Below are 72,089 nucleotides of genomic sequence, written 5' to 3'. Positions count from 1 at the left end.
CTGTCCATGGTTACTGGTCCACTCATCGGTGGTCAGGTGGACCTTGCTACTGACGGCGTTTAGTAGCGCATGTTTAATTTTTCCCTCCACATGCTTTTGCAGGGCAGGGACAGCTTGCCTGCTGAAATAAAAGTGGCTGGGCACGTTGTATTGTGGGACTGCCAATGCCATGAAGTTATGGAAGGTGTCAGTCTCCACCAGCCTGAATGAGAGCATTTCAAGGGACAGTAGTTTTGCAATGCCAGCATTCAGAGCCTGTGCTCGGGGATGGTTTGCTGAGTATGGCCGCCTTTTCTCCCATGCCTGTGCTACCGATGGCTGTAGAGTGGCCTGAGAGTGTGAGGATGACAGGGAACGTGGTGCTGTGGGTGGAGTTACACTGGGTCTCTGTACAACAGTGCCAAAGGTTCTTCCATGGCGATCCTGTGAGGAAGCTGAACCAGCTGTGTGTGAGCTGGAGGAAGAGGCTACAACACGAGCTGAAGAGGTGGTAGGTGGTGCTGTAGGTTGGCCTTCGTCTTCAGTGTTTCTTTGTAACTCCACCACGTGCTTGGTCCGCACATGTTTCCATATATTTGTGGTATTGAGGTTGCTGACACTTTTCCCTCTTTTGACTTTCTGATTACACAGCTTGCATTTGACAAAGCAAATGTCATCTGCAACTGTGTCAAAAAAGGACCACGCACTGCAAGTCCTGGGAGCGCCCGTTTTGGGTTTTGGAAGAGGAATGCTCCTAATGGGTACCGAAGTAGAGGCTACAGGCAACCAAGTCTGCCCCTCCCTCTCCCTCCTGTTTTGGCCGTTTGGGGAATCTTTTCCTCAGAGCTGCTCCCACAACCTTCCTGTTCCTCACGCCATGATGGGTCAAGGACCTCATTATCTACACTACCCTCTTCAAACACCTGCTTCTCCTGGGTAGTCTCACCAGCACTGTACGCACCAGAAAGTGGCACCTGAGTCTCATCATCAGATGCGTACTGAGGTTTGTTGACCATAGGCACTGGCCCACCTGCCTCTTCAGATTCAGAGAGACAAAGCTGTTGCACATCGCTGCATACTCCCTCTTCTTCACATTCTAGAATGCTGCTTGGCTGGCCCCTCTTTCCAAGCAAAGAGATTCAGAGAACAGAAGTAGAGATGACTCCTGTCCAGGGCTCTCTGACTGCCTGGGCAATTTGGCAGGTGGTGAAGAGACAGATGGTTGCTCTTCAGTGCTCTGGACCTGAGAGGATGTGGAAGTAATTGAAGTCAATGCGTTAGCTGCCATCCATCCGACAACGGCTTCAATTTGTTCATCCCGCAGCAGTGGGGTACGGCAAGCTCCTACAAAGCTGCGCATAAAGGACTGTTCCCTGGGAAAACTGTGGGATGCTGAGTCACTGGTGCCCGCAGCAGGCACAGAATCCCCACGTCCTCTCCCTGCTGAAACTCCACGCCCACGACCACGTGCCTTACTCCCTGCCTTCTTCATCTTGGTAGACTGATAAAGATAGGCAGAAAAGTACTAAGGGCTTAGTGTGCTTATTCCTGAACAGCTGCTAACAGGTACAAGAAACACTAATTTTATAAAGTGTGGACTATACTTTAATATGAGCTAATGGGGCCTTCACAACTGTAAAGTGGAGTGTTTGGTGAACTTTTTTTACTAGTTTTTTTCACAAAAAAAAAAGGATGTTACCAAAGATGTAAAAACGATAGTATCACAAACTTTTTGTAGCTATTACAATTCAGGAAGGTAACCTATAATGCAATAGATGAGGCTACAAAAAATAGGCTAATACTGATCTGGCTCTGGCTGCAGGGCACAAGCCAGCAGAAAGGCTCCTCTATCTACTCCTATATAGTGTTTGCAACCAATCTAGCTGGATATGGATGGAAGCACACTAATAGGAGAAATTCAGGAAAAATAAGCAGCACTACAGCAAAAATGGACAATGTATGAGGCAGTGACGCACGCTGAGCAGACTACAACCAGAGGTGGCTGCAGAATACACTACAGCGTGAGCTGCACTCACACACAGAGACTTCACAGACAGCCGTGAACAGTGCAGAGAACTGTGCACTAGCACTGAAAGGCTGCAGAAAGTCTCCGCAATCTACTCCTAGATAGTGTTTGCAACCAATGTAGATGGATACGGATGGAAGCACACTAATAGGAGAAATCAGGAAAAATGAGCAGCAATAAAACAAAAAAGGACTATGTATGAGGCAGTGATGCACGCTGAGCGGACTACAATCAGAGGTGGCTGCAGAACACTACAGCGTGAACTGCACTCACACACACAGACCTTGCAGACAGCTGTGAACAGCGCTGCAAGGCAAAAGAAAGCTACAGCGGTTGATAAAGTAGCCTGGGTAAAGCACTATATAGAAAATCGCTATCTAGCTGTCCCTCAGAGTCTGAACAGCAGCGTCCTGTCCCTAACTGAATTCACAGCAGAGTGAACCCAAAATGGCGGCGGCGGCTTTTATAGTGCATCATGACATCATTTCAGCAGCCAATCACAGCCATGCCATTAGTTAACATGCCTACATGCCAAACAGGATGTTCCCACACTTTTTAGGATTCCTCATTGGCTGAATCAAATCAAACTGGCTCATAGTATTATGGGAACTTCCGATTCCGGTATTCGATATGCAAAATGTATCGGAACTCAGTATCCGAATTCCGATACCGCGAATATCGGCCGATACCCGATATTTGCAGTATCGGAATGCTCAACACTAATAACCACTCTATGCTTAGAGTTGATAGGAAGCTAATTACAAAACAAGATGAATGATGGTTCTGCGGTTATTCTGCTTGGTTTTTCATCCGAGTTATGGAAATTAAGAAGGTTTTAGCAAGTTTCAACTCTGGTGGAAAGCATAGGGCTGCCATAACTCACCCCCTTCAGTAATGTCACGACCAGGGGGTATAAGTTAGGGTAAGCCCAGTCTGGAACAGTCTTGGAGCCGGAACCCTGATATACAGAGAGGCTGTGATGCACTATGATGTATCGCCCATCTCCCGCCCAGCATGGTCTGCTGGAAATGACTTAAGTAATTGTAAGTGCTTTCCTTTTATTTTGTAATCATCTTGTACATATTCCCATTGTCTCTCATTGTAATATCTTTTATACCTTTTTGTAAACACTGCCTATCTTTTTGGAGTAAAATTTATAAAATTTCTAGCTCCGTTTCTCCTTGCTCTATAACGTATCCTCACGTCCTCTGAATTGAATCACGCTACTAATTTGGGTCAGCTCCAGACCCGTTACAAGTTAAGAGATTGGAGCTGGTGGCAGCAAAGTGTGTTCTCGGCTTGTTGGGTAAAGCTGGCAGTGACGGAATGGGTTTTATAAGCGAATTGCTTGGCTGTGGCTGGGAGTAGTTATATTTCCCTCACTGCAGCGTGTCTAAAAGCAGGACACATCCAGACGGCCCATCCGGCAACTACTTATCCTAGGTGCAGTTCCCTGACTTACCTGAGGGTAAAGGGGGGCGCTGGAGAGCTGTGAGTTCCAATCCGGAACTGGAAAGCTTGATATTCATAAATCCCTGCAGTTGGTGACATATTGGTGGCAGAGGTGGCATAACTGAAATAAGCCCCCCCTGCGATAGATATATAGAGTATATATATTATACTGGTTTTCATCATTTTCAAGCAGCTCCCCCAAAATGAGCAAAGCTATGGAGGAGCCAGAGCAAATGAAGGCATTGCTACATCCACCGACCTGTAACATTCATGGAAAGTGACCTCATTTCTTAAGCCGGAAGACTGCTGGCGAGGTGCACAAAGGAGCCCACCATTGATGAGATGTGCCTCCTAATGAATTCAGCTCATCCTTTTATTGCACATCCTCTATTAAGATTGAAGTATGAAATGCCAGTTTTAATGAATTGGGGCCAAAGACTCTACACTTGTCACTGCTATAGATGTCACCTTGTGGAGCAGTGCCAACTTACGCGCTCACATGATATTTTGATGTGTAATATAATTAGTGTAGTTGTATATATTCAATCAGGAAGATAACTGCAAAATTAGCCCTAAACTATATATTCATCAAGGAAAAATGCAGTAACAGTAACTGTGGCTATTTACATGGAAAACATGCAGCATTGAAGAAATAATTAAAGGCGAGCTCCTTTCAATAATTTCAAGCATGACTGATGATGGTTGAAGAAAAAAACATAACCACACTTCCATTATTTCAGCCTTCCATTGGTTTTTCATTAGCCCACTAACTTGCAATAAGTAATTTCTCTTAATACCTCAAATCATTCTTGGTATCAGTGTTGTGGTGTGTGGCCAAGGTGGAGCATTAGAAGGTCACTGCTGATGTTACTTTCAGCTAATATGAAGTCTCATTATATGGGAGAGACCACAAGGCTTTATGGTCGAGACCTGAAGTCATGGCCGCTAATTGCTGCAGTTTATTCGGAGAGATTACCACAATCTCACCCAGCCCCCATTCCCCTGAGTTACCTCAGTTGAATTCTGCCTGTTTATTAGGATTATCTGATTATATCATATGGCATAAATGCAGGCAGCGTCACAATACTATTTTTCATAATTTAAGCAGTTTCGTAAGGTAGATATCGATAATAAGTTGTCACAATCTCATAAATATATTTTGTTGGGACTCATTTACACGTTCTTGTTTAAACACGTATGTGAAAAAATGGAACCGGTGTCATCAGTGTTATGCATCAGTGTGCCCATTTTTACCATCTAAGTGCCTCAGAGTACTGTCCGTGTGTCCGTTTGTACTGAGGCCCGGACAGTTCTCATCTTTTGCGCCTTGGTACTTTGCATGAAGGTGGGGGTCTGGCTGGGTATGTAGAGTTGTGCTGAGAGGGCTCTAAGCCCTTACAGGCCACACGTAACGTTTGACAGTCCAATGAGGGAGACTACCAGTCAAAAATAAACTTTTTAGCCAATGATATCTTGAGTGTCCCATCAGTGTTTTTCACAGATGTAGAAATAAATAAATAACAAAGATTCTCCTTTAATTTGCAATGTTAAACATGAACAACCCACAGATGGCACACTGATGCCATCTGTGAGCTGTACGTGATTTCTACGGAACCATAGACTTATATTGGCCCTTATCAAAAATCAGACATGTCTCCATGTATTTTGCACTGACACACGGTATGTGAACAGCACCATAGATTATAATAGATACATGTTGTATCCGTGAAATAAATGGATACAACACATAAATTCAATACTTACATCTGAAAGATGCCTTACCATTAATTTCCTCAAACAATAAGGATCACCTAAAGCCATGTATGGGCAGTTTCACACATCCGATATTTTTGGTCTGTGTACAGACCATAATGTCTGGATGGGCCATGAGTCTGTTAACCTGATCGCAATAGCGTAATTTGCCAGATTTACCTTTATTTATAGTGAGACACAAGCTCTATTTTTAAAATAATGCTAAACACAGAAACAATTTCAAACTACAAGTGCTTCTTTCTAAATTAGAATATCATCAAAAAGGTAGTTTATTTCAGTTCTTCAATACATAAAATAAATCCCCAATATTATATAGAGTCATTACAGAGTGATGCATTTCAAGTGTTTGTTTCTATTAATGTTGATGATTATGGCTTACAGCCAATGGAAACCCAAAAGTCATTATCTCAGCAAATTAGAATACCTTTTAACACCAGCTTGAAAAATGATTTTAAAATCCAAAATATTGGCCTACTGAAATGCATGTTTAGTAAATACACTCAATACTTGGTCGGGGCTCCTTTTGCCTGAATTACTACATCAATGCAGCATGGCATTGAGGCGATCAGCGTGTGGCACTGCTGAAGTGTTATGGAAGCCCAGGTTGCTTTGATACCAGCCTTCAGCTCGTCTGCTTTGATGGGTCTGGTGTCTCTCAGCTTCCTCTTGACAATACTCCATAGATTCTCTATGGGGTTAAGGTCAGACGAGTTTGCCCACCAATCAAGCACAGTGATGCTGTTGTTTGTAAACCAGGTATTAGTACTTTTGGCAGTGGGGACAGGTGCCAAGTCCTGCTGGAGAATGAAATTTCCAACTCCAAAAATCTTGTCAGCAGTAGGAAGCATGAAGTGCTCTAAAATTTCCTGGTAGACAAGACAGCTGCGCTGACTTTGGTCTTGATAAAACACAGTGAACCTACACCAGCAGATGACATGGCTCCCTAAACCATCACTGATTGTGGAAACTTCATACTAGACCTCAAGCAGCTTGGATTGTGTGTCTCCAGTCTCCACTCTTCCTCCAGTCTCTGGGACCTTAATGCTATGTGCCAACGTAGCGTTTTTTAAGCGTTTCCGTGGCGATATTAAACGCGTGATTCTGCGTGCGATTACGCATACATAGACTTGTATTGAAACGCTTGAAAATCGCAAATGTAGCAAATATTTGCGGTTTTTCAAGCGTCTCAAAACGCACACAACAGGAAGTGACATTAGGCCATCCCATAGTGCCATCCCATGAGCATCCCATAATCCAGCAAGACAGGAATCAACCCCATAATTCCTGTCTTCCAGGATCATGGCTGCCGACTAGAGCTGAGCGAAATGGGTCAGCCAAATTCAGAATTCGCCGACTTTGGCTAAAGTCGGGTTTCGCCTATCGAAACCCGACCATAGCGTGAGGTCGGCCATGAGGTCGCCGACTTGAGCGCCAAAGTCGCGTTTCCCACAATGCTTCATGCGCCTTTTCTCAGCCAGTCATCAAGGACGCACACTGTGGGCAGCGCGATTACATAGGCAGCGGCCCCCACCATCTTAGAGAAAGGCATCCAAGTGATTGGCTTGCTTTGTGTGGCGTCACAGTGGCTATAAAAGGCCACGCCTGCCGACCGTCATCTTCTGCCGATCTTAGCATAGGGAGAGGTTGCTGCTGCTCGTTCTCAATAGGGAGAGTATTTAGGCCGGAAAAGAAAAAAAAAGTGCTTCTGCTTATAGCGATTTTCACTGTACAACACAACAGTACAGTGTGCAGTGACAGGGGAGGCTATATTTGTGTGCAGGAGCTCTGTTGGTGATTAGGCTGCCTTACAAGGATCCCTGATAGTTGCATTGCTGTTTGCACACTGCTGTGCAGAGTGCTTTTTTAAAAGCAAAAAAACTTTTATTCCTTTTCTCCTTTTACCAAGCGTTCATTTTTTCACACTTTTGTGTGCAGCAGCGCTGGTGGTTATTAGGCTGCCTTATAAGGCTACCTGATAGCTGCACTGCTGTGTGCACACTGCTGTGCAGACTGCTTTCTTCAAAGCAAAAATACTTTTATTCCATTTTTTCTGCACAGTAGTTACTGAGCGTAAGTTTTTGCACACACCGCATAGAGGTGTACGCTCCTCACACACTACCGTGTACTGGCTGGTATCATGGACAAATACATGCTATATGTGTGTGACTCCATAAAAAAATACACTGAGATTAACATTTTTCCATACATACACTGTATAGAGGTGTCTGATTCTTAAACAGTATCACATATCTGCTGTTCTTATTACGCTCATATGTACACAGAGTCAGCGTGTGTGTGTGTGACATTCCATAAATACATATATGGACATTTCCATTTCTCCATACACCGTATTGAGCTGTCCGATTCTCAAACAGTATTGGATATCTGCTGTTCTTATTATGGTCACATCTACACACAGAGTCAGCGGGTGCCTGTGAGACTCCGTAAATACATATACAGACATTTCCATTTCTCCATACATCGTATTGAGCTGTCTGATTCCCAAACAGTATCGGATATCTGCTGTTTGCTTTATGGTCACATCTGCACAGAGTCAGCGTGTGTGTGTGAGTCTCCGTAAATACATATACGGACATTTCCAGTTCTCCATACACCGTATTGAGCTGTCTCAAACAGTATCGGATATCTGCTGTTCGTATTACAGTCACATCTACACAGAGTCAGCGTGTGTGTGTGTGACATTCCATAAATACATATATGGACATTTCCATTTCTCCATACACCGTATTGAGCTGTCCGATTCTCAAACAGTATTGGATATCTGCTGTTCTTATTATGGTCACATCTACACACAGAGTCAGCGCGTGTGTGTGAGTCTCTGTAAATACATATACGGACATTTCCAGTTCTCCATACACCGTATTGAGCTGTCCGATTCTCAAACAGTAACGGATATCTGCTGTTCTTATTACGGTCACATCTACACAGAGTCAGTGTGTGTCTGTGAGACTCTGTAAATACATATACGGACATTTCCATTTCTCCATACACCGTATTGAGCTGTCCGATTCTCAAACAGTATCGGAGATCTGCTGTTCTTATTACTGTCACATCTACACAAAGAGTCAGCGTGTGTGTGACATTCCATAAATACATATACGGAGATTTACAGTTTCACAAACAACGTATACAGCTGTACACTTCTGATACAGTACCGTATATTTGCTTGTTGGATTACGGTGAAATACATACTGGGTGAGCGCCTGTGACTCACAAAATATATGCGGAGATTTCACTTTTTTCATACACCTTACTCAGCTGTACGCTCCTCATACTGTACCATTTCTCTGCTGGTATTTTTGGTACATTTTCCCAAACATGAGGAAGTATGGTGGAAGAGGCCGCGGACGAGGCGGTGGGGTGCAGCTGGTACTTATGGTTGTGGTGGGGCATCGGCTGGTTCTGGCAAAAAGCACAATAGCAGCTAAGGCAGGAGGTGTTCAGCCTGCATCATCGTCTAGCACAAGAAGGCCTTTAAGGTTCCCTTTTCTGGGAGTAGGTAAACTGCTTTTGACTTTGGTATCCATTGGGGGAAGAGGGTGCCGGTGACAATAGGTCAGACTCAGAACAGGAGAAGGATCCGCAGCAGGCATCGTCATCACAGCAGCGGTTATCCGGCAGGCCCGTAGATGTCAAAAAACTTGGTAAGAAAGCTTAAAGAGTTGCAGGACAGCTTGGCCAGATGGTCAAATTAGCACAGCATGCAAGCCCTGAAAATTTGTACCATAGTAGGAAGAGTGCAGTGTGGCACTTTTTTGAACAAAATCCTACTGATGACGCAAAGGTTATCTGTAAGAAGTGCCGAAGGACCTTTAGCAGAGGGAAAAATCTACGAAATTTGAATACCAGTTGCATGCTTAGACATTTAACCAACATGCACTTGCAAGCATGGACGGACTACAAAACCTCAGGTAGCACATGTGCACCTGCTGTGACTGATGTTAGCCGGCAACGCTCCATCGCTTCCCCCACTGTATGGCCACTGCTAAGCACACCACCATCAAGAAATGTTGAGGTGTTGTCACTAGGCCAAAGCAGTCATGGAATCACAATATTTTCGCGAGGAAACACTGAATCTAGGCCATCAACACCCTCACCATCACCAACCCCTTCTCAGTCCATCAGGTCCAACGCTAGTTCCCCCATATGCAGCTCTCAAGTCCAGCTCACCCTACCAGACACTCTCGGTAGGACAAGAAAGTACTCATCCTCTCATCCGCGTACACTGGCTTTGAACGCCTACATTGCCAAACTGATCTCATTAGAGATGATGCCCTTCCATTTGGTTGAAAGCGAAGCTTTCCGAGAGCTCATGGCCTTCGCTGTCCCACGCTATGACCTACCCAGTCGGCACTTCTTTTCTTGAAAAGCCATCCCTGCCCTCCACCGGCATGTGAAAGACCGCATTGTCCATGCACTAAAACAATCAGTGAGTGGAAAGGTGCACCTCACAACAGATGCATGGGCCAGTAGGCATGGCCAGGGCCATTACGTGTCCATCACTGCGCACTGGGTTAATGTGGTGGATGCAGGCTCCACAGGGGACAGCAGTGATGGAACAGTGCTGCGTAGTCCACGGTATAGGAAACAGTTGGCTGTAGGCGTCCGATCCTCCTACTCCTCCTCCAGAAGCTAAAGCTCATCGACAGGGCGCAGTCACACGGGCACTCCATCCACATTTGTCAGTGTTGCACATGAGGTGTCCCACTATCGAACAGCTAGTGGTAAGCGGCAGCAGGCTGTTTTAAAAATGATGTCTTTGGGCAACAGCATACACACCGCAGAGGTACTGGCCGACTACTTGCATCGACAAACTGAGTCATGGCTGGGCAGTCTACATCTTGAGCCAGGCAAGGTAGTCAGTGATAATAGGCGTAATTTTGTGGCAGCCATAGCCCTTGCCAAACTCACACACATACCTTGCTTGGCTCACACCTTGAACCTGGTGGTGCAGTGCTTCCTAAATAATTATCTGGAGTTATCAGCCCTGCTCCATAAGGTGCGAAGACTGTGCTCGCACATCCCTCACTCGACCGTCCACTCCAGTATGCAGAAGCTGCAGCGATCACTCCACCTCCCCAAGCACCGCCTAATCATAGACGTTGCTACATGATGGAACTCCACTATGCACATGGTTGAGAGGCTGTGCAAACAGAGGCAGGCTGTAATGCATTTGTGGGAGAATACACGGGCAGGCAGTTTGTGGACAGATATGGAGTTGTTGGGTGTGCAATGGTCAAAGCTGAAAGACCTCTGTAAAGTCCTTCAGTGTTTTGAGGAATGCACACGGCTGGTAAGCGCAGACGACACCATCATAAACATGAGCATACCACTTATGCGTCTGCTCATGCAAACTTTGACGCACATTAAGGATCAGGTGTCTGCAGCTGAGGAGCAACAGGAGGAGGAGGAGGAGGAGGGAAGCCTTGATGACAGTCAGCCATTGTCTGGTCAGGGAACTGTCGTGGACAAGGTGGAGGAAGAAGAGGAAGAGGAGGAGGAGGATGAAGGGGATGATTATTTTGGGGAGGAGGATGCTTCTCAGGGGGCAAGAGAAAATGTGGGTGTGCCAAGGTTAGGTACAGGGTTTGTGCGTGACTGGAGGGATGTGGATTTGCCAGAAAGTGCTCCTCCACCCACGACTGGCAGTGCAGCATTGACACCTGGAACATTGGCCCACATGTGTGATTATGCCTTGCGGATCCTAAAAAGGGACCCCCGCATTGCCAAAATGATGAGGGATGACGACTACTGGTTGGCCAGCATCCTCGATTCACGCTATAAAGGCAAATTACACAACATCATGCCACAGGAGAACCTAGAGCTAATATTAGCTAACAAACAAGCAACTCTGGTAAACAGGTTGTTTGAGGCATTACCAGCACACAGCAGTGGAGCTGGTTCTCCCACGAGCCGTGGTGGGCAAAATGGAAGAGGTGTTCGTGGTGCAGACAGCCGAACTGGCATTGGAGACAAGGGTTTCCTGACCATGTTCTGGTCTGATTTCTCAAGTACCGCGCATACGACAGCTAATACAGAATCGATTGCAAGTGACAAGAGACAGCAGTTGTCAACTATGGTTACCAACTACTTCTCCTCCCATATCGAGGTTCTCCCTCACAGGTCACTCCCCTTTGATTATTGGGCCTCAAAACTGGACACATGGCCTGAATTGGCACAATATGCCTTACAGGAGTTCACTTGCCCTGCTGGTAGTGTGCTATCTGAAAGAGCCTTCAGTGCTGCTGGATCAATCCTGACAGAAAAAAGGACCCGTCCGTCGACCCAAAATGTTGATGATCTAACCTTCATTAAAATGAACCATGCATGGGTTTTAAAGGATTTTGTCCCACCTTCCCCTGATAACACATAGGTTGCCAGAAAAAAGGCTTGCTTTTGTCCTCCTCTTCCTCGGACTTCTCCAATTCCTCCATTTGCAGCAGCTGAAACTCCAGCCTACACATCAACATATGCCATTTTTTAACCCCTTTCTGTCATGTGACGTACTATCCCATCCATGTGCCCTGGGACTTAATTCCCAGGGACGGGATAGTACGTCACAGGGATCAGCGTCACTCACATGGTGAGCGCCGCTGATCGCGGCCGGGTGTCAGCTGATTATCACAGCTGACACCCGGCACAATGTGTCAGGGGCGGTCACGGACTGCCTCCGACACGTTAACCCCTTGCACACCGTGATCAAACACGATCACGGTGTACTGGGGGTTAAAGGGAAACATCGGCAGGGAGGGGGCTCCCTCCGTGCTTCCCTGAGCCCCCCACAACAGCGCAATGTGCAGCCCTGCTGCGGGGGGCTCCATCCCTGCAGGTCCCCGAATCCAATATGGCAACGGGAACCTATGGGGGCCTTCAGGGAGCTGACTTCCTCATGCCTGCAAAGCGCAGGCAAGGAGGAAGTCTTGTGCAGTGCCTGTGACAGATCGCTGATCTGTCACAGTGATCTGTGACGTGACAGATCAGTGATCTGTCACAGGACAGTGATGTCCCACCTGAAACAATGTAATAATGTTAAAAGAAAAAAAAGTGTAAAAATAATTTTAAAAAAATCGCTAAATAAATAAAAAAAAAAATGTTCCCTAATAAATTCATTTTTTGGAAATAAAAAACAAAAAAACAATAAAAGTACACATATATGGTATCGCCGCGTCCGTAATGACCCGCCCTATAAAACTGTCCCATTAGTTAACACCTTTAGCAAACCCCTTAAAAAATAAAAATAAAAAACTAAGCAAAAAATAATGATTTATTATCATACCACCAAACAAAAAGTGCAATAACGCGCGATCAAAAAGACGCTTATAAATATGCATGGTACCGCTGAAAATGTCATCTTGTCCTGCAAAAAACGAGCCAGTGTCATCATTGAAAAAATAAAAAAGTTATAGCTCGCAGAATAAAGCGATGCAAAAATAATTTTTTATATAAAATTGTTTTCATTGCATAAAAGTGCCAAAACATAAAAAACCCCTAAATGAGGTATCGCTGTAACCGTACTGACCCAAAGAATAAAAGGGCTTTATCAATTTTACTGCACGGGGAACGGTGTAAACGCACCCCCCAAAAGAAATTCATGAAACTCTGGTTTTTGTTCATTCTGCATCCCAAAAATCAGAATAAAAAGCGATCAAAAGATGTCACATGCCCAAACATGATACCAATAAAAGCAACAACTCGTCCCGCAAAAAATAAGACCTCACATGACTCAGTGGGTCAAAATATGGAAAAATTATAGCTCTCAGTATGTGGTGATGCAAAAACTATTTTTACAATAAAAAGCGTCTTTTAGCGTGTGACAGCTGCCAAATATAAAAACCGCCATAAATAGTAAATCAAACCCCCTTATAACCCCCTTAGTTAGGGAAAAATAATAAAATTAAAAACATGTATTTATTTCCATTTTCCCATTAGGGTTAGGGTTAGGGCTAGGGCTAGGGCTAGGGTTAGGGCTGAGATTAGGGTTAGGGGTGTGTTGGGGTTAGAATTGGGGGGTTTCCACTGTTTGGGCACATCAGGTGCTCTCCAAATGCAACATGGCGTCTGATCTCAATTCCAGGCAATTCTGCGTTGAAAAAGACAAATGGTGCTCCTAACTTTTCAAGCTCTGCCATGCGCCCAAACAATGTTTTACCCCCACATATAGGGTATCAGCGTACTCAGGACAAATTGCAAAACAACTTTTGGCATCCAATTTCTCCTGTTACCCTTAGGAAAATAAAAAATTGGGTGCAAAAATATCATTTTTGTGGAAAAAAATGATTTTTTTATTTTCACGCCCGGGCGTTATAAACTTCTCTGAAGCACTGGGGGAGTTCAAAATGCTCACCACACACCTAGATAAGTTCCTTAGGGGGTCTAGTTTCCAAAATGGTGTCATTTGTGGGGGTTTTCCACTGTTAAGGTACATTAGGGGCTCTCCAAAGTCAACATGACACCCACAGAGCATTCCATCAAAGTCTGCATTCCAAAACATCACTACTTCCCTTCCGAGCCCCGACGTGTGCCCATACAGTAGCTTTCTCCCACATATGGGGTATCAGCATACTCAGGACAAATTGGACAACAACTCTTGGGGTCCAATTTCTCCTGTTACCCTTGGGAAAATAAAAAAATTAGGGACTAAATGATCATGTTTGCGGAAAAAATATGATTTTTTTAATTTCATGCCTGTGCATTATAAACTTCTGTGAAGCCCTTGGGGGTTCAAAGTGCTCACCACACATCTAGATAAGTTCCTTAGGGGGTCTAGTTTCAAAATTGGTGTCACTTATGGGGGGTTTCCACTGTTTAGGTACATTTGGGGCTCTCCAAAGACAACATGACACCCGCAGAGCATTCCATCAAAGTCTGCATTCCAAAACGTCACTACTTCCCTTCCGAGCCCCGACGTGTGCCCATACAGTAGTTTTCTCCCACATTTGGAGTATCAGCGTACTCAGGACAAATTGGACAACAAATTTTGGGGTCTAATTTCTCCTGGTACCCTTGGGAAAATAAAAAAATGGGGACTGAAAGATCATGTTTGTTGAAAAAATAAGATTTTTTTATTTTCACGCCCGGTCGTTAAAAACTTCTGTGAAGCACTGGGGGGTTCAAAGTGCTCACCACACTTCTAGATAAGTTCCTTAGGGGGTCTAGTTTCCAAAATGGGGTCACTTGTGGGGGGTTTCCACTGTTTAGGTACATCAGGGGCTCTCCAAAAGCAACATGACACCCGCAGACCATTCCATCAAAGTCTGCATTCCAAAACGTCACTACTTGCCTTCCGAGCCCCGACGTGTGCCCATACAGTAGTTTTCTCCCACATATGGGGTATCAGTGTACTCAGGACAAATTGGACAACAACTTTTGGGGTCCAATTTCTCCTGGTACCCTTGAGAAAATAAAAAAATTGGTGACTGAAAGATCATGTTTGTGGAAAAAATAAGATTTTTTTATTTTCACGCCCGGGCGTTATAAACTTCTGTGAAGCACTGGGGGGGGTTCAAAGTGCTCACCACACATCTAGATAAGTTCCTTGGGGGGGTCTAGTTTGCAAAATGGTGTAATTTGTGGGGGGTTTCACTGTTTTGGTACATCAGGGGTAGAGTTGAGCGATACTGTCCGATACTTCAAAATATCGGATCGGAATGGATCGGCCGATCTTAAAAAAAAAGTATCGGTATCGCCGATTCCGATACCGGAAGTCCCATTCAAGTCTATGGGACTTCCGGTATCGGAATAAGAAAAATCCTGTTTTTCCCTTGTACAGCCTCTCTGGGGTCTGTACGGGCCTTTCGGGGGGCTGTGCCGGCCTGCCAGGGGGTCTGTGCAGGCTCCGGTGGTCTGTGCCGGCCTGCCGGGGGTCTGTGCAGGCTCCGGTGGGCTGTGCCGGCCTGCCGGGGGGCTGTGCCGGCCTGCCGGGGGGCTGTGCAGGCTCCGGGGGGCTGTGCCGGCCTGCCGGGGGGCTGTGCCGGCCTGCCGGGGGGCTGTGCAGGCTCCGGGGGGCTGTGCCGGCTTCGGGGGTCTGTGCAGGCATCGTCCGATGGGACTACAAGTCCCATCGGGCGATGCCTGCTACCATGACAGTGATTGACACATTAGCCAATGATGGGACAGTAGTAGTCCCATCATCCGGCTAATGTGTTGAATGTAAAAAAAAAAAAAAAAAAATTACATGCTACATACATGCTACATACATACAACATGCATACTACATACATGCTACATTCATACTACATACTACATACATGCTACATTCATACTACATATATACTACATGCAACATACATACTACATATATACTACATGCATGCAACATGCATACTACATATATACTACATGCAACATACATACTACATATATACTACATGCAACATACATACTACATATATACTACATGCATGCAACATGCATACTACATATATACTACATGCTACATACATACTACATATATACTACATACATACTGCATGCTACATACATACTACATGCTACATACATACCACATACATACTACATACATACTACATGCTACATATATACTACATATATACTACATGCTACATACATACTACATATATGCTACATACATACTACATACATACTACATACATACTACATGCTACATATATACTACATATATACTACATGCATGCTACATACATACTGCATGCTACATACATACCACATACATACTACATACATACTACATACATACTACATGCTACATACATACTACATATATACTACATGCATGCTACATACATACTACATGCTACATACATACTACATATATACTACATGCATGCTACATACATACTAGATGCTACATACATACTACATATATACTACATACATACTACATACATACTACATGCATGCTACATACATACTACATGCTACATACATACCACATACATACTACATATATACTACATACATACTACATACATACTACATGCATGCTACATACATGCTACATACATACCACATACATACTACATACATACTACATGCTACATACATACTACATATATACTACATGCATGCTACATACATACTACATGCATGCTACATACATACTACATGCTACATACATACTACATATATACTACATACATACTACATACATACTACATGCATGCTACATACATACTACATGCTACATACATACCACATACATACTACATACATACTACATGCTACATACATACTACATATATACTACATGCATGCTACATACATACTACATGCTACATACATACCACATACATACTACATACTACATGCTACATACATACTACATATATACTACATGCATGCTACATACATACTGCATGCTACATGCATGCTACATACATACTACATACATACTACATGCTACATACATACCACATATATACTACATACATACTACATACAATACATTCATACAATACATACATAGACATACAGTACATATAACATAGAGTAACATACTTACCAATACTTGTCACATTGTTCCCCGAAGCCATTGTCTTTTACGGAATAAATATTAACATAACAAACCACAAAAATACTCACCCACGATCCGAAGCAGTCCACGAGTGTGTCCCACGACGATCTTGGGTAGAGAACTGCAGCATCAGCTGTTGCTGCCGTTCTCTACGGGCTGCAGGAATCCAATGACGGAAGGTAGGTATCCTTCCGCACTGTATTCCTCCGCCACTTAAAAAAATTTCCCACACAGCAATGGCATAAAGTGAGACTAGGGACTTTTTTTTTTTTAAGTGGCGGAGGAATACAGTGCGGAAGGATACCTACCTTCCGTCATTGGATTCCTGCAGCCCGTAGAGAACGGCAGCAACAGCTGATGCTGCAGTTCTCTACCCAAGATCGTCGTGGGACACACTCGTGGACTGCTTCGGATCGTGGGTGAGTATTTTTGTGGTTTGTTATGTTAATATTTATTCTGTAAAAGACAATGGCTTCAGGGAACAATGTGACAAGTATTGGTAAGTATGTTACTCTATGTTATATGTGAAGACAAAAAGCAAAAAACACAAATATAAAAGTAAAAAATATACTGCAAATAATGCATAATGGTAATAATAATAATAAGGGTATTTAGTAAACATAATTTTGATCAAAATAATGTACAAGCCATCCCGCCACGTCACGGCAACCCTTGTGGGACAGTCCCTACTCTAGTATTTAAAACCTCTTCACTTGCCAAGTGGCGTGAATGTGAATAAGGGTCGAGCGGCTGAACCACTAGTAACAGCTTAGGCCAGACTGGATGGCTTTCCCAGCTCAGAAAGAGGGCGGTCACACCCATATATGCACTGAATGCACAATGAAATGAATAAAAAACAAATCTGAACTGAGAAAAGTAAGTTAATGTGTATGCACAATGTAAGTGCATATAAACACATGACCATTAACCAGAGAACAAAAAGCAAAAAACACAAATATAAAAGTAAAAAATATACTGCAAATAATGCATAAAGGTAATAATAATAATAAGGGTATTTAGTAAACATAATTTTGATCAAAATAATGTACAAGCCATCCCGCCACGTCACGGCAACCCTTGTGGGACAGTCCCTACTCTAGTATTTAAAACCTTTTCACTTGCCAAGTGGCGTGAATGTGAATAAGGGTCGAGCGGCTGAACCACTAGTAACAGCTTAGGCCAGACTGGATGGCTTTCCCAGCTCAGAAAGAGGGCGGTCACACCCATATATGCACTGAATGCACAATGAAATGAATAAAAAACAAATCTGAACTGAGAAAAGTAAGTTAATGTGTATGCACAATGTAAGTGCATATAAACACATGACCATTAACCAGAGAAAACAAAAAGCAAAAAACACAAATATAAAAGTAAAAAATATACTGCAAATAATGCATAAAGGTAATAATAATAATAAGGGTATTTAGTAAACATAATTTTGATCAAAATAATGTACAAGCCATCCCGCCACGTCACGGCAACCCTTGTGGGACAGTCCCTACTCTAGTATTTAAAACCTTTTCACTTGCCAAGTGGCGTGAATGTGAATAAGGGTCGAGCGGCTGAACCACTAGTAACAGCTTAGGCCAGACTGGATGGCTTTCCCAGCTCAGAAAGAGGGCGGTCACACCCATATATGCACTGAATGCACAATGAAATGAATAAAAAACAAATCTGAACTGAGAAAAGTAAGTTAATGTGTATGCACAATGTAAGTGCATATAAACACATGACCATTAACCCTTATTATTATTATTACCTTTATGCATTATTTGCAGTATATTTTTTACTTTTGTATTTGTGTTTTTTGCTTTTTGTTTTCTCTGGTTAATGGTCATGTGTTTATATGCACTTACATTGTGCATACACATTAACTTACTTTTCTCAGTTCAGATTTGTTTTTTATTCATTTCATTGTGCATTCAGTGCATATATGGGTGTGACCGCCCTCTTTCTGAGCTGGGAAAGCCATCCAGTCTGGCCTAAGCTGTTACTAGTGGTTCAGCCGCTCGACCCTTATTCACATTCACGCCACTTGGCAAGTGAAAAGGTTTTAAATACTAGAGTAGGGACTGTCCCACAAGGGTTGCCGTGACGTGGCGGGATGGCTTGTACATTATTTTGATCAAAATTATGTTTACTAAATACCCTTATTATTATTATTACCTTTATGCATTATTTGCAGTATATTTTTTACTTTTATATTTGTGTTTTTTCCTTTTTGTTTTCTCTGGTTAATGGTCATGTGTTTATATGCACTTACATTGTGCATACACATTAACTTACTTTTCTCAGTTCAGATTTGTTTTTTATTCATTTCATTGTGCATTCAGTGCATATATGGGTGTGACCGCCCTCTTTCTGAGCTGGGAAAGCCATCCAGTCTGGCCTAAGCTGTTACTAGTGGTTCAGCCGCTCGACCCTTATTCACATTCACGCCACTTGGCAAGTGAAAAGGTTTTAAATACTAGAGTAGGACTGTCCCAAAAGGGTTGCCGTGACGTGGCGGGATGGCTTGTACATTATTTTGATCAAAATTATGTTTACTAAATACCCTTATTATTATTATTACCTTTATGCATTATTTGCAGTATATTTTTTACTTTTATATTTGTGTTTTTTGCTTTTTGTTTTCTCTGGTTAATGGTCATGTGTTTATATGCACTTACATTGTGCATACACATTAACTTACTTTTCTCAGTTCAGATTTGTTTTTTATTGTTTTCTATGTTATATGTACTGTATGTCTATGTATGTATTGTATGAATGTATTGTATGTAGTATGTATGTAGTATATATGTGGTATGTATGTAGCATGTAGTATGTATGTAGCATGCATGTAGCATGCAGTATGTATGTAGTATATATGTAGTATGTATGTAGCATGTAGTATGTATGTAGTATGTATGTGGTATGTATGTAGCATGTAGTATGTATGTAGCATCCATGTAGTATGTATGTAGTATATATGTAGTATGTATGTAGCATGTAGTATGTATGTAGCATGCATGTAGTATGTATGTAGCATGTAGTATGTATGTAGCATGTAGTATGTATGTAGCATGTAGTATGTATGTAGCATGCATGTAGTATATATGTAGTATGTATGTAGCATGTATGTAGTATGTATGTAGTATGTATGTAGTATGTATGTGGTATGTATGTAGCATGTAGTATGTATGTAGCATGTAGTATGTATGTAGTATGTAGTATGTATGTAGCATGCATGTAGTATATATGTAGTATGTATGTAGCATGCATGTAGTATGTATGTAGCATGTAGTATGTATGTAGCATGCATGTAGTATGTATGTAGTATGTATGTAGTATGTATGTGGTATGTATGTAGCATGTAGTATGTATGTAGCATGCATGTAGCATGCATGTAGTATGTATGTAGTATATATGTAGTATGTATGTAGCATGTAGTATGTATGTAGCATGCATGTAGTATATATGTAGTATGTATGTATGTAGTATGTATGTAGTATATATGTAGCATGTAGTATGTATGTAGCATGCATGTAGTATATATGTGTTATGTATGTGGTATGTATGTGGTATGTATGTGGTATGTATGTGGTATGTAGTATGTCTGTAGCATGCATGTAGTATGTATGTAGTATTTTTTTTTTTTTTTTTTTTTTTAACATTTAACACATTAGCCGGATGATGGGACTACTACTGTCCCATCATTGGCTAATGTGTCAATCACTGTCATGGTAGCAGGCATCGCCAGATGGGACTTGTAGTCCCATCGGACGATGCTTGCACAGACCCCCGGACATCAGCACAGCCCCCCGGCAGGCCGGCACAGCCCCCCGGCAGGCCGGTACAGACCCCCACAGGGTGCACAGACCACCGGCAGGCCGGCACAGCCCCCTGGCAGGCCGGTACAGACCCCCACAGGGTGCACAGCCCCCCGGCAGGCCGGTACAGACCCAGGGCAGTCCACACAGCCCCCCGGCAGGCCGGCAGAGACCCCCGGAAGGCCCAAAATGACGGCGCATCATGATGCGCACACACCGCGCATCATGATGACGTCAGGCTGTCAATCAACTTTGAACTTCCGATTCCGATGCCGACTTCCGATATTGAAAAAATATCGGAAGTCGGTATCGGAATTCCGATACAGCAAGTATCGGCCGATACCCGATACTTGCGGTATCGGAATGCTCAACACTAATCAGGGGCTTTCCAAACGCGACATGGTGTCCAATCTCAATAACAGCCAAAAACGTCAAATGGCGCTGCTTCCCTTCTGAGCTCTGCCATGCGCCCAAATAGTCGTTTACACCCACATATGGGGTATCAGTGTACTCAGGACAAATTGCACAATAACTTTTAGGGTCCTGTTACCCTTGGGAAAATAAAAATTGGGGGTGAAAAGATCATTTTTGTGGAAAAAATATGATTTTTTAATTGTACCGCTGTACGTTATAAACTTCTGTGAAGCCCTTGTGGGTTCAAAGTTCTCACCACATATCTAGATAAGTTCCTTGGGGGGGTCTAGTTTCCAAAATGGGGTCACTTGTGGGGGTTTTCCACTGTTTAGGTACATCAGGGGTGCTCCTAACGTGACATGGCGTCCGATCTGAATTCTAGCCAATTTTGCATTGAAAAAGTCAAACGGCGCTCCTTCCCTTCTGAGCTCTGCCATGCGCAGAAACAGTGGTTCCCCCCCACATGTCAGGTATCAGCGTACTCAGGACAAACTGCACAATAACTTTTGCAGTCCAACTTCTCCTGTTACCCTTGTTAAAATAAAAAAAATTGAACCTGAATTATTTTTTTGTGAAAAAAAGTTAAATGTTCATTTTTTTTAAATATTCAAAAAATTCCTGTGAAGCACCTGAAGGGTTAATAAACCTCTTGAATGTGGTTTTGAGCACCTTAAGGGGTGCAGTTTTTATAATGGTGTCACTTTTGGGTATTTTCTATCTTATAGCCCCTCAAAGTGGCTTCAAATGTGATGTGGTCTGTAAAAATAAAATGGTGTTGCAAAAATGAGAAATCGCTGGGCAACTTTTAACCCTTATAACTTCCTAAGAAAAAAAATTTGGGTTCCAAAATTGTGCTGATGTAAAGTAAACATGTGGGAAATGTTACTTATTAAGTTTTTTGTGTGCCGTATCTCTGTGATTTAAGGGCATAAAAATTCAAAGTTGGAAAATTGTGAAATTTTCAAAGTTTTCGCCAAATTTCTGTTTTTTTCACAAATAAACGCAAGTTATATGAATGAAATTTTACCACTAGCATGAAGTGCAATATGTCACGAGAAAATAATGTCAGAATTACCAGGATCCATGGAAACGTTCCAGAGTTATTACCTCATAAAGGAACAGTAGTCAGAATTGTAAAAATTGGCCCGGTCATGAACGTGCAAACCACCCTTAGGAGTTAAGGGGTTAAACCTCCCTAACTGGGCTGCCCCCCCAGGACCGGGGTCACCACCACCACACCCGGGCATGTGCTGTTGCCCTGAACAGGTGTGTGGCCCCACCCTTGGGTGACGGCACTGGCATAGGGCCTCTCATAGTACAATAAAGTATCTCTGATGGTGGGGGGGCCCACTCGCCGTCAGACACACTGGCATACTATGAGGGGCCCTGTGCCAGTACCGGCACCCACGAGTGGGTCCCCCCTGCTTGCTCAGGGACACAGCACTTGCAATACTTACCTCTCCCTGCTCCACTGTTGTGTAGTCTGGCCAGTTAAATCCTTCACAGGGACGGCCACTACAAATTTGATGTACTGATCGATGATTTTTAAGATGTAGCTATGTCCCATCCTGCTGGCCTCTACCTTCAGATTACCAATGGCTACCGTTTGTAATGGATGTCAACTCACAATCAGATGCATTGGTGCTTTCTGAGCACCTTTCAAAGTTTTCATAGTCACAGATGTGTGACATTCCTGCCACCATTTTTCAATGTCTCCTCTCATGGCAATCCAATAGAATCCCCTACGACCTGTGGCTTCTGTGTTTTGCACTCTAAAGTGACCAGACAGCTCATGATAGGCAGTGAGGACAATGTCTACAGCTCTCCCTGTGATCACAATTTGATGGAGACGAGTAACGGTGATGAGATCGATGCTACTGCGATACAGCAACCGTCTCTTCACTAATTTGCATTTTAGCTGTATCCACAGTGAAAGTTATTGAGGGTCAGCATCGCCTCTGTGAATTCTCCCGGGAGGTTTTCCCGTGATTAGTAATTCCAACATTTCTGAAATCACTCGACTTTCCGTCTGTACTTTTATCCATCTAGCTTCCTCTAGCGGAGAGTCTGGACTGGCTGACTGACACTGAAATATATACGAAGATTTCAAAGTACTCCAACACTGTATACTGGTGTACGTTTCGAATATATTTCCATTTTTCTCATTTTCATATTCTGGTGTAATCCATACTGAGCCTGTGAGAGTTTGTGTCTTACTCTGGTAAAATATAATGAGATTTAAAATGACACCAACACTGTATGCAGCTGAACGCTTGTAAAACATTACCCTTTTCAAGTTTTTATATTCTTGTGTAATCCATACTGAGCCTGTGATTGTCTTTGTCTGAATCCTGAAATATAGATGGAGATTTACAATTACCCCTAGACTGGAAACACCTAGGATCTGCTGATACAGTACCTTTTTCCAACATTTTGTATTACGGTTAAATCCATACTGACTGATAGATCGACCAAGTATTAGAAGGCAGAGATGCCCATATGAAAGGTTCTGCAACCCTGAGACCACCTTTCAAAGCCTGGCTGGACTCAAAGAAACCCGCTTCTTCTGCATCCGGGGACAATTACCGAAAATGCTACCACTGTGAACGAGATCCAGAATCAGCAATGGAATTCCTAATACTTGCCACCTGTGAAGCCATCACATGAGCATTAAGCGATAAACAAGACAAAATTAACTGCCGCAGGACTCCAATCACTGGAGGAAAGGACGCCATCAAGCTGTTAATGGAACACACAACTCCCATGTTGTCACAATTAAAACGGATCCTTCTGTCCCAAAACTCCTCCTTTCATAGGTTCACAGCCACCAGTATAGGCAAAATATCCAACCAAGCAATATTCTTAACAAGGCCCAGCTGAAACCACTCCTTAGGCCACACAACCACGCACCCCAGGCCCTAAAATATGACACAAAACACACTCCATCACACGCATCTGTGAACAACTCCAAGTCATCATTTACAACTGCCTCCTCCATGAGCAAAAAACGCCCGTTGTATTGCTCCAAAAAATAGTCCCACAATTCCAAATCAGCCTTATGTTCACTGTAAAGCGAAACAAAAAGATGCGGAGCAGCACTCCCGCCGTAGCACTCGCCAACCGCCAAGAAAAGACCCGACACATTGTAATAATGCGACACGCAAAAGTCAAATTCACAAGTAGTGACTGCACCTATATCAACGACAATTTCTTCAACCGTCTTGCCCGAGACACCTCATCCCGCAACACCTTTACCTTATCCTCTGTCAAACGGAACTCACATTTTAACGAATCAATTATGATTCACAAAAACGATAGGAATGTACAAGGCTCCTCTGTTTTACCGGGAGCAAGCGGTACAACAAAACGCTCCGCCACCCATTCCAACGCTCTAAGTAACCTCTCCCAACAACCAGAATTAGCCCGACCGATACACAAACAATTATCTAGGTAATGACTCAAGGAATCAAAAGCCGATACTTCACGGACAACCCATTCGAGAAAAGAACTGAATGCCTCAAAAAACGCACAAGATACCGATCAGCCCATTGTCAAACACCTATCAACCCAAAAACCACCACCCCAGTAACACACCAACAACTTAACACTATCCGGATGAACATGAATCAACAAAAACGCCGACTGTTCTGTCCAGCCATATAATTGCTGTCTAGAAAGTCTAGTCATTTTTTTATGTCTCCGTTATTACAGACATTGTATTTTTGTGTGTATTAGCTATTAATCCTTCATATATTTCATATTGTAAGGTAACAGCACCACCTGCTAGCCGTTTAATGCATAGATTCTAGTTTAATTTGCAATGTCTTGTGGGAAGTTCCTAGGGCATTGTGGGATTGTTCCTGTTGCATCATGGTCTTATTATGACACTGTGAAGGGAACAGCAGCCATTATTCCTCCATGTGTCTTAGGAGAAAATACACCATTCGTGTTCTTCATGCTCCTTAAACAGCTTGCTCTAAGCATAGTTGGTAAGGAACACCTGTTCAAGACTCCTCCTTATGTATCCTTTCTAGGCCGTGTCTCTGCGCTGATCTCTCCCTTCCTTCCTGCTGTGCGCCTTCGCAAAGAGTGTCCCAAGCCGGCAGCCACGGATCACACCGGGTGATGTGGGTCGGGCTCCGAGGTCCTTTATTTCAACTGCTGCCTTTTTGAGTATTGAATGCGGCTGCGACTGAGGCACTTAAAGTTACCTCAGTCTCCGTCTTTCTAGCTGAGCCCTGTATTTCTCCACTACCTTCAGGAGCCACCTTCCTCAACGAGGCCTGGTCCTTCCTTCTCCAGAAACGGGCTTCACAGGTGGCTTATTGCACTTCCCGTGCCCCAAGGACCCCTTCCTTCCAGTCTAAGAGCTTGGACAAGATTTTTCTCTCTGCTCTGACCCTCAGCCCTCTCACAGCAATCCTGCTCTTACTCTGTCCTGTCACCGACTGACAACTCTCTAGAAAGATCCATTTACCGCAGACTAGCTCCACCCACCAACTGTCACCTTGCTCTCTCTGATTGGATGCCCACAATCACTCCACTACCTAAGCTCCTCCCACTGTACCTACCTTCCACACTAACCCCCAACACCCTTTCCTAGTCAGTCAGGGATGAGGCCATCCTCCCGCTGGGTACACCCAGAAAGCACTGACTAACTAGTGTGTGTGTGTTGAGTGCAGGGTTAGGAGTCCTGAGTAGTGATCCCTCCTTACCTGAGGGTGGGATACCACACCTTTGGATGAGGTGCAGTACCTCTGTGGTGACCGTACCCTCAGGGGCGCCATAGTACCCTTTCTCAACTTTCGATATTGTTGTCGGATCCATACTGGGCCTGAGAGCGTCTGTGTTTGCCTCCTGAAATGTATACGGAGATTCAGTATGTTTAAACTATACTATATATAACTTGTATCTAGTGATGCTGTACCCTTTTGCAATTTTTTTTATTATTGTCTAATCCATACTGAGCCTGTGACCGTCTGTGTCTGACTCAAAATATATATGGAGATTTACAATTATCCCTAGACTGTATAGAGCTGTCCACTTCTGAAACAGTACCATATATCTGCTGGTATTTTGAGTCCATTTTCACAAAAATTATTAAGTATGGTGGAAGAGGCCGCGGACGTGGGTGTGGGGGGCCAGCTGCTACTGATGGTGGTGGTGGTGCATCTGCTGGTAGTGCCAAAAGCACAATAGCAGCTAAGGCAGGAGGTGATGAGCCTGCGTCATTGTCTGGCACAAGAAGGCTTTTAAGGCTCCCTTTTCTGGGAGTAGGTAAACTGCTTTTAAAGCTGGAGCATCAGGAACTGGTTTTGCCTTACATTGCCGAAAAAGTCTCCAGCACTATCGCCTCCTCTTCTGAAGTTTAAAAAAATGCAAGCACAGAGTCGACAGTGCAGGCTTCTGGTCAGGAATCACCCCTTTCCTTGTCTCCTTCACCCCCACAAAGTGAAGGATGCGGCAGCCCACACTTCTGATTACTCCATGGAGCTCTTTTCACATGCCATGCCTGTGTTATCAAGTGAAATTCTGAATTCCCCAGTCCAACATAAATCGGAGATGGAGTGCACTGATGCACAGCCACTGCTAGATGATTCTGCTGGTACATTGACCCACAGCACTACATTCCCCTCGCACTCTACAGAGCCAGAATGTGACACTGATGAAACTCAGGTGCCCCTTCCCGGATACTATACCACCTTACACGGTGACACAGAGGAAGGTGCAGATGAAAGTGCCGGTTCCCTGAGCAGGTGGGGGGGTCCTACTCGTGGGCGATGGCAGTGGCACAGTCCCCTCATAGTACGCAAAAGTGGGAGGGCCCACTCGCCGTCAGACATACCGTCATACTATGAGGGGCCCTGTGCCAGTGCCGTCGCCCACGAGTGGGCCCCCCATGCTTGCTCAGGGCCACAGCACTTGCAATACTTACCTCTCCCTGCTCCACTGCGGTGACGTCTTTCACCTTTCCTGACAGTGACATTCAGGTTAGAGAGCGCGATGACATCACGTCTGTATGCCCTCTACCGAAACAGTACAAGTGCAGAGAGCTTGAAGATGGCAATGCTGAGGATTCCAGAGTAGAGCAGTGCCCAGCGAGGAGAGGTATTTCATTTTTTTAAATGTTGGGAGCATTTTTTGGGGAGCAATATACACTGGAGAATGATATATGGGGCCCATCATACACTGGCGCATCATCCATTTGGCCCATCATATACTGGAGTATTCAAAATGGGGGACATCAGACAATGGAGCAGCATTTATGGGGCTCATTATACACTGGAGCATTAGAAATGGGGCCCATTATATATGGAGCATTATTTGGGCCCATAAGACAGTGGAGCATCATTCATGGGGACCAACATATAGTGTAGCATTATGTGGAGCTCATCATAAACTGTATGGAACATTGTATGGGGTTCATTATTCTGTATGGCGCACTAGGTGGTGGCCATAATACTGTATGGAGTATACACTGTATATACTGTCCATTTTTTGAGCTATTATAGAATTTAAAATAGATATCAGTCATGTCATGTAAGCAGTGAAGCATTTTTCATTGTACTATACCTATATTTCTGTGCCGTATCGGAGCATTATGAATTGTGGTATGTGTTAAAAGGGCGCACTGACACTCTTTGGCCCAGGGCACACGAAAACCTGGCACCAGCCCTACCCCCCCACAACTTTAGCCAAATAACCCCCAGTTTTCAATGCGTAACTATTAGTATAAAGTAAATTAAGGTTGACAAGCTTCAGTAATAAGAATTTATGTTGTTGGCATTGAAATGGGCACTGTAGGTGTGTTTACTGTCCTCCACTCTCTGCCGACTTTGCTTCCCCATTGACTTGCACTGGGTTTCGTGTTTCAGTCGGACCCTGACTTTTCCCTATAGTCGGCCGATTTCGTTTGACCCGACTTTTAAGAAAGTCGGGTTTCATGAAACCTGACTCGACCCAAAAAAAGGCAAAGTCGCTCATCTCTACTGCCGATATGGAATGGTATCGCAGGATGGACCTGGATGTGGGCCTCCTGATCAGTGTTGTAAGTGTCGGTGTGTGTGTCTATGTGTGTGTCTCGGTGTGTGTGTCTCGGTGTGCGGTGTATATGTGGTGTGTGTGCGGTGTATATATGGTGTGTGTGCGGCGTCTGTGTGCTGTCTGGCATAGGCCAATAGGACTACTCCTTCCATCGACCTATGTCTGTTTACCCCTATTGTAGTGGCAGCATGCTCAGCACGATGCGAGCAGTATTTCCCATCGAGTTGTTCCTGCTGTTAAAAAAACACTTTTTTTTCCACCCCCCATCCGTCCATAAAATAACTCCCCCCCTTATTTTTCTAAGTAAATTATTTAAAATATTTATTATGGGCCCCCAATATTTTGAAATCCATTTTTTTTTAACAAACCTTTATTTTTTTTTTTTTAAATCTTAAAATTTGTCCAATAAATTTTTTTCATTGGTGGCCAGTGGTTACCTGTGGAAAAAAATAATAAATACTTGTCCCCGACGTCGCCACCTAAAATAAAAATAAATTAAAAAACCCCTACTCGCGACTACACAGCTAATTCCCCGAAGACCATGTTCCACCTAAAAAAAAATAAAATAACAAACCACAAAAATATCTATCCTCCGCAAAAAAGAGTGGCCGCTCTTACCCACGCCGCTACAATGAACGGGGCCGTAAAGCGCCCCGGTTCATTGTATACCGACTTCACCCGAAGGCAGCTCGTGTTGCTCGGCTGAACTCAGGCAGTGTGGTCTGCGGACTCCCAGGCTGACCTGAGGTGAACTCAGGAGCGTGGGGAAATTTTCCCACGCCAATTAGTTCATCTCAGGTGAGCCAGGGCGCCTGCGCAGAGCAGAATGACGTAATTTTTTTTTTTCAGAGTTTTTTTTGGGATTTCCCGAAAAAAAAAAATTGTCAAAAACTTATTTCATTAAAATATTTTTTAATTGACTTGTGTTCTTTTTTAACCCCACTCCCAAAAAAATATATAAACATATATACCCCATTTTTAACCCCCTCACAAAAATAAAAAATATATACATATCTATATATATATACACATATATACCCCATTTTTAACCCCCTCACCAAAATAAAAAATATATACATATATATATATATATATATATACACATATATACCCCATTTTTTAACCCCCCCACCAAAATAAAAAATATATGCATATATAATACATATATACCCCATTTTTAACCCCTCACTCCCCCAAAAATATATATATATCTCTCTCTGTATATATATATATATATATATACACATATATACACAATTTTTAACCCCCCCGCCTCAAAAAAAAATTTATCCTACACTTAACCGAGTTGGGATTAGGGGTATAGGGTTGGAGTTGGGATTAGGGTTGGAGTTGGGATTAGGGTTGGGATTAGGGATAGGGTTGAGATTAGGGTAGGGATTAGGGTTAGGGTTGGGATTATGGTTGGGAATAGGGTTAGGGTTGGGATTAGGGTTAGGGTTAGGGTTGGGATTAGGGTTAGGATTAGGGTTGGGATTAGGGTTAGGGTTGGGATTGGGATTAGGGTTATGGTTGGGGTTAGAGTAATCGTAATCGTACCAGAGAGAAGGATGAAAGAGCCGTGTTGGGGGGTTGTGTGTGTACATGGATTCATAAATATGTATATTGGTTTTGAAGGTGTGTTTCAGTGTGGATATATATGAGTTTATGAGTTTATGGGTGCAATTGTAGATATTGATCTAATATTTATATTTTGGAATACACAATTTTTCAGAACAAATTTCTTCACTTTATTGAAGATAGAGAAATATCCGGCAGTTTGGGACCGCTCCTGTGAGTAGTACAAAGGCTCAAAACATGATGTCTGGCCGGCTATAGTCACGGAGCTGTATCCGCAGTGGCCTCAGCTGCCTGTAACTGGACAAAAATTATTGGTAAGTATTTCTTAATTTGAATTTGTCCAGTTTTTGTAAAAATTTCTTTTTAAAATCCTGTTTTTTTATTGTTTCATTTCAGTGGACGACTTCAAGAAATGTTGGAGGTCAGTGACAGATCGTTTCATGAAATCAATGAAACCGGCCAGTGGAAGCTCGCCTCCGAGGTTTAGGGTTCAATATTCGGACCAACTGCAATTTATATTAACGAGCAGGAACTTGCGGAGGTAAATTATATATATATATTTATTTCTTATTTTGTTAAAATTTTAAGTAGTCTTTTATTAACATGTCTTTTTTCTTCCTTCTACAGAACTGATGGCATTGGCAACATGAGGGCTGAAACACCTCCAGCCCAACCAAAAAGCCCGGAGGAGGGTCTGGGTGAGGAGGCCGAGGAGCATCTGCTGTACTCCCCGGATGCTTCGGAGGCCAGGCCGTCATCCTCGGCACCCCATGATTTCACAGCTTCAACAGCAACCTGTTCTGTGGCTGGCACTTTGGGATCTGTGTGCTGGAGGTGGCATCAGAGTCCTGTGTTGCTGCTCCTGCCTCGGCTGCTCCTGCCTCGGGCACTGCCTGTAGCTCTGCTGGTGGCGTGTCAAGGCCAATAGGATGGGGGCTGCTTCTGCCAATCCCATGGCATCGAGAAGGGCGGCACCCAAGAAGGTCCCAAATACTGAGACTTCGACTAGTACATTAGAAAACCTCAGTAGTTGAACCCTCAGTATGCTCGACACTTCGTTGAAGCAAGATGAGCTGGACAAATTGGGCTCATTTGCAGCCGGCCGCCTAAGATCCATGCCACAGGACCAGCAGAATCCGTTGATGTCAGCAGTCAATTTACTTTTAATGACTGTTGACGTCCCATCCCCAATTCCCCCGTCATCAGCTATAATAACGGGGATTCTTAATATATATAATCCCCAAAGTGGGCCTCCACCACCACCAGCAGCAGCTGCATGGCAGCGTTTTGGGCAGGCAGCAGCATACAGGCTTGACGCTGCAGCAGCATTTTCTTATGGCCAACCCCCTGCACCTCAAACCACTGGTACTAATATTATGTCACCCAACTCCATTGTGTCTTCACAAGACATGTTTCCAGCATATGGATACGATCCAGAGTACGAAAATTTTTTAAAAGTTTTTTGCCTTTTTTTATTTAAAACAATAATTTATGCTTATTAAAAACATTTTCTAAAGAAACTTTGTGTGTGATAATTTTGTAAAAAATAAAAAGATTGATTACTTTAACAGTAAAGGCCCATGACTGGGGATGATGTAACAGCTGGCAGCAGTATAGGGGGCACTGGCTTGCAGCAGTATGGGGGCACTGGCTGGCAGCAGTATGGGGGCACTGGCTGGCAGCAGTATGGGGCCACTGGCTGGGAGCAATATGGGGGCACTGGCTGGGAACAGTATGGGGGCACTGGCTGGGAGCAGTATGGGGCACTGGCTGGGAGCAGTATTGGGGCACTGGCTGGGAACAGTATGGGGGCACTGGCTGGCAGCAGTATGGGGGCACTGGCTGGCAGCAGTATGGGGGCACAGGCTGGGAGCAGTATGGGGGACTGGCTGGGAACAGTATGGGGGCACTGGCTGGCAGCAGTATGGGGGCACTGGCTGGGAGCAGTATGGGGCAGTGGCTGGGAACAGTATGGGGCACTGGCTGGGAGCAGTATGGGGCACTGGCTGGCAGCAGTATGGGGGCACTGGCTGGGAGGCATATTGAAAACAGCAAGAAAACAAAATGGAGAAAATGGGTTTGAAAAGGAAATGACCTCATAGTAGCCTTTTTTTGTCACAACTTTATTTGGCCTCAAAAATGCTTAAAAAACCGCATAGGAAAACGCATGCAAAAACTGCATGAAAAAACGCAAGCGTTTTCCCTGGCAAGGGTGTGTGTTTCTGCTCAGGAAAAAAACGCTTCAAAACTGCAACGTGTGCACATAGTTTCCAATTGACATGCAACATTTACTTTAATCTGAAAACAACACCTTGGAGCACTGAGCAACAGTCGAGTTCTTTTTCTTCTTGACCCAGGTAAGACGCTTCTGGCATTGTCTATTGGTCATGAGTGGCTTGACACTTGTAGCGACACTTGTAGCCTGTGTCCTGGATACATCTGTGTGTCATGGCTCTTGAAGCAATGATTTCAGCAGCAGTCCACTCTTTGTGAATCTCCCCCAAAGTTTTGAATGGCCTTTTCTTAACAATCCTTTCAAGGCTGAGGTTATCCCTGTTGCCTGTGCACCTTTCTCTACCACACTTTTTTCCTTCCATCACTCTATTTGCAATGACTCTATATAATATACTAGCTGAAGAGCCCGGCGTTGCCTGGGCATAGTAACCAACTGTGGTTAGTTATAACAAATTATAATGATTATATTGAACATAAAAACCGTGCATCTAATCCTATTCTGTGTGATACTGACTGCTGAGCCATGTATCTAATCCTATTCTGTGTGATACTGTCTGCTGAGCCGTGTATCTAATCCAATCCTGTGTGATACTGACTGCAGAGCTGTGTATCTAATCCTATCCTGTGTGATACTGCCTGCTGAGCCATGTGTCTAATCCTCTCCTGCGTGATACTGACTGCTGAGCTGTGTATCTAATCCTATCCTGTGTGATACTGACTGCTGAGCCGTGTATCTAATCCTATCCTGTGTGATACCGGGCTCCCCCTGCAGTCTGTGTGAGAGGGTGGTCTGTGTTGGCACAGTAATAAATTGTGTTATTTCCAGCTTTACAGAAGGATGATAACACCATAGAAATTATAAGAATAATAGGCCTCAGTTACCGCAACTGTCTACAAAGAAAACTGTTGCTGATAGCAACCAATCACAGCTTATTTTTCATCTTTTAAACAGCTCTGGGACAGCGTGGCGAGTTTTGAGTGGCGACTTTTGTGTTTCGACTTTTATCTGGCGAAGTTGGTGTATGTGTGGTGAAATGTGTGCTGAGGGTGGTATATGTGTTGAAACACGTGGTAGTGTGTGGCACATTTTGTGTGTGTGTTCATATCCCCGTGTGTGGTGAGTATCCCATGTCAGAGCCCCACCTTAGCAACTGTACAGTATATACTGTTTGGCGCCATCGCTCTCATTCTTTAAGTCCCCCTTGTTCACATCTGGCAGCAGTAAATTTGCCTCCAACACTTTTCCTTTCACTTTTTCCCCATTATGTAGATAGGGGCAAAATTGTTTGGTGAATTGGAATGCGCGGGGTTAAAATTTCGCCTCACAACATAGCCTTTCCAGAATGCTGTAGATAAGCCCCCACTGTAACCTGAAAGATAAGAAAAAAGAGTTAGATTATACTCACCGGAGGGGGCGGTCCGGTCCGATGGGTGTCGCTGTCCGGTCCGGCGCCCCTGATGTCGGTGCCAGCAGCAAATAGTCGAAAAAAAGGGTGACAGATTCCCTTTAAGTAATTACGTTTTTATTGTTTATTGTTTATCTGTTTTCACTGCAGTTCACACTTGTTTTATAAATACTTAGGTCATTAACCTTTAGAAGGAAGTGACATAATGTAATTCCATATTAGGACCCATTGAAGCGTTGTATACGCAAAACGGCCATCGTCCGTCTGTGTTCCTCACATGCCTATGCACAGCTGCCTGATCAGCCTTTGTCCATACTACTGATGGTATAATAAAAGACTCTGGTTATACAGCAACTTGGTGAGTGCCGCATCTATTTCTTAGATGGCTATGTCCATAGAATAATAAAAAAGTTATAGCTATTGAAACACAACAGGCAAAAAAGAAAATGTAAAATTTAAGAATTCCTGTGCCCTTAAGAGGTTAAGAGACATTTCATTGCTTAATGATTTTGTCACATATTTCAGCTAATATGAGCTAATGTAAAATATGAACTCCAGTTGTGCGCTCAGGACTGCCATCAGGGCATTACTGTCTTTACTGGTGCATGGGGTCTGGTGAGCAGAGGGGACCCGCATCACGCCACCCATCTTCTGTTCACAGGTCCCCAGCGACAGGATTCAGCCCTTGCAGTAACTGAACCGAGATGCAGGTAGTTAAAATCTATTGCCGTGCGGGCCCACATGGCAATAGTTAAAAGCCGCCAGCCAATTGAAGGCTGGCAGCTGACGTCAGCACACATGTCATCGGTGTAAAACGTCATTGTCATTCGCTAGCAAGTCCGGAGTCCAGAAAGGAGAAAGAGTTTTTTTATTTTTTTTAAAGAGGCAAGCTGCAATATGTTTGGACTGCAGGATGGAGACACATGGTGCAGGATCATGGTGCAGGATTGAGGTAGATGGGGCAGGATCATGGGGCAGGATGGATACAGATGGGGAGGTATGGCGACAGATGGGGCAGGATGGAGACAGATGGGGAGGGATGGAGACAGTTGGGGCAGGACTGAGTCAGATGGGGTAGGAACATGGAGCAGGATGGAGACAGATGGGACAGGATGAAGACACATGGTGCAGAATCATGGTGCAGGATGGAGACATGTGGTGCAGGATCATGTTGCAGGATGGAGACAGATGAGGCAGGTTGGAGACAGATGGGGCAGGATGGAGACAAATGGGGCAGGGATTTGGGCAGGATGGAGACAGATGTGGCAGGAACATGGGGCAGAATGGAGACAGATGGGGCAGGATTGGGGCAGGATGAAGACAGATGGGGCAGGATGGAGACACATGGTGCAGGATGGAGACACATGGTGTAGGATAATGGGGCAGGATGGATATGGTGGAGATTAATGGGACAGATGGGCCAGGATCATGGGACAAATGGGGAAGAATGTAGACAGATGGGGCAGGATGGAGATATATAGGAAGGATGGAGACACATGGTGCAGGATCATGGGGCAGAATGGAGACAGATGGGGCAGGAACATGGGACAGGATGGACACAGATGGGGCAGGATGGAGACAGATAGAGCAGCATGGAGACACATGGTGCAGGATCATGGTACAGGATGGAGACAGATAGGGCAGGATCATGGGGCAGGATGGAGACAGATGGGGCGGGAACATGGGGCAGGATGGAGACAAATGGAGCAGGATCATGGAGCAGGATGGAGACACATGGTGCAGGATAATGGGGCAGGATGGATACGATGGAGACTCATGGGACAGATGGGGCAGGATCATGAGACAGATGAGGCAGGATTATGGGACAGATGAGGCAGTATCATGGGACTGATGGGGCAGGATCATGGGACATATGGGGCAGGATCATGTGACAGATGGGGCAGGATCATGGAACAGATGGGACAAGATGGGGAAATCACATGAGGCAGGATGGGACAGCGCATGAGGGAGAATGGATACTCATGAGGTCAGAATGGGAGAAGATATGGGGCAAGGATGGGAGAACATATGGCTGGAACCTGGAATCAAACACAAGTGGGCCAGGATGGGGGATATTATTACTGTAGGGTCTAATTAAGAGATATTATTACTGCAGTGATGTATTTTATTTTTTGACGATACTGTTTTCAATGGTGGGGGGTCCTTTTACTGTGCAGAGTGACACTATGTCGCCCTTTTTCTTCATCTGGTGTAGTGTAGAAGTTGGGAAAAAAATAAGTAATGTGCTCTGCAAGCGGTGCTCTATTTAACTGTGTTATTTCCTGCAGAGATGAGTCCTGTAGAAGAAAAGTGAAGATGAAGGACTTCACCTAGAGACATCACTGGTGAGTCAGTGTATTGCATGCACTATAAACTGTATATTATATACAGAGCTCTTGTGTATAATGTCACCAGTGATCACTGTATTCCCTTTACACTGACACTATATACAGAGCTTCTGTGTACAATGTCATAAGTGATTACTTTAATTACCTGTACACTGACGCTATATACAGAGCTCCTGTGTACAATATCACCATTGATCGCTGCATTACCTTTACACTGCACGGTACATTGTCACTGGTGATCACTGTATTACCTGTACATTATATACAGCGCTCGTGTTTACAATGTCAGTGATGCTGATGATCACTGCATTACCTGTACACTTACACTATATACAGAGCTCCTGTGTACAATGTCACTGGTGATACTGTATTACCTGTACATGGACACTGTATACTTAGTACAGATCTCCTGTCTGTAACGGCACTTATGGTATGGTATTGTATGTTATTTGTTAATGATCAGCATTGTAGTATTCGGTCACTATGTGGTGATAATACGTGATCTGGTCATGGTGTGGCAGTATTTGTCCCTTGTATGTGATATATTGGTTATTTTAAAAATTGAAAAATAAATAAAAATATACCTAAATTGTATTGGATATTTTAACAAATGTTTAATAATTTACAGTAGAGTAGAGCCCTGCCAAAAGAGTCTACCTTGTTGTGGTGGTGGATTAAAAAATCTTTTGACCAAAACAAAAGCTGTTGGCTATGTATGTGTTCTGGTGATGGGAACTGTTAATGTGTTATTGGTGAGGATGTGGTGCAGAAGTGGAGTTTTTCCAAGAGAGGGCAGTGGGACTGTGGATGGTTTTAGGGGTGAAGCCTGGGAGGAGTCCCAAGGGCGCCTCGAAAAGTTTGCCAGTATGGGGTCATAAAATTCCTAGTGGCAGCCCTGTGTGTACTAGAATACATTTCAAACATAATTTACATCACTTTTGTGATGAATTTGTGGGCCGCGCAGCCATGCTCTATCCATTTTTTTAAAAAGCTGGCGAAACGATGTCAAAAGCCGTGCAATTATTGCACAACTGAAAATTGAGCAAAAATTTGTGACATTTCAATCAGTTTTACACCAGAAATCTGGCATAGACTGTTTGATGAATGAGTATGGATCATGATCCAGATTTCACAAAATTTCCTAAATTTTACATATTTTATACCTATGTTGATTTGACAAGTAACCATTCTATTTAATTACATAACAAGTTAATGTAAGAAGAAAAAATGTAGAATCTGCAAAGTTAAAGTGTGGTTATGTGGTTTCAATGCTGTATCTTTCCTAAGCAGTAAAGGTATAGATATTTCTGTGTATTTCCTTCTGGAACAAGAGAATATTTTAATGCTGCCATTTGTACAAAGTTCTTTCTGACTCACCAATACTTTAAAATAGACAGCGGAAGAGAATCCATGTGGTTTGGAGGGCATTTTCTCTTTAACCAGCATTAAAGTGTTTGAGGAGTTACAAGTGCATTAGTGGCCTGGGTCACCATTTGCTTTGGTAACCTTTTGCTTAAGTCAATCAATCTTTCTGACACCCATTAAAAAAGTCTCAGGCTGTTGCTATTATAGTCGGATTAAGTGGTAATTCTGCAGCATTGGCTGTACATTGAGGGCGTCACTCTGATAACGATCCCATTATTGATCTTTAATGATTTCCTAGAATGAGCAGCATTATCCCCAACAAACAACATGGACAAGAGAATCTACCTAAATTATTTACCACTTCTGTGGAGGTTTGCTACGTGCCCTGTACTTAGAAATCTTATGGCAGTTGGCCCAGCTAAACCACCCTCTTCCTACATGCTGAAAATCCGTAAATCCTATTTAATCCACAAACAGAAAACATTAACCGCATAGAGTCACTTAATGTTACACTGAGCGGGAGACATATGGCAATACATTAGCCTAAATTAGCAGCTATTAAAAAAGACATTGATAAAGTGCAAACAAGGTATTTACTGTATTATTGGTTGCTATTTTTTATACCACAAACCGGACAAGCAGAACGTTTGGGCCCCTTGCAGTCCAATAGCCCATCATATTGAACAACTTCACCTGTTTTGGAAGTGGAACTAGGCCTCCTTACCTATTGGGCTCCAGTGCAGTTGCCAAGGATGCACCATTGATATGCCTGCCCCTAATATGCAGTATATAACCCTGTACATAACAATTTTGACTTCTGATCATTGGTCACTCTTGTCAGTGATCTCTACACTGTATGCACAATTATTAGGCAATTTGTATTTTTGATGATTAGTTTAATTACTGAACAACTACAATACTGTCAATTAATTGAAAAGGTTAATAAACCTGAAATCAGAATATTTAAGAAATGGAAAAGGTGAGGTTTTGTCTTTTTTAAGGAGAAAATCTATGTGTGCATAATTATTGGGCAACTAATGGTCTGCAGAATTGTTCTTCAACTAAATGAAAAATGAAAATTTTACCATCTCAATTGTTAATTATCAACTGTTAAAGTGAGAATAAAAACCAAACAACTCAAAATATACAAAATCGTTTTTATAAAATGTCAGAAATGTATCAGTGATCAGCCAGTGACCAATCTATCCACCTAGCTATTTTATAACAGTCATGGAGCCTGTCAGTTTCTGTTGGCAGCAGATTATTCAGTTTACTCTCCAAGCATGTGACAACAGAGCTTCTTTATTCAGGAACAATCAGGAACCACATATGATAAGCTTAATAGATCAGGAATAAATCACTTGTGTGTCTACCTGTGCATCATCTACAGCAGACTGCTTCATCTTCCATACACAAACACAGGAAACAGGAAATACAGTCACATGCTCTCCCTGTGTGATCCTCTGGGAGTTTTTTTTTTAACTTCATAAACAGCATACAAATCTAGCAACTGAACACTCATAGACAGGAATGGAGTTGTTGCACCAAACATATTCCAACAGTTTCTTAATCTGTTGACAATGAACATTTTAGGCAGCACCAACCACAACCTAGACACTGTACAGAGAGATGTACTGTTGTTTTCCTTCACCGTAAATGTTCTGTTTAAGAAGGGCCCAAAAGTTCTCAATATGGTTTTCAGTCAGATAAGGAAGAAATATCATTATTTTTCATCTTTAGAACTTTTACTGGCTAGCCAAGCAGTGGAGTACTTCGATGCATGTGATGGAGCACTGTTCTGCATAAAAATCATGGTATTCTGGAATGATACAGACTTTTTCCTGTGCCATTGCTTGAAAAAAAAGTGTATTCTAAAGGGCTGGACAATGGCCTAGTGTTTAGCACTGTTGCTTTGCAGCGCTGGGGTCATGGGTTAAAACCCTACCAAGGATAACATTTGCAAAAAGTTTGTATGTTCTCCCTCTGTTTGCATGGTTTTCATCCATCCCTCCAAAAAGAGATGGTGGTGTCTGTAAACTGCTATGAAATTAATGGTGCTCTATAAGTGAGCCTAAAATAAAAAATAAAAACTTGCAGTAGATTTGGGATCAGATTTTGAGTCCATCTTCAACTCAAAGTCCAACTAGCTCATCTTTAGTTATACCAGCCCGTAGCAGTACCCCCCTTGCTGGCGCCTGAGTCAAAGTGGAGGTCTATGCCCATTACTGATTCATGCATGGTCCCATCCATCTGGTCCGTCAAGAGTCACCTTACCTTGGCCATGTTTTTGAGCACTGAACGTCTTAAACTTTTGGGCACTCCAGGAAGGTTGCAGTTCTGGGATATGAAAACACTGGAGGATAATGGGTTCCTATTCACTTCACATTAAATTCTTCTAAGATCTTTGGCAGTAAATGTGTGCTTTTTTTGTCAGCATGTATTTTGCAGCCCTGCTGATTATTTGCCACAGAACTTTTGAAAGTTCTGTGATCATGCCAAATATCATAGCCAGTGTGCTGCATCCCTCTGAAAAAATGTAATAATTTTAAACCTCGTTTTTGGCCTATTTTGCATGATATAAACAAGCTGCCTAATAATTCTGCACACCTTATTATAACTCCATAACTAGGCTGTAGGGCACTTGAGATACTGCTTCTATGGCTGTCTCTATGTACCATTACTCACACAAAGATGTTTAATCAGCTAGCAGAATATTCAGAATTGAGAGTCCTCAATGGTTGATACCTTTTAATGGCTAACTGAAAAGATGGTAGCAAGTTGCAAGCTTTTGAGACTACGCAGGTCTCTTCATCAGGCTAGACCAAAACAAAATCTGAAGGATAGCATATTTATACAAAAGACAGCACAGAAATAACCCAATAGCTAAGACAAGTGATGTGAAGTGAAACAGTCATTATGGGGTAGTGATAAGCATAAATATTGGAACAGTTCATAGATAAGCAGTGTGAAGGTTTTATTGCCCTCTGATTGCGTCTGTCTGGTTCTGTGTTGTGATGACCCCAGAAAGTCTAAAGAGCAAATTCCTTAACTGATGTTAAAAGACTTAAATCCATGCGACACATTCATTCCTGCACTGAATGTTTGGAAAGTTTTCATAAATTTGTACTCTGAGATTCTTCTTTCTCTCTAAGAATTGAAGTTACCTTTTAATACAAGTAATTTAATGTCCATTTCCTTCTGGGGTCATCACAACACAGAACCAGACAGATGCAATCAGTGGGCAATAAAACCTTCACACTGCTTATCTATGAACTGTTCCACTATTTACAGTTGTGGCCAAAAGTATTGCCACCCCTGCAATTCTGTCAGATAATACTCAGTTTCTTCCTGAAAATGATTGCAAACACAAATTCTTTGTTATTATTATCTTCATTTAATTTGTCTTAAATGAAAAAACACAAAAAGAATTGTCCTAAAGCCAAATTGGATATAATTCCACACCAAACATAAAAAAGAGGGTGGACAAAAGTATTGGCACTGTTCGAAAAATCATGTGATGCTTCTCTAATTTGTGTAATTAACAGCACCTGTAACTTACCTGTGGCACCTAACAGGTGTTGGCAATAACTAAATCACACTTGCAGCCAGTTGACATGGACTAAAGTTGACTCAACCTCTGTCCTGTGTCCTTGTGTGAACCACATTGAGCATGGAGAAAAGAAAGAAGACCAAAGATCTGTCTGAGGACTTGAGAAACCAAATTGTGAGGAAGCATGAGCAATCTCAAGGCTACAAGTCCATCTCCAAAGACCTGAATGTTCCTGTGTCTACCGTGCGCATTGTCATCAAGAAGTTTAAAGCCCATGGCACTGTGGCTAACCTCACTAGATGTGGACGGAAAAGAAAAATTGACAAGAGATTTCAATGCAAGATTGGGTGGATGTTGGATAAAGAACCTCGACTAACATCCAAACAAGTTCAAGCTGCCCTGCAGTCCCAGGGTACAACAGTGTCAACCTGTACTATCCGTCGACGTCTGAATGAAAAGGGACTGTATGGTAGGAGACCCATGAAGACCCCACTTCTTACCCCGAGACATAAAAAAAGTCAGGCTGGAGTTTGCCAAAACTTACCTGAAAAAGCCTAAAACGTTTTGGAAGAATGTTCTCTGGTCAGATGAGAAAAAAGTAGAGCTTTTTGGGCAAAGGCATCAACATAGAGTTTACAGGAGAAAAAAAGAGGCATTCTAAGAAAAGAACACGGTCCCTACAGTCAAACATGGCGGAGGTTCCCTGATGTTTTTGGGTTGCTTTGCTGCCTCTGGCACTGGACTGCTTGACCATGTGCATGGCATTATGAAGTCAGAAGACTACCAACATATTTTGCAGCATAATGTAGGGCCCAATGTGAGAAATCTGGGTCTCCCTCAGAGGTCATGGGTCTTCCAGCAGGACAATGACCCAAAACACACTTCAAAAAGCACTAGAAAATGGTTTGAGAGAAAGCACTGGAGACTTCTAAGGTGGCCAGCAATGAGTCAAGACCTGAATCCCATAGAACACCTGTGGAGAGATCTAAAAATGGCAGTTTGGAGAAGGCACCCTTCACATATCAGGGACCTGGAGCAGTTTGCCAAAGAAGAATGGTCTAAAATTCCAGCAGAGCATTGTAAGAAACTCATTGATGGTTACCGGAAGCGGTTGGTCGCAGTTATTTTGGCTAAAGGTTGCACAACCAAGTATTAGGATGAGGGTGCCAATACTTTTGTCTGGCCCATTTTTGCAGTTTTGTGTGAAATGATCAATGTTTTGCTTTTTGCTTCATTCTCTTTTGTGTTTTTTCATTTAAGACAAATTAAATGAAGATAATAATACCAAAGAATTTGTGTTTGCAATCATTTTCAGGAAGAAACTGAGTATTATCTGACAGAATTGCAGCGGTGTCAATACTTTTGGCCACAACTGTATGCTTATCACTCCCCTATAATGACTATTCCACTTCACATCACGTGTCTTAGCTATTGGGTTATTTCTGTGCTGTCTTTTGAATAAATATGTTATCCTTCAGATTTTGTATTAGTCAATGCCTGATGAAGAGACCTGTGTAGTCTGGAAAGCTTGCAATGTGTTACCATCTTTTCAGTTAGCCATTAAAAGGTATCAACCACTGAGGACTCTCAATTCTAAATTTTCTTCTATCTACTGGCTAACACGGTACAAAGATATATATCTTCCCTAATCAGCTAGTTTGACTCAACCAAAGCGACAGGTATGAAGATTCCAGAAGGTTTATTTTCAAGCTTAATTCTTGTAGATACGCAGAGTTACAGTACCGGTAACAGCTGCAGTAGGTAAAAAAGACTTCACAACCAGAGCTGAAAGACATGCAATTCTAAGATGATTGATGCAGAATGAGGAAGAAGGGAAGGGCTGCTGACATCAGAGCTAGGGAGGAAGTAGGGAGAGAGGGAGAGCAAACTTCTAAAAGGCAAATCTTATTGCATAGCAAATGTAACAGCAACAAAACAATACAATAATGTATGATTTCCAAGTCACGCGATGTCCTTCAACAGTGTCTGCCATCGTTCTTGGAACCTGAAAGACAAAAAAAAAACACATGCAATAATAATTATAAAAAGCGTAAAGTAAAGTCCAAATTTATAATTGATGGCCTGTAGCCCACAACAGTAAAATAAGTCCAAGTTCCTTTGAAATTTTATCTTTGAATTAGAGAAGCTGCAACATGCAAACACTTCCACCTAGAGATTAGCGAGCACTAAAATGCTCGGGTCACGCATTATCTCCAAGGCCAGATGCAGCTATGGGGAGAAAGAATCTATCACTATATGCAAGATCGGACTGGGGTTTCAAGGACCAACCAATAACATTGACTCTGGGGCCCACTATTCAGTAACAAATGCAAATGTTACATTACCCTAATTCACAAATTTACCTTTGCTTCTATATGATAAGAAGCTGAGTATTTTCTTGAATGTATAAGATGCTGCTTTTTCCTGTCCATAGTGAATCATAAAGTATTGGGCCAACTACTGCTCATATATGCAGGGCCGATTGGAGGGGGGCAGGCAGACTGAGTAATTGCCCAGGGCCTCCACCCCTTTAATGGCAACCAGCATCTATAGCAGGTGCTTTACTGATAATAGCATTATCAGTCAGAAGACTGAAGAGAATCTGGACTGGTGGTAAGTCAGTGTGTGTGTCTCTCTCTGTTTGAGTGGTGAGCCTAGAATGTATGGGTTCCTGGTAGGTCATCTCAGCAGCCCATACAGATGTATACCGTTGGATGGATGCTCTTCAATTACTAATCCTAACCCTTTACAACAGTTGACGTAAATTTACGCTGTATATGGTGTCCCTGCCTTTGATGCGGGCTTGCACACAGAGCCCCCATCTTTCCCTGCACATGACACCTGATTTAATCAGCTTTCATGTTCCTACAAAAGTTGTACGAGAAGTTCTCTGCCTGTGGCAGTTAACCTGTTAAATCCTGCTGTTAATCTCTTACAGCATCATTTAACACGCGCTGACAGGGAGTGTGTCACTCCACCCACCCATCAGCCTGCCAGTGAAGTGACCGCGGGGTGCTGATGGGTTGCCATGACAGCCAGGGGTCTGCTGGTGACCCCTGTGCCTTTCATGATGATGTTCCTATGAATGCCAAGATTTTTTTTCCTAATTTATGAATGAAACATTTTTTGTGTAGAATAAACTTCAGTATGTAGTATATAGGAGTTCCTTGTTAAAAATTACATTGAAGTAGGTGATCCTCTGAAAATTTTCTTCCTACCAATTCTCCAGTTTGTAAAACTCATTTTATTAAACGTTTTTAAGTGAAATTTTAATTATTATAAGGAGTCTGGTGTTCAGAATCCTCATCTCTTGGTCAGAGTGTAAGTGGTTACAAAAAGCATCACTCTCTGGAGTACCCATCCTAGATATATAGATATAGATGTGTATATATATATATAGATAGATAGATAGATAGATAGATAGATATGTAAAGACATATATGTGTATGCATGTACTCTGTATACAATGGGTGTATATGCTCAGTGTATACATGCGTTCATGCTATGTGTGTATACGTGTACGTAATGTACACCATATGTGACACACACAGGGGTATTTCAGTTTTTGCATTTTCGTTATTTGCTTCCCTTCTTCCCAGGGCCATAATTCTTTTATTTTTTGGTCAATATGGCCATGTGAGGGCTTGTTTTTGTGGGACAAGTTGTACTTTTGAACGACATCATTGGTTTTAACATATCATATACTGGAAAATGGGAAAAAAAAAATCCAAGTGTGGTAAAATTGCAAAAAAGTGCAATCCCACAGTTATTAATTTTTTTAGTTTTTTACCTTGTTCACTAAATGCTAAAACTGACCGGCCAATATGATTCTCCAGCTCATTAAGAGTTCACAGACACCAAACATGTCTAGGTTCTTTTTTATTTAAGTGGTGAAAAAAAATTCCAAAATTTGTACAAAAAAATGTGTCATTTTCCAATATCCGTCGCGTACACACACACATACATGTGTATATATATTACATAGTCTCCTTTATTATGTATATTGCCATCTCTTATTATAGAGTGCCCTCTCTTGTTATTTACATTACCTTCCCTTACATATTGGATTATATAGAGCCCTTTTTTTATTACATACCATCCTCTCTTGTTAGATGTATAATGCAATGATGGCTGATGGAGCATGGGAAAGCTTCTTTTCTAATGGAGGAGCTGATGGACTTGTCATCTGGTCACCGGCTCCTCCATCAGCAGTCATTTAATATCTAACAAGAGAGGGGACTATGTAATAAAAGAGGGCACTGTGAATAACAAAAATAACAAGAATACACTATGTAAGAGGCAGCACTGTACATAACAGCAAAGGACGCTATATAATAAGGGATGGCATCATATTTAAGTAGGGAGGATGGTATGAATTAAGGGTGAGTGTTATACATAACAAAAGAGGAAACTAAGAAACTAAGGATGGTGTTGTACATAATAAGTGGTGCTATATATAATAAGTGAGTAAACTATATACTAAGGGACTGTGGTATACATAATAAGTAAGTACACTATATACTAAGGGACTGTGCTAGACATAAGTGAGTGCACTATATACTAAGGAACTGTGCTATACATAAGTGAGTATACTATATACTAAGAGACTGTGATATAAATAAATAGTGACTACACTATATTCTGAGGGATGGTGCTATACATAATAAGCGAGTACACTATATACTAAGGGACTGTGCTATGTATAATAAGTGAGTACACTATATGCTAAGGGACTGTGTTAGACATAATAAGTGATAATAACATCTTCCTCCACCTCCTCTTGTTCCTAAATCCATTATAAATCCCCCTTCCTACCATCCCAATCACCCACACCCCTCCTTGTCCTCATTCCCCCACATCCCATTATTGTCCTCTCCCCCACCCTGATCATTGCTCTTTTCACCATTTCCATAATTGCTTTCTCCGCCACCACCTCCATCATTGCCTTCTCCCTCACCACCCCCATCATTGGCCATTCCACCAACTCCATCATTTCCTCCTCCCCACCACCTTCATCATTGTCCTTTCTACTATCATTGTCCTTTCTACTACCACCATCATTGCCTTTTCCCACCACCCCATCATTGCGCATTCCACCATCTCCATAATTTCCTCCTCCCCCACCACCCTATTATTGCCCTTTCCACCACAACCACCATTGCCATTTCCACCACCACCCCATCATTGCCCATTCCACCACCTCCATCATTGCTTTCTCTCCACCACCATCATTGTCCTTTCCACCACCTCCATCATTGCCTTCTCCCCCACCACATCCATCATTGCCTCCTTCCCCACCACCCCCATCATTTTCCTTTCCACTGCCACCATCATTGCCTTCTCCCCCACCACCCCATCATTGCCCTTTCCACCACCTCCATCATTTTCTCCTCCTCCACCACCCCCTTTATTGCTCTTTCCACCACCCCCATCATTGTCCTTTCCTCTACCTCCATCATTGCTTTCTCCCCACCACCCCATTATTGCCCCCTTCATCACCCCATCATTTCTCTCTTCTCCGCCTACACACACACAGCACCATTCACCTTTCTGCACGTTCCCCCACAGCGCTATGCATGCACGCACACACACACCACCACTCATCTCTACACACACACACAAACCACCTCTCACCTCTCCGCACGCTCTCCCACAGCCACAGCATCACTGTCGCTGGCAGCCTCCTCTCACAGCCACGGCGCTGAATGATGATGTCATCCAGCCAGGCTGCTGACTGCTGTGTGACACAGGAAGCACTGGCAGGAAGTAGGATGGATCACTGCAGTTCCGTTCCGCTGCCATTTTCACTTGCAGGCAGCGGAGCTGCAGGGATTGCTCCCTGCCCACCACACATGAGGGCAATCTGGCCAGGGGCCCCTCGAGGCTGGATAAATAGGCCAGATTGCCCTCATTATTAGCTGCCCTGCAGGGGCCCCCCTCCACCTCTAGGCCCGGATGCAGTGTCACCGGCTGCACATGCGGGATGCCCGCCCCTGACCTATAGAATAAGTAGTAAACAGAGCACGAGAAGAGAAAGGATGGGAAATAAAAAGTAAAAAAAAGAAAAACATGTTCAAGTAGATAGAAGCAAGTTAATATTGTGAGACTATGTTTCAAAGCATGAGGGAAAGTAAAAATACCCAGGAGAAACCTACATCGACATACAACATCAAAGTATTGTCTAGTCTAGTGCTCGGAAAACCCAATTGCACAGTACCCACAACATCATTATACAGTGGCTGTGTTTATTTCTATTAAATCTTCAGCCATAGTATATTTGCAATCTTAGCCTTACATCTTGTGGTAACCAGAAAAAACTGCTGAAGTTTCTGAAATTCATAGGGCATTATTTGCATACTTTCCTTGTAACTACTTCTGCTATAGGAAAGCTACATTTTTAAATTATGGTAGATTAAATTATAAAATACTTTTTAATGGGAATTTCTCCAAATAATAAATTATGCTCTATTATAAGTAATTCAGAGAACAGAGAGGGAGTCGAGCATGCACTCCTCTCCTCCATTCATTGTCTATGGGACTGTCAAAAATAGACTGAAATAGCTATTGCTGGATGTACTATAGGTTGTATACCTATTCCTATGGGTAGAGAATAGCTTATCTTAAGATTCAAAGTGGTAATGGTAACCTCAGGGGTGGATTATAATGATGGCAATCTGGGCTATCACCCAAGGCCCCAAGCTCCAAGGGGGCACATTGCCAGATTACACTCATAATGTATTTTGCGCCACCATTGGCAGCACTTATGACCGGGCAGGAAACTTTCCTGTAGCTCCGCTGCTGGCAAAAGAGAATATCAGCACAACTAAAAGGAGTGCTCATTGTCTTCTCTATGACTCAGCCAGTGCTGTCACGATAATGTCATTGCACCAGCATGTATGCGCAGGGCCGCCATCAGGGCATTACTGCCCTGACTGGCATATGGGGCCGGGTGGGCAGAGGGGGCCCGCATCAGGCCCTGTCTCATATGCTCACTGGGCCCCTACCGGCAGGCTAAACCAGGCCCTTAGCGGCGCTGCGGCAGTTCAACGCTATTGACGTGCGGGCCCAGGACCGCATGTCAATAGTTAGCAGCCGCCAGCCAATCGGGGGGCTGGCAGTTGTCAGCCGCAGTGCGCATGTCACTGGCGTCTGGCGTCATTCTCAGTCACCGACGAGTGCGTGCTTCAGCTGCGTGGAGGGAGCTTGGCCGCAGGAGTGCGGCGAGGTAAGAAGAACTTGTTTTTTTTAAAATTTTTATTGAAAGCGGCAATCCCGGGAGCCTGGGGCAGAATGCGAGACATGGGGCATAATGTGAGACATGGGGGCAGAATGCAAGACATGGGGGCAGAATGTACATGGGGGCAGAATGCGAGACACGGGGGCAGAATGCGAGACATGGGGCAGAATGGACATGAGGGCAGAATGTGAGATATGGGGCAAAATGCGAGACATGGGGGCAGAATGCAAGACATGGGGGCAGAATGGACATGGGGCAGACTGCAAGACATGGGGCAGACTGTGAGACATGGGGGAAGACTGTCAGACATGGGGGCAGAATGTGAGACATGGGGCAGAATGCGAGATATGGGGGCAGAATGGACATGGGGAAGACTGTGAGATACGGGGGCAGAATGCGAGACACGGTGGCAGAATGCGAGACATGGAGGCAGAAAGGACATGGGGCAGACTGTGAGACACGGGGGCAGAATGCGAGACATGGGGACAGAATGCGAGACATGGGGCAGAATGGACATGGGGCAGAATGCGAGACATGGGGGCAGAATGCGAAACATGGGGGCAGAATGGACATGGGGGCAGAATGTGAGACACGAGGGCAGAATGTGAGACACAGGGCAGAATGTGAGACATGAGGGCAGAATGTGACAGTGAGACATAGGAGGTGGCAGAATGGATATGGGGCAGAATGAGACAGTGAGACAAAGGAGAGGGCAGAATGGACACGGGGCAGAATGTGACAGTAAGACAAAGAAGGGGGCAGAATGTGACAGTGAGACACAGGAGGGGGCAGAATGTAACAGTGAGACACAGGAGGGGGCAGAGTGGACACGGGGGCATAATGTGACAGTGAGACACAGGAGGGGGTGAATGTGAGGCACGGGGCAGAATGTGACAGTAAGACACAGGAGGGGGCAGAATGTGATAGTGAGACACAGGAGGGGGCAGGATGAGAGACACAGGGGGCAGGATGGGAGACACATGGTGCAGGATCATGGGGCAGGATGGATACAATGTAGACAGATGGGGCAGGATCGAGAGATCATATGGGGGCAGAATGGATACTCATGAGAGTAGGATGAGAGAAAATATGTCTGGAGCCAGGAATGAGACACGGGGGCCAGGATGGGGGATATTATTACCATAGGGGCTAATTAAGGGATATTATTACTGCAGTGATGTATTTATTTTATTTTTTGGAGAATACTGTTTTAAATAGAGGAAGGTCCTGTTACTGTACAGAGCGACACTATGTCGCCTTTTTTTCTTCATTTGGTTTATTGTAGAAGTTGGGAAAAGATTAAGTAATGTGTTCTGCAAGTGGAGCTCTAGATAACGGTGTTATTTCCTGCAGAGACAAGCCCTGGCTGGAAGACGTGATGGCGGTCTGTGCTGGATGAAAGATGAGAAGCGAAGCTGAAGGGCTTCACCTAAAGATGTCACTGGTGAGTTAGTTTGTTACCTGTACACTGACATTATACACTATATATGTACAGAGTGCCTTTGTACAATGTCACCAGTGATCACTGTATTACCTGTGCACTGACACTATACACTATATACAGAGTTCCTGTGTACAATGTCACCAGTGATCACTGTATTACCTGTACACTGACACTATATACAGAGGTCCTGTGCATAATGTCAAGGGTGATCACTGTATTACCTGTACACTGGCACTATATACAGAGGTGCTGTGCATAATGTCCCCGGTGATCACTGTATTACCTGTACACTGGCACTATATACAGAGCTCCTGTGTATAATGTCACTGGTGATCACTGTATTACCTGCACACAGACACTGCATACTAATACAGATCTCCTGTGTATAATGGCACTTATGGTGATAGTGTTATTAGTGTTATACAGCGCTCGTGTTTACAATATCAGTGATGCTGATGATCAATGCATTACCTGTACACTTACACTATATACAGAGCTCCTGTGTACAATGTCACCGGTGATCACTGTATTACCTGTACATGGACACTGTATACTAAGTACAGATCTCCTGTGTGTAAAGACACTTATGGTATGGTATTGTGTGTTTTTTTATTAATGATCAGTATTATAGTATTCAGTCACCATGTGGTGGTAATATGTGGTCTGGGCATGGTGCGGTGGTATTTGTCCCTTGTATGTGCTATTATTCTGTCACTGTGGTGGTATTATGTGGTCTGGTCATGGTGTGGCTGTATTTGTTCCTTGTATGTGGTATTATAAGTCACTATGTGGTGGTAATATGTGGTCTGGACATGGTGCAGTGGTATTTGTCCCTTTGGATGTATATCCAAGAAGTATAATTTCTCCTTGTGGAGAATGACATGCTAAGCATGTCGAGATGAGGAGACTTAAAGCGGCAATGCTCCTCTGGGAAATATGCTAATTATGCAAATTGTTTCTTCAGAGATGAAGAGGACTAGAACTCTAGTGCCACCTATTGGAAGTAGCAATCCTAAAAGTCAATGTTGACCCTTTAACGAGCCTTGTTACATGACTTAGGATAAAAGCCAAGCCAGAATCTCAATTTGCAGATACTGTGTTTTGTGGTTCTGCCTCTCGTCAGTGCAAAGTGTGAGATCTGGTTTGGCTGTAAGACAGGCGTCTGACCGATATCCAAGAAGCATAATTTCTCCTTGCGGAGAATGACATGCTAAGCATGTCGAGATGAGGAGACTTAAAGCCGCAATGCTCCTCTGGGAAACATGCTAATTATGCAAATTGTCTCTTCAGAGATGAAGAGGACTAGATCCCTCCCTTTGGATGTGATATTATTGGTCATTTTAAAAATTGAAAAATAAATAAAAAACCTACCTAAAGTGCATTGGATATTTTAACAAATGTTTAATAGGTTAGAGTAGAGTAGGGCCCGGCCAAAAGAGTCTACCTTGTCGTGGTGGCAGGTTTAAAAAATCTTTTGGCCAAAACAAGAGCTGCTGGCTATGTGTGTGATCTGGAGATGGCAACTGGTAATGTGTGATTGGTCAGAAGTGGAGTTTTTCCAAGAAAGAGCAGTGGGACTGTGGACAGTTCGAGGGGTGGAGCCTCGACGAAGTCTCAAGGGGGCCCTGAAAATTTTGCCAGTATGAGGCCCCGAAATTCCTAGTGGCAGCCCTGTGTATGCGTCCGCAAGAGTATATAAGTATTGAACACAGAAATATTCTAAGTAAATACATTTCTAAAAGTGCTATTGACTTGAAATTCTCACCAGATGTTGGTAGCAACCCGTCCAATCCACACAGGAAAGAAATCAAACCATAATCAGCCATAAATTAAGTTATAATAATGAGAAATTATACAGGAAAAAAGAATTGAACACATGAAGAAAGAGAGGCCCAAAAAGCCATGGAAAGTCATGACACTGGCTGAAATCTATCAGTAATTAGAAAGAAATCTTGCCACTTTGTAAAAAATCACCATAGACCCGCCACAACCAGGTACTCCCTCCAAGATTTCAGAAGGAAGAGTGAAAAGAATTATCAAAAAAGTTGTCCAAGAGCCAAGGACCACCTGTGAAGAGGTACAAAAAAAACTGGAATCAGCAGGTACTAATGTTGCAAAGAAAACTATAAGTAATGCATGCAACCTCCATGGCCTGCATACACAGTCACCATGCAAGACATTTAAACAAGTCTGGGAAATACTGGAATATAACCTGGTCTGATGAGATCAAATTGAATTTTTTGGATGCCATAATACACACCATGTTTGGAGGTCAAAAGACACTGCATATCATCCCAAAATCAACAAACAAAAACAGTGAAGTTTGGAGGTGGGAACATCATGGCGTGAGGCTGTTTTTCAGCATATGGCACTGGCAAACTTCAAACGATTATAGAAAGGATGAATAGACAAATGTACTGAGACATTCTCAATAAAAATCCGCTGCCATTTACCAGGATGATGAAGATGAAACAAGGGTGGACATTTCAGCAAGACAAAGATATCCTAAACACACAGTCAAGAAAACTCTCAGTTGATTGCACACAAAGAAAATAAAGCTGCTAGAATGGCCCAGCCAATCACCTGGCCTGAATCCAATGCAAAATTTATGGAAAGAACTAAAGCTGAGAGTTCATAGGCACACACAAAACCTTTAGGATATAAAGAGTATATGGGTGGAAGAATGTAACTAATTTCTCCATACAGGAGGCACCTTGAAGCTGTCATCATCGCCAACAAAGGCTGTTGTACGAAGTATTAAATACATTTCAGTAAGCATGTTCAACTTAATTTATTGACATTTATGGTTTGCTTTCTTTCCTGTGTAGATTGGATGGACTCACCGACATCTGGTGAGAATTTCATGTCAATAGCACCTTTTATAAATATATTTACTTAGAAAAATGATGACGTGTTCAATACATATTTCACTCGCTGTAAATATTACCGTATTTTAGTGATTATAAGAAGCACTTTTTTCCCAAAAATTTTTTGGGAAAAAGGAAATGCATCTTATAATCCAAAGGTATCTTCCCTGTGGGACGGCGGTCACAGGAGCCAGGGTTACGGATCCAGGAGGTCGGCAGCAAGAGGACTGGGGTGATGCTACAGGCCCCATTTTCTCAGAAGATGCCAGTGAGCGGAGGTCCCCTCTCCTTACATATCCCTGTGGTGGGCATCGGCAAATTGGCCTCTGGAGGTGGCGCTGCGCAGATTGAGATCTCAGGAGACGAGATCTCCTCCATGAGGGGACCACTGCTCACCAACGTCAACATCTTCTGAGTGGATGGGGCAAGCAGCATCGCCCCATTCATACTGCTGAGGATGACCTCCTGAATCAGTGACCCTTCTGAGTAGATGGGGCCTGCCGCCGACCTCCTGAAGTAGAGTCCCTGACTCCTGTGACTCTGCTCTACCACCGCCACCCCCCCGGTAAGCTACCTTTAAAACGGATTATAAAGTGCACTACCTTTTTTGTTTAAAAATGTATTTTCATATTTTTCACCCCCAAATTAGGGGAGCATTTTATAATCTGGTGTGCCTAATGATCCTCTCTCTCTCTCTCTCTCTCTATATATATATACAGTGGGGCAAAAAAGTATTTAGTCAGTCAGCAATAGTGCAAGTTCCACCACTTAAAAAGATGAGAGGCGTCTGTAATTTACATCATAGGTAGACCTCAACTATGGGAGACAAACTGAGAAAAAAAAATCCAGAAAATCACATTGTCTGTTTTTTTTTTCATTTTATTTGCAAATTATGGTGGAAAATAAGTATTTGGTCAGAAACAAAATTTCATCTCAATACTTTGTGATATATCCTTTGTTGGCAATGACAGAGGTCAAACGTTTTCTGTAAGTCTTCACAAGGTTGCCACACACTGTTGTTGGTATGTTGGCCCATTCCTCCATGCAGATCTCCTCTAGAGCAGTGATGTTTTTGGCTTTTCGCTTGGCAACACGGACTTTCAGCTCCCTCCAAAGGTTTTCTATAGGGTTGAGATCTGGAGACTGGCTAGGCCACTCCAGGACCTTGAAATGCTTCTTACGAAGCCACTCCTTCGTTGCCCTGGCGGTGTGCTTTGGATCATTGTCATGTTGAAAGACCCAGCCACGTTTCATCTTCAATGCCCTTGCTGATGGAAGGAGGTTTGCACTCAAAATCTCACGATACATGGCCCCATTCATTCTTTCATGTACCCGGATCAGTCGTCCTGGCCCCTTTGCAGAGAAACAGCCCCAAAGCATGATGTTTCCACCACCATGCTTTACAGTAGGTATGGTGTTTGATGGATGCAACTCAGTATTCTTTTTCCTCCAAACACGACAAGTTGTGTTTCTACCAAACAGTTCCAGTTTGGTTTCATCAGACCATAGGACATTCTCCCAAAACTCCTCTGGATCATCCAAATGCTCTCTAGCAAACTTCAGACGGGCCCGGACATGTACAGGCTTAAGCAGTGGGACACGTCTGGCACTGCAGGATCTGAGTCCATGGTGGCGTAGTGTGTTACTTATGGTAGGCCTTGTTACATTGGTCCCAGCTCTCTGCAGTTCATTCACTAGGTCCCCCCGCGTGGTTCTGGGATTTTTGCTCACCGTTCTTGTGATCATTCTGACCCCACGGGGTGGGATTTTGCGTGGAGCACCAGATCGAGGGAGATTATCAGTGGTCTTGTATGTCTTCCATTTTCTAATTATTGCTCCCACAGTTGATTTCTTCACTCCAAGCTGGTTGGCTATTGCAGATTCAGTCTTCCCAGCCTGGTGCAGGGCTACAATTTTGTTTCTGGTGTCCTTTGACAGCTCTTTGGTCTTCACCATAGTGGAGTTTGGAGTCAGACTGTTTGAGGGTGTGCACAGGTGTCTTTTTATACTGATAACAAGTTTAAACAGGTGCCATTACTACAGGTAATGAGTGGAGGAAAGAAGAGACTCTTAAAGAAGAAGTTACAGGTCTGTGAGAGCCAGAAATCTTGATTGCTTGTTTCTGACCAAATACTTATTTTCCACCATAATATGCAAATAAAATGAAAAAAAAACAGACAATGTGATTTTCTGGATTTTTTTTCTCAGTTTGTCTCCCATAGTTGAGGTCTACCTATGATGTAAATTACAGATGCCTCTCATCTTTTTAAGTGGTGGAACTTGCACTATTGCTGACTGACTAAATACTTTTTTGCCCCACTGTGTATATATATATATATATATATATATATATAAAGTTGGGTTGGGAGAGAGTACATTACATTATAAGGAATAGAGTTTGGGAGAGGACATGTGTTTCTAATGAATTGGATATGAGGTCATGTAAATGTAATGAATTGAGGATGAGAGGACATGTAATTATGTTGAATTGTGGTGAAGGGTGCTTAATTATAATGAACTGTAGGGGGGGCATATAATTAAAATGAATGGGACTGAGAACATGAACTGGGGGAGCGGGAGGAGCATAAACTAGGTAGTTGAGAACACAGGAGAGTGACTAGTAATGATTTGAGGGAAAGAGTACAGTGGCTAATTGATTTATAGATTTATTTCCTGGGGAATAAGTAGCTAATTGAAATGCTGACGTTTCTGCACTCTGCCTCCCTCCGCCAGCAGAGACGCCAACTCACTCACCACCGTGGCCCCGCACTCCCGCCTCTCTTTCCTGCTGCTACTGCCCGGAGTCTGCGCACTGGTCGCAGATCCCCGAGCACTGTGCTTAGGACATACATGCAGTGCCGCCCTCTTAAAGGGCCAGTGTGCCATCCTAAAGTGTCCCCTGCCAATAGCTGCCTGCCTATCAGCCTTCGCCTCTGCTCCTGTACTGTATCGTCCAGAAAATAACAAGCAGTTCTTTCTGGGGGTGGATGATTCTTCCTCTAGAACCGGAGCCATTCTTACCCACAAGACATCTTCTGGACGCATGGTAATCTGCGGTTTCTTTTTCAAAATCTTCTCTGCTCCAGAACGCAACTACTAGATAGGCGATCGAGAACTGTTAGCCATAAAACTAGTTCTGGAAGAGTGTCGACTTGCTGGAAGGAGCAATGTATATTGTGGTTATCTACACTGACCACAAGATTCTAGCCTATCTGCGGTCCACATAGCAGCTTAATCCCTGACAAGCCATGTTTTCTCTGTTCCTAGCCCGCTTCAACTTTACTCTCTATTTACAGCAGACTGATACTATCTAGATATTACCTGTCTTCTGATCAGGAGAAGGAGCCTCTACACATCATTGAGCCCTCCAAAATTATTAAGGTCACTCTGTTGGATCTGTCTCCACTATAGTTGAGCGAAACGGGTCGGTCATATTCAAAAGTCGGCGACTTTCGCTGAAGTCGGCTTTCATGAAACGAAACCCCACCACAGCGTGAGGTCGGCCACGAGGTTGGCGACCAGAGTGCCAAAGTCGCGTTTGAAAAGATGATTCCAGCGCACTTTTTCAGCCATTGATGGAGGACGAACACTGTGGGCAACACGATGACATAGGCATCGGTCACCACCATCTTTGAGAAGGACATGCAAGTGATTGGCTGGCTTTGTGTGGCGTCACAGGGGCTATAAAAGGGCGTGAACGCCGACCGCCATCTTACTTATGCCGATCTTAGCATAGGGAGGGAGAGGTTGCTGCTGCTGATTCAGAATAAGGGAGAGCGTTAGGCAGGGAAGAAGAACCAAAATACTGCTTCTGCTGTTAGCGATTTCCACTTACAACACAACAGTTTGTGTGCAGTGACAGGGGAGGCTCTATTTTTGTGCATCAGCTCTGTTGGTTATTATGCTGCCTTATAAGGCTCCCTGATAGCTGCATTGCTGTTTGCACACTGCTGTGCAAACTGCTTTTTTAAAAGCAAAAATACTTTTCTTCCTCTTTTCTGCACAGTTATCAAGCATTCATTTTTCCACCCTTTTGTGTGTTGCAGTCCTGCTTATTAGGCTGCCTGCGTCCATACTTGGACAGAGTGCATCATTGTCAGCGTCCTTAAATCTATAGTGAGATTCAAATTCTCACCAATCCTATAGACACCATCCACCTTGTCATACACCATCCAATTTCAGCCTGTTACATTGAGGTGTAATCTCTCCTAGGCCTGAGACAATAGTTCAGTGTCCTCAAATCTATACTGAGAGTCAAATTCTCACCAATCCTATAGACACCCTCTACCTTGTCATACACCATCCAATTTCAGCCTGTTACATTGAGGTGTAATCTCTACTGGGCCTGAGACAATAGTTCTGCGTCCTCAAATCTATAGTGAGATTCAAATTCTCACCAATCCTATAGACACCCTCCACCTTGTCATACACCATCCAATTTCAGCCTGTTACATTGAGGTGTAATCTCTCCTGGGCCTGAGACAATAATTCTGCATCCTCAAATCTATAGTGAAATTCAAATTCTCACCAATCCTATAGACACCCTCCATCTTGTCATACACCATGCAATTTCAGCCTGTCATTGAGGTGTAATCTCTCCTGGGCCTGAGACAATAGTTCTGCGCCCTCAAATCTATAGTGAGATTCAAATTCTCACCAATCCTATAGACACCCTTTACCTTGTCATACACCATCCAATTTTAGCCTGTTACATAGAGGTGTAATCTCTCCTGGCCCTGAGACAATAGTTCTGCATCCTCAAATCTATAGTGAGATTCAAATTCTCACCAATCTTATAGACACCCTCCACCTTGTCGTACACCATCCAATTTCAGCCTGTTACATTGAGGTGTAATCTCTCCTGGGCCTGATACAATAGTTCAGCGTCCTCAAATCTATAGTGAGATTCAAATTCTCACCAATCCTATAGACACCCTCCACCTTGTCATACACCATCCTATTTCAGACTGTTAGGCTAGTTTCACACTAGCGTTTCTGCTGTCTGCACATGGCTGCTTATAAGCCCTGCCCCCTGCCGCGCCCCCTCCTGACATCACCGCCTATTATCGCACATGGCTGCATGCGATCTGCTCACCCTATCTTTAATATAGGGTGCGCAGACCATGCGCTGACCGTGCGCTAGTAGGATTTTTGAGTGCGCTGAGCACTTTTGAAGGTGCGCCGAGCACGCCAAAATGCAACATGCTGCGTTCGGCGCACACCGGCGCACCTACAAAAGTGCGCAGCGCACTCAAAAATCCTAGTAGCGCACGGTCAGCGCACGGTTTGCGCACCCTATATTAAAGATAGGGTGCACATATCGCATGCGACCATGTGCGATAATAGGCGATGATGTCAGGAGGGGGTGCGGCAGGGGGCAGGGATTATCGGCGGCCATGCGCAGACGGCAGAAACGCTAGTGTGAAACTAGCCTTTCATTGAGGTGTATTCTCTCCTGGGCCTGAGACAATAGTTCTGCGTCCTCAAATCTATAGTGAGATTCAAATTCTCACCAATCCTATAGACACCCTCCACCTTGTCATACACCATCCAATTTCAGCCTGTTACATTGAGGTGTAATCTCTACTGGGCCTGAGATAATAGTTCTGCGTCCTCAAATCTATAGTGAGATTCAAATTCTCACCAATCCTATAGACACCCTCCACCTTGTCATACACCATCCAATTTCAGCCTGTTACATTGAGGTGTAATCTCTCCTGGGCCTGAGACAATAGATCAACGTCCTCAAATCTATAGTGAGATTCAAATTCTCACCAATCCTATAGACACCCTCCACCTTGTCATACACCATCCAATTTCAGCCTATTACATTGAGGTGTAATCTCTCCCGGGCCTGAGACAATAGTTCTGTGCCCTCAAATCTATAGTGAGATTCAAATTCTCACCAGTCCTATAGACACCCTCCACCTTGTCATACACCATCCAATTTCAGCCTGTTACATTGAGGTGTAATCTCTCCTGTGCCTGAGACAATTGTTCTGCATCCTCAAATCTATAGTGAGATTCAAATTCTCACCAATCCTATAGACACCCTCCACCTTGTCATACACCATCCAATTTCAGCCTGTTACATTGAGGTGTAATCTCTCCTGGGCCTGAGACAATAGTTCTGCGTCCTCAAATCTATAGTGAGATTCAAATTCTCACCAATCCTATAGACACCCTTAACCTTGTCATACACCATTCAATTTCAGCCTGTTACATTGAGGTGTAATCTCTACTGGGCCTGAGACAATAGTTCTGCGTCCTCAAATCTATAGTGAGATTCAAATTCTCACCAATAGTAGATACAACTTCTACCTTGTTTTACAGTACCACATAGCTGGTGGTATTTTGGGTACATTTTCACAAAAGTGAGGAAGTATGGTGGAAGACGCCATGGAAGTGGGCGGGGGTTGCCAGCTGGTCCCGATGGTGGTGGTGGTGGTGTTGCATCTGTTGGTAGTGTCAAAAGCACAATTGCACCTAAGGCAGGAGGTCTTGAGCCTGCGTCATCGTCTGGCTCCACAAGGCCTCGAAGGCTCTCTTTTCTGGTAGTAGGTAAACCACTTTTAAAGCCAGAGCTTCAGGAACAAGTTTTGGCTTACATTGCTGACACAGCCTCCAGCTCTCTCGCCTCCTCTTCTGAAGTTTCAAAAAATAAAAGCACTGAGTCGTCAGTGGAGGCTCCTGGTCAGGAACAACACCTTTCCTTGTGTCCTTCACCCCTACCAAAAGAGAAGGATGTGGCAGGCCACACTACCGATTACTCCATGGAGCTCTTTTCACATACCATGCCTGGGTTAGTAAATCAAATCGTGAATTCCCCAGTCCAAGATGAATCTGACATGGAGTGCACTGATGCACAGCCACTGCTAGATTTTTCTGCTGGTTCATTCACTCAGAGCACTACATTGTCCTCGCAGTGTACTGAGGCAGAATCAGACCCCGATGAAACTCAGGTGCCCCTTCCCGCATACTATACCACCTTACACGGTGACACAGAGAAAGGTGCACATGAAATTGAAGAGGAGGTGATGGATCACCCAGTTGTTGACCCAGATTGGCATCCATTGGGGAAGAGGGTGCCACTGCCAATAGCTCAGAAGAAGAGGAGGAGGATCCGCAGCAGGCAACGACATCACAACAGCTGTTATCTGCCATGACCGTAGCAGTCCAAAATCGTGTTACAAAAACCAAAAGAATTGCAGGACAGCTTGGCCAGATGGCCAAATTAGCACAGCGTGCAAGGTCTCAAAATGTCTTCCATAGTAGGAAGAGTGCAGTGTGGCACTTTTTTTTAACAAAATCCTAATGATCAGGCAAAAGTTATCTATAAGAAGTGCGCAAAGACCTTTAGCCGAGGGAAAAGTCTGACAAATTTGAATACCAGTTGAATGCTTAGACATTTAACGACCATGCACTTGCAAGCGTGGACGGACTACCAAACCTCACGTACCACATGTGCACCTACTTCAAATTGAGGTAGTCAGCAACGCTACATCGCTTCCCCCACTGTAAGCCCACCAGTTAGCACACCACCAGAAGCAAATGTCGAGGTGTCGTCGCAAGGGCAAAGCAGTCATGGAATCACAATGTTATTGCTACAAAAGACTGAATCTAGGCCATCAGCAACACCACCAACACCATCACTAACCCTCTCTCAGTCTGCCATGTCCACCGCTAGTTCCACCATATGCAGCCCTCAAGTCCAGCTCACCCTACCAGAGACTCTAAGTAGGATAAGAAAGTACTCATCCTCTCATCCGCGTACACTGGCTTTGAACGCCCACATTGCCAAACTAATCTAATTAGAGATGATGACCTACCGGTCGGTTGAAAGCAAAGCTTTCCGTGAGCTCATGGCCTACGCAGTACCACGCTATGACCTACCCAGTCGGCACTTCTTTTCGCGAAAAGCCATCCCAGCCCTCCACCTGCATGTGAATGACCGCATTGTCCATGCACTCAAGCAATCAGTGAGTGGAAAGGTGCACCTCACAACAAATGCATGGTCCAGTAGGCATGGCCATGGCCGTTACGTGTCCATCACTGCGCACTGGGTTAATGTGGTGGATGCAGGGTCCACAGGGGACAGCGGCAGTGGGACAGTGCTGCCTAGCCCACGGTATAGGAAACAGTTGGCTGTAGGCGTTCGACCCTCCTCCTCCAGAAGCGAAAGCTCGTCTACAGAGCGCAGTCGCACGAGCACTCCATCCGCAGCTGCCAGTGTTGCACACGAGTTGTCCCACTATCGAACAGCTATTGGTAAGCGTCAGCAGGCTGTGTTGAAGATGATGTGTTTGGGTGACAACAGACACACTGCAGAGGTACTGGCCGACTACTTGCAGCGACAAGCTGAGTCATGGCTGGGTAGTCTACATCTTGAGGCAGGCAAGGTAGTTAGTGATAACGGCCGGAATTTTGTGGCAACTATAACCCTTTCAAAACTCAGACACATACCTTGCCTGGCTCACACCTTGAACCTGTTGGTGCAGTGCTTCCTCAATAATTATCTGGAGTTAACACCCCTGCTCCATAAGGTGCGAAGACTGTGCTCGCACATCTGCCGGTCGCCCGTACACTCCAGTCGCATGCAGAAGCTGCAGCGATTGCTCCACCTTTCCAAGCACCGCCTAATTATCGACGTTGCAACAAGGTGGAACTCCACCCTGCACATGGTTCAGAGGCTGTGCGAACAGAGGCAGGCTGTAATTCATTTGTGGGAGGATACACGGGCAGGCAGTTTACAGGCAGACATGGAGTTGTCTGGTGTGCAGTGGTCGAAGTTGAAAGACCTCTGTAAAGTCCTTCAGTGTTTTGAGGCATGCACACGGCTGGTAAGCACAGATGACGCCATCCTAAGCATGAGCATCCCACTTATGCGTCTGCTCATGCAAACTTTGACGCATATTAAGTAGCAGGCATCTGCAGCCGAGGAGGAAGAGGAGGAGGGAAGCCTTGATGACAGTCAGCCATTGTCTGCTCAGGGATGTCTCGTGGACAAGGTGGAGGAAGAAGAGGAAGAGGAGGAGGATGATGGGGATGATTATTTTGGGGAGGAGGATGCTTCTCAGGGGGCAAGAAAAAATGTTGGCGTGGCAAGGTCAGGTTGAGGGTTTGTGCGTGACTGGAGGGATGTTAATTTGCCAGAAAGTGCTCCTCCACCCAGCACTCGCAGTGCATCATTGACACTTGGAACATTGGCCCACATGTCTGATTATGCCTTCCAGATCCTAAAAAGGGACCCCAGCATTGCCAAAATGATGAACGATGACGGCTAATGGTTGGCCAGCATGCTGGATCCACGCTATAAAGGCAAATTCCAAAACATCATGCCACAGGAGAACCTAGAGCTAATATTAGCTAACAAACAAGCAACTCTGGTAAACCGTTTGTTTGAGGCATTCCCAGCACACAGCGGCGGTGATGTTTTTCCAATGAGCCGTAGGGGGCAACATGGAAGAGGTGTTCGTGGTGCACACAGCCGAAGTGGCGTTGGACACAGGGGTTTCATGACCATGTTGTGGACTGATTTTTCAAGTACCGCTCACACGACTGGTAATACTGCATCGATCAAAAGTGACAGGAGACAGCAGTTGTTAGCTATGGTAACAAACTACTTCTCCCATATCGATGTAATCCCTCACCGGTCATTCCCCTTTGACTATTGGGCCTGTAAACTTGACACCTGGCCTGAATTGGCACAATATGCCTTGCAGGAGCTCGCTTGCCCTGCTGTTAGTGTGTTTTCTGAACGAGTCTTCAGTGCTGCTGGATCATTACTGACAGAAAAAAGGACCCAACTGTCGACCCAAAATGTTGATGATCTAACCTTCATTAAAATGAACCATGCATGGGTTTCAAAGGATTTTTTCCCACCCTCCCCTGCTGACACGTAGGTTGCCTGAAAAATGGCTTGCATTTGTCCTCCTCTTCCACGGACTTCTCCAATTACTCCATTTGCAGCTGCTGAATGTCCAACATCAACATATGCCATTTTTTCCACCTCCCTAACTGGGCTGCCTCCCCCCACAGGGCCGGGGTCACCACCTGGCGCACGCACCCGTGCGAGTGCCGTTGCCCTGGACAGGTGGGTGGGCACACTCTTTGGCAATGGCACTGGCACAAGGTCTCTCATAGTAGAAGCAAGTGTCTCTGACGGTGGGGGGCACACCCACCGTCAGACACACCGGCGTACTATGAGGGGCCCAGTGCCAGTACCGCCGCCCACGAGTGGGCCCCCCCTGCTTGCTCAGGGCACCAGCACTTGCAATACTTACCTCTCCCTGCTCCACCACTGTGTAGTCTGGCCTGTTAAATACTTCACTGGGACTGCCAATACAAATTTGGTGAAATGATAGATGATGGTTAAGACGTAGCTATGCCCTGTCCTGCTGGGCTCTATCTTCAGATGATCATTGGCTTCCATTTGTTATGGACGTCGACTCACAATGAGATGCAGTGGTGGTTTATCATCAGCTTTCATGGTTTTCCGACTCACAGACGTGTGACATTCCTGCCCACATTTTTAAATGTGTCCTCTCGTGCCAATCTAATAGAATCACCTACGGCCTGTGGCTTGTGTCTTTTGCTCTCCAAAGTTACCTGACAGATACTGATAGGCAGTGAGGACAATGTCTACATCTGCCCCTGTGATCACAATTTGATGGAGATGAGTAACGGTGATGGGTTCCACGGTACTGCGATACAGCAAACCTTTCTTCACAAGAACTGTTTTCGCTGTCTCCACAGACAGAGAAATTGAGGGTCAGCATCACCTCTGAGAATTCTCCCGGGAGTTTTTACCGTGATTAGCAATTCTAAAATCTCTGTAATCAGTCGATTTTCCGTCTGTAGTTGTATCCATCTCGTTTCCTCTTGCGGAGAGTCTGGACTGTCTTACTGAGACTGAAATATATATGAAGATTGAAAAATACCCCAACAGTGTATACTGGTGTATGCTTTTAATACATAACCCTTTTTCTACTTTTTAGATTCTTGTCTAATCCATACTGAGGCTGTGAGTGTCTTTGTCGGACTCCGGAAATATGCACGCAGATTTTTAATGTTTAAACTATGCTATATATACCTGCTATCCAGTGTTACTGTACCCTTTCTGAACTTTCTACAATCATGTCGAATCCATACTGGGCCTGAGACCCTCTGAGTCTGCCTCCTGATATATAGACAAAGGTTTTTAATGTTTAAACTATGCTCTATTTACCTGTTATCGGGTGATACTGTACCCTTTCTCAACTTTCTACAATCTTGTCGAATCCATACTGGGCCAGAGAACGTCTGAGTCTGCCTCCTGATTAAAGATGAGCGGTGTTCGAGTCGACCTGTTCGCCAAGTTAAAATTCCAGCTGTCGAACTCGAACACTTTGCTTAAAATTCGGCTGTTCGAGGTTCCGTTCGAGAACGGTTCGTTCACCAAAAGCGAAGCTAAATTTTCACATTAATAATGGTTTTCAATGTTAATAGACTGTTTCATAATTAGAACTGCAAGGAAAAAAAGCGCAATAGGGTCTTATCTGAGAAAATCAAGATATCAAATAGTAGTATATACTCACCGTATACAGGAGAGTAACAGGCATAAAGAAATGCGGTCAGCTTGCTGCACATCCAAATGACCACGCTGTGGCCATAAATCTTCAGATTCACTAATAGGACTTTTATGGATCAAAACGTGCGCTGCCAGACCATCAATCCTCACAGGTGGTATATTTAATATATTTATTTCCCTGGGAAATAAATATATTAAATATACCACCTGTGAGGATTGATGGTCTGGCAGCGCACGTTTTGATCCATAAAAGTCCTATTAGTGAATCAATAGACTGTTTCATGGCATAGTAGCAGTGTGTGGTAGCAAGTGGTGTAGTACACCTGTCAAGGAGCTACACCGTGTGTGTTACTAATTATTTTTTACCGCATCTTGTCCAGAAAATCCTTTTGGGCCTTGTAGCACTGTCTGCTACTCAGCAGAGGAGCCCCCCCCCCAGTGAACCAAGCTATGCCGCCTGTTTATGTAAGAACTGCGTGCTACTCAGCAGAGGAGCCCAGCTGTTAAACAAGCTACAGCACCTGTGGTTTGGACACTTAATTTTTTCATTTTTTCTGGAATGCCGGTTAAGCCTAATTCTGGAATTCCGGTTGACCTGGACTTACTGGGAAATCCTCATTCGCGGGGAAGAATTGTAATCCCAGATCCCCATCACTAATGAGGTTCAGTGGGTTATCTGTACCTGTAAGCGACACTCACTGGACCTTTCAGTGTAGAGCGCATGCAGTCCCGGACATGTAAGGGCATGACAGACCTGTTATTGATCGATCTCGCGTGCCAGAGCCTCTCGTGTAAATCTAGTAAGCTTGATGCGCACCGCGGGGGCATGCCGGAGTCTCATTCGTTAACGGAATTAAGCTGACAAATCGCTAGCACAACTAAAAACGGACATCCACCACTACCCACAGAATCAACAAAGCTTGCAATCTGTCAATCTTTTCTGTAGCTGGCATGGTTGAGGTTTCCCGGGTGGAGTCGAATTAAGCCGCAGGCTCCACTCCTGGTGGTGCCCTTCTGGACATTCCTTTAAGGTTCAGCTTTGCAACCATACTGCCCCCGGAAACCAAACACTTTGCCTTCATGGACGCTGTTCGGAGGTTCGTGGGAATAACACCGCCCGATCAGAAGTTGGCCTAATTTATGGTGGGAAGTCCGACGGTATATGATCGACTTCGATTTCAGATTTTTACTGTTTTTTGGTATTTTACATTTTTATTCCAGCCTTTCTTGACTTCATAAGGGCATGACATGCCTATATCTGTGTCTCCTCCTCCTCCTTTTACTCCTCCACCTCTTTTCTACATTATATGTAGTTGCCGTTTTCCATATGTTATTTTTGTATTCTGAGCATTTTGTCTGCTTTGGGACACCCTTTAAGGTGTTTTGTAATTGTTTTCTATGTGTTTGTATGTGTTTCTGTTTGCCTGCCATTGTTTTCAATGGTGTTCCACGTTGTTCGTCGAACGTTCGACAAACATTCGACGTGCTTGCATCGTGTTCGACGAACCAAAACGAACTGGAACACTAGCGGGGTGGCTCAACTCTACTCCTGAATATATAGACGTACATTTTTAATGTTTAAACTATGCTATATATACCTGGTATCTGGTGATACTGTACCTTTTCTGCCAGGAAGTCCTCCTCCACCCACCACTCTAAGTGTATCATTGACACGTGGAACATTGTCCCACATGTGTGATTATTTCTTGCGGATCTTCTTGTTACATTGTGGTGTGATCCATCCTGAGCGTGTGACAGTCTGTGGGTTACTCCTGCAATTTAGATGTACATTTAAAAATTACCCCAACACTAGTGTATACAGCTCTACGCTTGTGATACATTACCCATGTTCTGCTTTTTATATTCTGGTCTAATCCAAACTGACCAAGTGAGAGTTATTTTCTGACTGTGGAAATATATACTGAGATTGACAACAATGACCTCTACACTGTGTACAGCTGAACGCTTCAGATCCATTACCGTTTTACGGCTTTTTATATTGTGTTGTAATACATACTGAGCCTGAGAGCGTCTGTGTCTGCCTCCTGAAATATATACGGAGATTTAGAATGTTTAAACTACACTATAAAGTGTACACCTGCTATCTGATGATACTGTACACTTTTTCTACTTTTTATATTCTTGTCTAATCCATACTGAGCCTGTGAGCGTCTCTGCGTGACTGATGGTATATATAGGGAGATTGACAATCATCCTTTGACTGTATAGAGCTGTACGCTTCTGATACAGTACCATATATCTGATGTTATTTTGGGTTCATGTTCTGCAACATTTTGAAGTTTGGTGGAAGAGGCCGTAGGCGTGGGGGGGCCAGCTGGTGCTGATGGTGGTGGTGCATCTGCTGATAGTGGCAAAAGCACAATAGAAGCTAAGGCAGGAGGTGTTGAGCCTGCGTCATGGTCTGGCTCCGGAACGCCTGGAAGGCTACCTTTTCTGGGAGTAGGCTAACCGCTTTTAAAGCCGGAGCATCAGGAACTGGTTTTGGTTTACATTGCCGAAACAGACTCCAGCAAATATGCCCTCCTCTTCTGAAGTTTTAAAAAAAGGAAGCACTGAGTTGTCAAGTGCTGGCTCCTGGTCAGGAAGAACCCCTTTCCTTGTGTCCTTCACCCCACCAAAAGTGACTGATGCAGCAGGTCACACTTCACATTAGTCCATGTAGCTCTTTCTATCATACTATGCCTGGGTTATCAAGTCAAATCGTGAATTCCCCAGTCCAAGATGAATCTGACATGGAGTGTGGGTGGCCAGCCAGGGCAGTGTCGCTTCTCTGGGACAGATGTTGTGGTGCAGCTAAGATGTAGAAGTCCTGCACAGGTAGGGCCGTAGTCGCAGGGCAGATGAAAGAGTTGGTAGATGGTGTGCAGTGCAGGATGTAGCAGAGCCGTGCGCCAGGCGCAGGAGAAAGATGACAGACACAGTTGTGCAGTTCCTTTACCTGTACTTGGTAAGTGCCATCCAGGACCCAGAGTACAGATGGAGAAGGAGTTGGTCAGCCTGGAGTCAAATTTGGAATTCTCTCTCTGCAGATGGGTAGTGTGGCCTCCGTTCTAGCGCTTATCTGAGGTACTCGCAGTACTGAGTTCACTGAAGTTCCCCCTGTTGACTCTCTTTTGAAACTTTCTCGTATGGCAGGCAGCCATAGCCTTTTCCTTCTGGCTCACACATGTCGCTGCTGGGGCCTCCAAGCCTTAGTTTGGAACAGAGCATTTACAGCTGCTACTTCCTCCGGTTTCTGCTGCAGGACCGTCAGTGTCCCTACAAACTCGGAGACCGGAATCCGGACCATGTGCTCCAGCTTGGAGTGAGCCTTAACTCTGCTCATCCTCCAGCTCCCCTTCTCACATCCACACACTTCCCCTTCCCTGCACAGAGTGCCCTAACTTACCTCCTCCCGACCACAAAGAGCAGCTCCTCAGCAGTCAGGTTCAGAGGTCTCCCTGCTGGCCTGGAGTGGGAAATGTGTTGTGTGTTGGTTGAACTGCTAGAGAGATCCTTCGTTGCTCCCAAGCATGACATCACACTCCCTAGGAGGAAGGTAATGACACTGTGGTGACCGTACTCCTGGGGGCGCCACAAGTGCACTGATGCCCAGCCACTGCTCGATGATTCTGCTGGTACATTGACCCAGACCACTACATTCCCCTCGCATTCTACACAGCCTGAATCTGCCCCTGATGTAATTCAGGTTACCCTTCCTATATACTGTTCCACCTTACATGGTGACAAAGAGGAAGCTGCAGATGAAAGTTCAGGTTCGGCCCACCCGCCGTCAGACACACCACCGTACTATCAGGGGGCCCTGTGCCAGTGCCGTCGCCAACGAGTGGGCCACCCCTGCTTACTCAGGATCACAGCACTTGCAAGGTTGAAATACTTACCTCTCCCTGCTCCACCGCCATGACGTCTTCCGCGTTTCCTGACAGTGATATTCTGATCAGAGAGCGCAATGACATCACGTCTGTACGCCCAGACTAGTACAGGGATTCCCTAGCGAGGAGAATTATTTGAGGAGACTTATTTAATTGTTTTCAATGTTGGGACAGCAATTTTTAGGGAGCACTATACTCTGGAGAATGATATATGGGGCCCACCATACACTGGAGCATTCCAAAGGTGGACATCAGACACTGGAGCAGCATTTACAGGGCCCATTATACACTAGAGCATTAGAAATGGGGCCCATTATACAGTCATGGCCAAAAGTATTGACACCCCTGCAATTCTGTCAGATAATATTCAGTTTCTTCCTGAAAATGATTGCAAACACAAATTCTTTGGTATTATTATCTTCATTTAATTTGTCTTAAATGAAAAAACACAAAAGAGAATGAAGCAAAAAGCAAAACATTGATCATTTCACACAAAACTCCAAAAATGGGCCGGACAAAAGTATTGGCACCCTCAGCCTAATACTTGGTTGCACAACCTTTAGCCAAAATAACTGCGACCAACTGCTTCCGGTAACCATCAATGAGTTTCTTACAATGCTCTGCTGGAATTTTAGACCATTCTTCTTTGGCAAACTACTCCAGGTCCCTGATATTTGAAGGGTGCCTTCTCCAAACTGCCATTTTTAGATCTCTCCACAGGTGTTCTATGGGATTCAGGTCTGGACTCATTTCTGGCCACCTTAGAAGTCTCCAGTGCTTTCTCTCAAACCATTTTCTAGTGCTTTTTGAAGTGTGTTTTGGGTTATTGTCCTGCCGGAAGACCCATGACCTCTGAGGTTGACCCAGCTTTCTCACACTGGGCCCTATATTATGCTGCAAAATTTGTTGGTAGTCTTCTGACTTCATAATGCCAAGCACACGGTCAAGCAGTCCAGTGCTAGAGGCAGCAAAGCAACCCCAAAACATCAGGGAACCTCCACCATGTTTGACTGTAGGGACCGTGTACTTTTCTTTGAATGCCTCTTTTTTCTCCTGTAAACTCTATGTTCATGCTTTTGCCCTAAAAGCTCTACTTTTGTCTCATCTGACCAGAGAACATTCTTCCAAAATGTTTTAGGCTTTTTCAGGTAAGTTTTGGCAAACTCCAGCCTGGCTTTTTTATGTCTCGGGGTAAGAAGTGGAGTCTTCCTGGGTCTCCTACCATACAGTCCCTTTTCATTCAGATGCCGACGGATAGTATGGGTTGACACCGTTGTACCCTCGGACTGCAGGGCAGCTTGAACTTATTTGGATGTTAGTGGAGGTTCTTTATCCAACATCCGCACAATCTTGCATTGAAATCTCTTGTCAATTTTTCTTTTCCGTCCACATCTAGGGAGGTTAGCCACAGTGCCATGGGCTTTAAACTTCTTGATGACACTGCGCATGGTAGACACAGGAACATTCAGGCCTTTGGAGATGGACTTGTAGCCTTGATATTGCTCATGCTTCCTCACAATTTGGTTTCTCAAGTCCTCAGACAGTTCTTTGGTCTTCTTTCTTTTCTCCATGCTCAATGTGGTACACACAAGGACACAGGACAGAGGTTGAGTCAACTTTAATCCATGTCAACTGGCTGCAAGTGTGATTTAGTTATTGCCAACACCTGTTAGGTGCCACAGGTAAGTTACAGGTGCTGTTAATTACACAAATTAGAGAAGCATCACATGATTTTTCGAACAGTGCCAATACTTTTGTCCACCCTCTTTGTTATGTTTGGTGTGGAATTATATCCAATTTGGCTTTAGGACAATTCTTTTTGTGTTTTTTAATTTAAGACAAATTAAATGAAGATAATGATACCAAAGATTTTGTGTTTGCAATCATTTTCAGGAAGAAACTGAGTATTATCTGACAGAATTGCAGGGGTGTCAATACTTTTGGCCATGACTGTATATGGAGCATTATTTGGGCCCATAAGACAGTGCAGCTTCATCCATGGGGACCAACATATACTGTAGCATTATGTGGAGCTCATAATATACTGTTTCAAACATTATATGGGACCAATGATTCTGTATGGAGAAATAGATGGGCCTCGTCATGAGATGTAAAAAGTGAGGTATTTTTCATTGTACTATACCGCTATTTCTCTGCCGTATCGGAGCATGATGAGTTGTGGTATGTGTTAAAGGGGCGCTCTTTCGCCCAGGGCACATGAAAACCTGCAGCCAGCCCTCCCCCCCCCACAACTTTAGCCAAATAACCCCCATTTTTCAGTGCGTAACTTGTATTATGAAGTTAATTAAGGTTGACAAGCTTAAGTAAGAAGAATTGATGCTTTTGGCATTCAAATGGGCACTGTAGGTGTGTTTCCTGTCCTCCTCTCACTGACGACTTTTATTCCCCATTGACTTACATTGGGTTTCGTGTTTCGGGACGACCCCGACTTTTCCCTATAATCGGACGATCTTATGGGCCCAAATAATGCTCCAAACATAATGGGCCCCATTTCTAATGCTCTAGTGTATAATGGGCCCTGTAAATGCTGCTCCAGTGTCTGATGTCCACCTTTGGAATGTTCCAGTGTATGGTGGGCCCCATCTATCATTCTCCAGAGTATAGTGCTCCCCAAAAATTGCTGTCCCAACATTGAAAACAATCAAATAAGTCTCCTCGCTAGGGAATCCCTGTACTTGTCTGGATTCCTCGTCGTCCCCATCTTCCATCTCACTGCACAGTATTTCAACTTTGCAAGTGCTGTGATCCTGGGCAAGCAGGGGGGGCCCACTCGTTGGCGACGGCACTGGCACAGGGCCCCTGATAGTACGGTGGTGTGTCTGATGGCGGGTGGGCCAAACCTGCACTTTCATCTGCAGCTTCCTCTTTGTCACCGTGTAAGATGGAACTGTATATGGGAAGGGTAACCTGAGTTTCATCAGGGTCAGATTCAGGTCGTGTAGCGTGCGAGGGGAATGTAGTGGTCTGGGTCAATGTACCAGCAGATTCATCGAGCAGTGGCTGGGCATCAGTGCACTTGTGTCGTCCCCAGGAGTACGGTCGCCACAGTGGCATTACCTTCTTCCTAGGGAGTGTGATGTCATGCTTGGGAGCAACGAAGGATCTCTCTAGCAGGTTAACTGATTGGGCGGCGTTATTCCCACGAGTCATGACCCTCCAAACAGCGTTCATGAAGGTAAAGTGTTTGTTTTACGTGGGCAGTATGGTTGCAAAGCTGAACCTTAAAGGAATGTCCAGAAGGGCACCACCAGGAGTGGAGCCTACGGTTAAATTCAAGTCCACCTGGGAAACCTCAACCATGCCAGCTACAGAACAGATGCACACATTGCAAGCTTAATTCCGTTAACGAACGAGACTTCGTCATGCCCCGCTGTCCGAGTCCGGCTTACCAGAGGGACACGTGAGGCTCTGGCACATGAGATTGGCCAATAACTGGTGTGTCATGCCCTTACATGTCCGTGGCTGCATGTGCGCTACACTGAAAAGGCCAGCGTTTGTTGCTTACAGGTGCAGATAACCCACTGAACAACGTTAGTGATGGGGATCACTGATTACAATTATTACCCGCGAACAATGATTTCCCAGTAAGTGCAGGTCAACCGCAGTTACGGAATTAGGCCTAACCGTCATTCCTGAAAAAATGAAAAACTTACGTGTGCAAACCACAGGTGCTGTAGCTTGCTTAACAGCTCGCCAGCCGTTCTCACGCCCATTATGGATTACACGTGATTGCACAAAGGTGAGAAAGGGTACCGTATCCCCAGATAACATGTATGGATAGCGTACACATTCAAAATAAATGTCTATACATCAGGAGGCAGGCTCAGACGGTGTTAGGCCCAGTATGGATTGCACATGATTGCACAAAGGTTAGAAAGGGTACCGTTTCCCCAGATAAAATGTATGGATAGCGTACACATTCAAAATATATGTCTCAGGAGGCAGGCTCAGACGGTGTTAGGCCCAGTATTGATTGCACGTGATTGCACAAAGGTTAGAAAGGGTACCGTTTCCCCGGATAACATGTATGGATAGCGTACACATTCAAAATATATGTCTCAGGAGGCAGGCTCAGACGGTGTTAGGCCCAGTATGGATTGCACGTGATTGCACAAAGGTTAGAAAGGGTACCGTATCCCCGGATAACATGTATGGATAGCGTACACATTCAAAATATATGTCTCAGGAGGCAGGCTCAGACGGTGTTAGGCCCAGTATGGATTGCACGTGACAGCACAAAGGTTAGAAAGGGTACCGTATCCACGGATAACATGTATGGATAGCGTACACATTCAAAATATATGTCTCAGGAGGCAGGCTAAGACGGTGTTAGGCCCAGTATGGATTGCACGTGATTGCACAAAGGTTAGAAAGGGTACCGTATCCCCGGATAACATGTATGGATAGCGTACACATTCAAAATATATGTCTCAGGAGGCAGGCTCAGACGGTGTTAGGCCCAGTATGGATTGCATGTGATTGCACAAAGGTTAGAAAGGGTACCGTTTCCCCGGATAACATGTATGGATAGCGTACACATTCAAAATATATGTCTCAGGAGGCA

This window comes from Dendrobates tinctorius, unplaced genomic scaffold, assembly GCF_039654945.1.
Source record: "Dendrobates tinctorius isolate UK_male_01 unplaced genomic scaffold, ASM3965494v1 ptg000007l, whole genome shotgun sequence".
Classification (NCBI taxonomy): domain Eukaryota; kingdom Metazoa; phylum Chordata; class Amphibia; order Anura; family Dendrobatidae; genus Dendrobates; species Dendrobates tinctorius.
The sequence above is the reverse complement of the archived record's forward strand: the minus strand, read 5'-3'. Positions refer to the sequence as shown.